The sequence below is a fragment of the Microtus oregoni genome, unplaced genomic scaffold (genome assembly GCF_018167655.1).
Source record: "Microtus oregoni isolate MIOR12 unplaced genomic scaffold, Mior012 000011F_ref0000422, whole genome shotgun sequence".
NCBI lineage: Eukaryota > Metazoa > Chordata > Mammalia > Rodentia > Cricetidae > Microtus > Microtus oregoni.
This window is the reverse complement of record NW_024543070.1, coordinates 21,432,613-21,504,701: the sequence shown is the minus strand read 5'-3', so window position 1 is coordinate 21,504,701 and position 72,089 is coordinate 21,432,613. Positions and strand designations below refer to the sequence as shown.

General features: G+C 46.9%; 1 protein-coding gene across 1 annotated transcript; it reads right to left on the bottom strand.

Moving 5' to 3' along the window:
- Positions 1-20,725: 20,725 nt before the first annotated feature.
- Positions 20,726-64,463, bottom strand: Gypc (glycophorin C (Gerbich blood group)). Its single transcript, XM_041660161.1, has 3 exons — positions 64,183-64,463; positions 25,625-25,675; positions 20,726-22,525 (listed from the first exon to the last, which is right to left on the bottom strand). Exons 1-3 carry the CDS (start codon positions 64,220-64,222, stop codon positions 22,329-22,331), a joined length of 288 nt encoding a protein of 95 aa, XP_041516095.1. The 5' UTR covers positions 64,223-64,463; the 3' UTR covers positions 20,726-22,328.
- Positions 64,464-72,089: the final 7,626 nt, after the last annotated feature.

The window sequence follows — 72,089 nt, the reverse complement described above, 5'->3', positions numbered from 1 at the left end:
CATGTTCTCTTCTCTGGTAATATTGAGGAGTCTCTTGGTGGTTTTAGTGTCATTTTGTGAATCATACATCAGACAGATGTGATCATTCCTGAAAATTCCATTTTTTTCTCAATATTTTCCCCTAAAATTCTTTGGGAGCTGAAGCCTCTCAGGCTCCTTGTCTGGGGATGCCGGCTGTCACTCCAGACCCGGGAGCTGTGCTGACTCAGTGCTGACAGGATCAGAGGCAGATCACCCCTCTTTCTGTAAATATGTTTTGAATGAGACTGTTGTTCTTGAAAATGTTTGCCTATGTCAATCACTTTTTAGTTTTGTAAAGACAGAGTGTACCTGGCTTGATTTGGACAAGCCAGCAAAATAACAAGTGTTGTTTTGATTTAAAGATGTTTTGATATAAAACTTGAGAAAAATGTATTTGACATACTTGTTTTTGCCAGAGGCTAACATTGGAGGATGGGAAAAACATGTTTATTAGTATGGGAAAACATTCGTGTATGTTTGGTGTATAAATAAAGATGGTTGGAGTTTTCCTGGGTCAGCCACTTGTGTGAGGCTCATCTGGTGGTTATACAATTCATTTCTTCTGCTGACACCCTTTTCCCATCTCAGGACCTGAACCCAGGTTGCAGAGGGACCACAGTAAGCAACAGGTGCTAGAACTTAGTGGTTTGCAACATTTATTTATTATCTTATTTATTATTATTATTTATTTATTTATTTATTATCTCCTAGCGTCTAAAAGTTTAGAACTGGCTGATCTGGGCTCTCGGCCCAAAGGTTCTCACTGGGCTAAATTTACCAAGCCCTCTGGAAGACCCGAGATTCTGTCAGATAATCATCTTTTGACTCCATTAGCAAGGCTTCACTCATGATTGATTAGACTCATTAGATTGAAATGACTTTGGGTCTTTGTGCATGGCAGCAGCATCATGGTGGCGTACATGTCATAGTGGAGAAGCAACCACCTCACTTCATGGTGACCAGAAAGAAAAAGAGAAAGCAAAAGGAGAAAGAGACTAGAGTCCATCATCCTCTTCAGTGGAAATTCATGGTAGCTCAACTTTCTCCTACTAGACCCCATTTCTCAAAGGTACCAAGTGCCTTCCCAAACTGCATCCTGATGAAGGACTAAGCCTTTAACAGTGGGCCCTGGTGGGACCCTGACCCAACTGTGGCAGTAGTTGAGGGGGCTGTGGCTGTTGGACTGGAGAGCGGGTGGGATGCTCTCAGCATCTAGAGATGATTTCAGTTCCCTGCCCATGGCTCCCTCCACAGCCTTTTAGAGGCCTTGAGCTCATTGCTTGGGTGAAGGCTTCACTCTAGCCCCTGGCATCCATATATCCAAAGAGTCTGGAATGTTCACTCCAAGCCCCTCCTTCCCCAGAGATGCTCAAGACCACTCCCACAGGGATTTAAACTGCCCCCTCCCTCCCGAGAACAAACACATGATCTCCTCCTCAACTTCCCCTGGGGCCACTCAGGAATGCTGTGCTCAGAATAAACCTGGATTTATTGATTTGGTTTGATTGGCTTAGTACATTGGCGGCAGCAGGTTTTCATTAGCCAGAATTTAAACTTAAAACTCATCCCTTCATGAAGAAAGATGTTTTTTAAAAAAGGCCTGCCTAAGACAATCTGCTTTGGTTAACTCAAGGTTATACTATTTTTAGATCTTAGCCGTATCTTTAGACTCCTTCATCTTCGTTATAGCATAGATCTTCATTCCATGTAAAACCCATCATGCAGTGCGACCTCACACCTGAGTGTTTGCTGCTGGTCCTATCTGGATCAGGAACTCTCAGATTCTTGTTGCCTTGTTCAAAGAATTCAAATTTTTTGAAAAAAATAATGCAAATTAGCAAGGGGTTTCCTGAGTAAAAGGAAGGTGTGGAGACTTTGTGCAGCAAGGTAGGGGCAGGCCCTCAGGGAGGCTTGTGCAAAAGCCCCGGTCCCTTAACGTGTTTCCCCTTACAAAATGTCATCAAGCTGAAATGAAAATTTTTTTTTAAAATAAACTTTAGTTCCTCTATGTTTCCTGGGGGAAGAGGAGTGGTTGCCAGGGGCAATAGGGTCTTTTACTCTGATCAACTCATTCACAGGCTTTGGTTATACATTCATTATGTATGACTTTCCCCATAATGCATTTGATTTTAATCATACGCATGCCCAATCATGCGTAGGCGTAGGAGGTTAAAGAGGGGATCGTATCTGAAAGTTCATTCTGGGGACACAAGTTGTTTTACTGCATGTGTATCTGAAAGTCAGTGCAGGCTGGCTCAGATCACTGCCTCTAGTTCCAGATTTTGTTTCAGGACGTGTTTGAGCACAGAGGGGGAGTTAGTTGCAAGAAAGATATTAGGACAGAGTGAACTGGTTGCTTTGTTTGGAAAGGATTGTGTGTATAACTGAAGTGTAAGTGGGAGCCCTGTGTTGCTAAGGTATCCCATAAAACTTGAAGAGGATTTTACAATGTTTGTATCACAGGCAGTGGACGGGGGTCAGGATACAAACCTTGAATGTTAGCAATGTCCGCAGCTTCTCCACCATTGTGTTAGGAAATTATGCCTCCCACTGCCTTTTGGCATGAAACTAAGCTTGTTGCAGGCATAGCTGCAATGTAGTTATGATTCTAGACACACAGTTTCCATAGACTCGGAGAAATCCTGAGCAAGAATCCCCCACTTTAGAGGCGGGGACAGGAGAGCCCAACAGAGGAGTGAACATGTTTAATACACATGCATGTCAATGCCTTAACAGAACCGACTGTACAAGGACTGGGTGCTAACAAAAACAAAAGACTCCCCCACTGAAGACACCAGCTCCAAGTGCGGCAGTGTCCCCAGCCGATTTCTCTTCCCACAAGTCACTAACGAATGTGTAGTTCTGATTCCACCCTCAGATCTGATTCACTGGAATAGCTCGCAGAACTCCAGAAAGCAACCTGTCACTCTGGTTCTGTGGTAAAGGGCAGGAATCAGGGCCAGCCGAGTGAAGAGACACTGAAAGGAACAAAGCGTCCAGGGTCCCAAACGTAATCCCATATTCTGAGGGTGCATTTCTCTGGTGTTAATAGAGACCACCATCCAGAAAGCTCACTGGAATCTTGGTGTTCAGGCTTCCCAGAGGCTTTGTTCTATTGGTACGACTGACTGAAGCTGGTATGACTGACTCGTAGAGGGTATGATTGATTGAAGCAGGTATGATTGGTTGCCATGATTTGAACTCAATCTCCAGACTCAATGCTGTTTTTTATTGAAAAAAAAATTTCAGATAACATTTCAATCATGTTTCCCACATCCTCCAGATCCTCCAAGATCCCCTCCTTGCACACCCAACTTCTCAGGAAAAAATAAATGCACAAAAACACAAAGGTAGAAATAAAAACAAAGACCAATAAGTTGAAAACAAAATTCCCAAACAAAGCAAAATGAAACAAAAGGTCTATAAAATTACCATTGAATTTGTGTTGGCCAGCTTCTCCTGGGCATGGGACCTGCCCTGAAGTGTGGTTAAAATACCCAGTGAGATTCCACTGGAGAACACCGATTTTACTTTCGTCAGTGGGTATCTATTACAGAGAGCTTCTTGGTTACATGTGGGAACCCACATCCACTTACCCTGCTCAGTGCTGGCGTCCTCTGGCTTTACCCTGTGCAGGCTGTCTGGGAACTCAGGGGCACATCCGTTCTGTGGTGTCTGTAGGATGCTCTCTACGAGGAGTCGCCGGCCACCTCTGGAACCCTTCTCTCTCGAATAGCTCCCTCAGCCTTGATGCTTCTGATGAAAGCATCTTATTTAGGACTGGGCATTTCCCTCTGTCACCCTTTGCACGTTGTCCAGTTGTGGATGGGACACCAATAGCACAGGCTAAGAACAACCATTAGTAAGTGGGATGCCATGAAACGGAAAAGCTTCTATATGGTCAAGGATGTTTTCATCTGGGCAAAGCAGCAGGCTACAAATGGGAAAAGATTACATACCCAACAGGGGATTAATATTTAAAATATATAAAGAACTAGCAAAACTGGACATCAGGAAAACATAACTCATTTTAAAAGTGGGATGCAGAACTAAGAGTTCACAGAAGTAGAAACAAAAATGGCTGAGACTTAAGGAATGCTAGGCCTTCATCTCTTCATCTAGAAATTACCCCTATTTCTTTTTTAAAATGTTGAATCTATCTATCTATCTATCTATCTATCTATCTATCTATCTATCTAAATGATTTACTTTTATTTCATGTGCAATGGTGTTTTGCCTGTGTGAATGTCTATATAAGGGTGTCAGATACTCTGGAACTGGATCGATAGACAGTTGTGAGCTGCTATGTGGGTGCTGGGAATTGAACGCAGGTCCTCTGGAAGAGCAGCTGGTGCTCTTAACCACTGAACCATCTCTCCAACTCCCAACATTGGAAACTTTTGTTGTTGTTGTTCTTTTCAAGACAGGGGTTTTCTGTGTAGCTTTAGAGCCTGTCTTGGAACTCACTCTGTAGACCAGGCTGGCCTTGAACTCACCTGCCTCTGCCTCCCGAGTGCTGGGATTAAAGGTATGTGCCACCTATCAGAAAACCAAATGAAGGTGCTGATGGACAAGGGATTTGTTCTGCATAAATCAAAAAGTGAAGAGGCTCATGCCGAAGATTCAGTTATGGATCATCATTTCCGGAAGCCAGCAAATGATATAACGTCTCAACTGGAGATCAATTTTGGAGACCTAGGCTGCCCAGGACGTGGTGGCAGGGGAAGATGCGGTGGATGTGGGCATGGTGGAGGTCCAAACCGCGGTAGCAGGACTGATAAGTCAAGTGCTTCAGCTCCTGGTGTAGATGACCCAGAGGCACTCCCAGCTCTGCCCTAACTAGATGCTGTAATACAACACTGGTTCCTTTGCCGATCTCCTGTTCAAAGCTTTTGCATGCCTAAGGATCCCAAACAACTAAGAATTTTTTAAAAAAAGAACTGTCATTCATACCATTCACACCTAAAGACTGAATTTTATCTGTTTTGAAAATGAACTTCTCTAGCTACACAGAAGTAACAAATATGTTAGTCAGTTTTGTATTTAGAAGTGTATTGGTAGCAGGGATGTTTTCATAATTTTCAGAGATTATGCATTCTTCATGAATACTTTTGTATTGCTGCTTGCAAATATGCATTTCCAAACTTGAAATATAGATACGAATAGTGTGTACCAGTTTTTAAAAAAAAGGTATGTGCCACTACTGCCTGGCTCAATGTTGAAATATTTTTGTTCCTTCTCTTTTAAATTTTTTTTTAAAAAAAATATTTTTTTTATTTTATATACCAATCTCAGTTCCCCCTCTCTCCCCTCCTCCCACTCCCCCCACCTTTCTCCCACCCTACTCCCCATCTACTCTTCACAGAGGGTGAGGGCTCCCATGGGGAGTCAACAAAGTCTGTCACATCAGTTGAGGTAGTACCAAGGCCTCCTCCCTATATCTAGGCTGAGCAAGGTATCCCTCCATAGGGAATGGGCTCCAAAAAGCCAGTTCATGCACCGGGGATAAATACTGGTTCCAAGGCCAGTGACCCTGCAAACTCCCCAAGCCACACAACTGTCACCACATCCAGAGGGCTTAGTTCAGCCCTATGCAGGTTCTCCAGCTGTCAGTCCAAAGTCAGTGAACTCCTACTAGCTTGGGTCAGCTGTTTCTGTGGGTGTCCCCATCATGGTCTAGACCCCTTTGCTCATATTATTGCTCCCATCTCTCTATGACTGGACTCCCAATGCTTAGCTGTGGATCTCTGCATCTGCTTCCATAAGTCACTGCATGAAGGTTCTAAAATGACAATTAAGATAGTTACCAATCTGTTACAGAGGAAGGGAATCTAACTTATTGCTTAGATTCTTAGCTGGGGTCATCCTTGTGGATTCCTGGGAATGTCCTTAATACCAGGTTTCAGAGAATGAGTAGAGAAACCCCCAAATACCAGAAAAATGGTCTCCAGCCAGTATCTGGAAGCAGAAGCCAGAAGGAAAAAGAAAAGAGAAAGTTACACCTTCTGGAGCCAGGACTCAAAAGCTGGTGGACCCCAAAAAACAGCAAGGCAGCTTCTAGGGCCTGTGCTAGGGAGCAGGGAGTCTGGGGAGCAAAACCACAGAGTTTCAATACAGGGTAGCGATTCCTCCTATCTCTTATGCTTGCTTTAACATGAATCTGTGAAGCACGATTAATAAAAACTCAGAGACAGAAATTGGGGTTTAACCTGAAGGCCAGAAAAACAAAACAACCAGCCACTGGCTCTTACCTCAACTTCAGTCTGAAAATGCTGATCCTGCCTCCAGGAAACCTCAGAATGAGACTGAGAGCTGCCTCCTCCCGTTTTATAATCCTCTCTAGTTCTGGGATCAAGGGTGTGCACCGCTACTGCCTGGTTTCTATGGTAAACTAGTGTGGTTACGAGGATTAAAGGTGTGTGTCATTGCTACCTGGTCTGTAGGGCTCACCAGTGAGGCTGTTTTACTTTTCTGATCTTCAGGCAAGCTTTATTTATTAAAATACCAATGAAATGCCACTACAAATCTGCCTTCCTGTTCCTTCACCAGATCAATGACAGTCCAACTAGGTCTCTACCAGGGCCAAAGACTTCATTTTCTTGGGCAGAAAGGCAATTTCCCTAATGGCCTCAATGATGTAATAATGTTTAATTGTGATGCAATCTAGACCCAGAAAGACAAATGCTGCCCATTCCCCCACATATGCTTGTCCTAGCTTGTAGTTATTACCAATGTGCATTTATTTTGGCTAGGGAACAAAAAAGGGGGGGAAGGCTTTAAATGAGGGATATGAGAGGGTAATAGGGTGCTTGTGGCATGGAAATAGAAGGGGAGAGTGGGGTGGGGATGGGGAGGCAGTGGAGACAGAAAGAAGATCAGCCACAGCTACATGCAGACTCGGAGGGAGCTTGTTACCTTTGTTATGGGGAGCCGACCAAAGACTCAGGAACAGTTCACAGCCAATTGAAAGTCTTTATTTCCTTTATTATTATTATTTATTTATTAAAGATTTCTGCCTCCTCCCTGCCACTGCCTCCCATTTCCCTCCCCCTTCCCCGATTAAATCCCCCTCCCTTGTCAGCCCAAAGAGCAATCAGGGTTCCCTGCCCTGTGGGAAGTCCAAGGGCCACCCACCTCCAACCAGGTCTAGTAAGGTGAGCATCCAAACTGCCTAGGCTCCCACAAAGCCAGTATGTGAAGTAGAATCAAAAACCCATTTTACTATTGTTCTTGAGTTCTCAGTAGTCCTCATTATCCGCTCTGTTCAGCGAGTCCGGTTTTATCCCATGATTTTTCAGACCCAGGCCAGCTGGCCTTGGTGAGTTCCCTATAGAACATCCCCATTGTCTCAGTGTGTGGGTGCACCCCTCGCGGTCCTGAGTTCCTTGCTCGTGCTCTCTCTCCATCTGCTCCTGATTTGGATCTTGAGATTTCAGTCCGGTGCTCCAATGTGGGTCTCTGTCTCTGTCTCCTTTCATCGCCTGATGAAGGTTAATATTCAGGAGGATGCCTATATGTTTTTCTTTGGGTTCACCTTCTTATTTAGCTTCTCAGGATCACGAATTATAGGCTCAATGTCCTTTATTTATGGTTAGGAATCAAATAGTCTTTATTTCAATTGGCTGGGACTACCCTCTGTAGTAAGAGACTGTGCGTTCATTTCCTAGTCACCCAGACTTGAAATAATCACACAGAAACTATATTAATTACAACACTGTTTGGCCAATAGCTTATGCATATTTCTAATTAACTCTTACATCTTAAATTAACGCATTTCTATTAATCTGTGAATCACCATGAGGTTGTGGCCTACCAGTAAGGTATGGCTAGCAGCTTGTGTCTTTCTCTTTCAGCAGCTACATGGTGTTTCTCTTACTCTGCCTACTTTCTCTATCTCTGTTCAGATTTCCTGCCTGGCTTTACTTAGCCAATGATTGAAATGGCTTCTTTAATAATCAATGGTAATAAAAAATATTCATGGCATGCAGAAGGGAATCCCACATCAATTTTTTGGTGGATGTTAAATGACCCTTCCACAGGGGTCAAATATCAGATATCCTACATATCAGATACTTACATCACGATTCGTAGAAAAATTAGTTATGAAGTAGCAACAAAAATAATGTTATGGTTGGGGTCACTATAACACGAGGAACTGTATTAAAGGGTTGCAGTGTTAGGAAGGTTGAGAACAACTGATTTAGATAAAGGGACTTTCAATGACAAAACCCACATCCTGGTATCTCACTCAGCAGTTGTGGAAGGATGTTTGTTCAAGCAAGCAGTTTAACAGAAGCTAAGGCTACGGTATCTTGCCCCAGGGTTCTACAGTAGAGTTGGGTCAATTTCCATGTGATTCTCCATCAAGTGTAACAGCCCCCAGCCCTTAGCACAATGACTCTAGGCCATTACACTGTCTTTCATTTGTAGACAGTACCATGTGTCAAAACAAAAACAAAGACCTCACCCATCAAAGTCCACGGTTCTGAAAAAGTCTCTAAATGAAATAGCCTTGCTTTTTGGCTTCTGTGGTTCTGCATTTGGCTAACTGTTTTTGCTAACTGAAGTATGTCAACCCAGGATTTCTCAGGGTCATTTTAAAGCTCACCCTGAGAAAGGCTGGTGCTGCCCTGGGATCCTGAACACAAACACTGTATTCTCAGCCCTGTCACACTTATTGTATGCTAATTGAAAAACAGGGCTGGGCAGATGGCTGGGCTGCCAAGGGCTTGCGGAGCAAATATAAGAATCTGAGCTCAGATCTCCAGCATGCAGGCAAAAAGCTGGGTGTGGTAGTGTGTATGTTATCACTGTGCTGGGGAAAATGGGCAGTAGGTAGACCCTTAGGTGGCTCTGGTCAACTGTCCTAGCCAAATTGGCGAGCTTCTGTTTCAGTGAGAAATCTTGTCTCAAAAAATAAGGTTGGATGAATCTAAAAATAAGATTAAGTGCATCAATAGCAACTTTTGACTGTCAGATGCCAGTGTACACACACACACACACACACACACACACACACACACACACGCATTTTCATGCATGTGTAAACACACACACAAGAACACATACAAATATAGCACAATACACAAACAAATGGGTAAACAAAACAAAATAAAAGTGCTTAGGCATTAGACACTGGAAGGCATTGGGGTGCTTGATTCCCAGAATCACACCATGGTGGTCTGCAAACTGACTGTTTTATTCCACGTGACTCAGGTGAAAAGAGCTGCCCTCAAGGCTGTCGACCCTCTCTGTCCATTCTCACTCTGCACTTGCGTTCATCTCGGTGCCGGTTCATACGTGTGGTAACGAACTCAGTGTCCTTCCATACCACCCCTCCACTCTTTTTCTTTTCCTATTGATTCTGATTATAAGCTCTCAAAAGTGAGTTTGCAGAGGGAGAGCTGTTTCCTCCCTCTTTTTCTTCTCTGGCCTGGTAAGAAGACAGTGCAAAGGCGGGGACCGGACATTAGAGGGCGCGCGTTGCTCGTTCATCTAAACCAGCATGTCCTGAATCTGTCCTGCAATGTTAAACAAGCTAACAGTTCTTCAGTTTCTAGCTGCCCAAGTTTGGAAACTGAGGCCAGGACCATGGAAGTGGCTGGCCCAGAGTCACGGGAGAGTAAGGGGCTGAACAACGGCTATGGGGGAGTTTGTACATTGGAGAATGCCTTTGGGATACCCAGAAAGGAGGGCGGTCAGACACAGCAGCCTAAATGGTGAGGTTCCTGTTCAGTGAGAGATTGTCGCAAGACAATAAAGGAGACAATGATAGGAGAAGACTCTTGTCTGTCTTGCTCTGGCTCTGTAGGCATGTACCCACATGGTATGTGCTATGTACTACACACATATAAACCACAAACACACACACAGATACACAGACACACTCAGATACACACAGACACACTCAGACATACACACACACAGACACAGACACACAGAGACACATACAGACACACACTCAGACACACACGGACACACTCAGGCACACACAGACACAGACACGCATATATACATAGACACAAATACATACTCAAACAGACACACACATACATAGACACACGCAGACACATACACATAGACACACACAGACACACATTCAGACACAGTGGGTACTCATGCAAACAACCCTAACAAAATTCAGTGATTCACAACAAGACAAAGAAATTTAAGGGAGACTCGAAAGTAAAGAAGGGGTCAACAGAAGGAGGGTATGAAGAGGCAAAGGGGGGCATGAAAATGACCAAGTTTCATGTATAAAATTGTTTTTAAAAAACCCCAAACCAAAAACTAACAGACTCCAGCAAAATAAAAAGAAAATCGTAGATTTAAAAAGTCGTGAGCACACAGATATTCCTGCCATTGCTCCTTAACTAACAAACACAACCGTGATTTACACAGTGTGTCACAAGGAAGCTTGCGAGTGATAACAGTACACAAGAGAATCTCCACAGCTTATCTGCACATACTGTACTTTTTTTAAACAAGAGATTTGCTTTACAGATTTTGGGGTCCTGGAACCCATTGTTAGAACCCAGACCCTCAAGGTGCTATTGTGATGAACTAGCAGGCTGTACCTCCCGTGGCTTGTCTCCTGTCACAGTTTTTCTCCAATGCCAGGTCCTCTTCCTTCCTCACTACCTGAGAGACAACCTTTGTTGCACAGATCACACAGGTCATATCTTGCTTCCCCAAGATGCAGGGACCCTCTCCTTCCTTGGAAACCTTTAGAAATGATCATCTCCCTTCAGTCAGTCGGACTGAAGCCTCTTCCTTTAGACCTCCCAGAGAACAGCTGACAGAGTTAATAAAGCCCTTGCCTGCAGGATGACCCATCCATCCCCAGTCCCTCCTGAACCTTCTCTCTCTCCTTCTCTAAAGTATTGACACCATCCCTTGTAGACATCACTGCACAACTTTATTGTTAGGTTGTGAGAGTTGAGGACTTGGTGTGTGCAGAGCTTTTACTAATTTCTGTGATGTTAGATGTGGTGGTTTGAAAGAAAATGGTCCCCAAAGGGAGTGGCACTATTAGGAGGTGCGGCTTGTTGGAGCAGGTGTGGCCTTGTTAGAGGTGAGGTAGACTTTGAAGTCTCCTTTGCATAAGCTACACTCAGTGTGATTGACAGTTTACTTCCTGTTGTCTGAGGATCACGATGTAAAACTCTCAGCTCCTTCTGCAGCACCATGTCTGCCTGCATGCTGCCATGTTTCCCACCATGATAGTAATGGACTAAACCTTGAAACTGTGAGCCACCCATTAAATGTTTTCATTTATAGGAGTTGCTATGGTCATGATATCTCTTCACAGCAACAAAACCCTAACTAAGACACCAGGCGTCAAGCAGAGAGGCGCTGAGATGCATTTGGTGGCAGCAGGTTGGACTGGACACTCTCACTGTCTTCTGATCAATCTTTTCTATTTGTCGCTGCCTCCCAAATAATCTTTAAAACACCACTAAAATATCATATCTATGGTGCAAGCCAGAAATGTGCCTCTGAAACTTGAGTCAGGGCTTGAAAGCGTAGCTCCTCCATTTCCCCACTTCTCTCACGAATGGAGCAGAAACGGCTGCCCTGAACTGAGTTGATTCCCAGGCACTCACACATTTGCAGGGGAAAATAAATTTCCTCAACTGTCTCATAGGCTCGAGGACAGGAAGGGTCAGGTTGGCTACTTATAATTGCATTTGGATAGTGTGTCTTGAAGTCCATACATTTTAGTGTCAGTAAATTAATATGTCATTCAGGCAGCCTCCCAGTCACAGCCTAAATCAGCTGCACAGGGCATGTGGAATAGGGCAGTCTCTCACAGCTAAGCATTTCAGCTTCACGGTACCAATCTGGCATTAGTGTGGCCCTCAAGCCTTGTGCCCACACGTGTGACTGTGAGTAGTGATAACTGGCTGAACATGAACTCAGCCTCTTGTTGCAGTGGGATAAAGCTCTTGAACATTGTAAAGATTTGTCACTCATACTGGTTTAATAAAATGCTGATTTGTCAGTAGCCAGGCAGGAAGTATAGGTGGGGTGACCAGACTAGGCGAATTCTGAGAAGAGGAAAGACTCAGTCTGCAATCACCAGCCAGATGTAGAGGAAGCAAGATGAGAATGCCTCACTACTAAAAGGTACCAAACAATGTGGCTAACATAGACAAGAATTATGGGCTAATTTAAGTTGTAAGAGCTAGTTAATAATAAGCCTGAGCTAACAGGCCAACCGGTTTATAATTAATATAAGCCTCTGTGTGTTTTGTTGGGACCAAACAGCTGCAGGACCAGGCAGGACAGAAACTTCTGCTTACATATTGTTCTCTTGGCATCTGCATAGCCATTCACCCAGAAGTCTCTATGGTAAGTGTCTTATCATTAGATTCCATGAGCCTGGCCTGACTTCAGGAAAGGAGTGGCTTCCTTTGTAGGCATGTTAGGGTCTGTAAGAAGTAAGGTGCCTCTGATCTTTGCTCTCTGGTACCAGGAAGACTTAAAACCTCACTGTTTACACCCAGGGTGGTGATTATTGTTTCTGAGTCTGGGATGAGGATGAGGCAAGAAGCATGAAGCCTCACTTACACTGCTTACTATTTTTTTTTTACCCAAATGGCATCATTTAGTTTTTTTTTTAAATATTTTTTGTTAAAAAATTTTACTTTTCATTTTACATACCAACCCCAGTTCCTCTTCCCTCCCCTTCTCCTAATCCTCCCCTCCCCTCCTTCACACCCCCCACTCACTACTCAGAGGGGATAAGACCTTCCTTGGGGAGTTAAGAAGGTCTGAGATACCAACTTGAGGCAGAACCAAGCCCTATGCTGCTTCCTATTGTTGCATGTGATATACACCAAAGTCAAGTCTGAAGGGCCAGTCGGCCCTTGGCTGGTGGCTGAGTTGGCATGGTAACTTGGTAATCCCAGAGTTAGGGGTTCAATTTCCTTTAAGACTGCAAGTCCATGCACAAAAGACAACAGGTTCTCCACTTAGGCCATCAGGTGTTTGCTTCAAAATCCTAAGACATCCAAATATAGCATTCTGCCAAAGGACCCAGAAAGCATCCCTATCTGCCACAGATGCCTTAGGCTGGGACATACAGCCAATGTAGCCACAGGAGCAGAACTTTACTTTGTGGCCTGGGGATGCATATTGATTGGTAGACCAATTGCATAGCAGGCATCAGTTCCTAGGTTTGGTTTCCAACACAACATAAACTGCCACCGATAGCCAAGCTCAGTCCATGAAACAAAACTCAGAGTCTGGAATGCAAATTCTTAGCAGGGGAGGCTAGGGACCTAAAGAGCATGCAAGAAGCTCAAAGGATCCAGACAGCCTCTTGCCATGAGCTTTTATTAGGAACTACATGCACAGATAGTATACAATCAGATGAAGGCACTGCAGAATGGATCACCACAGAGAACAAAGACAAGGAAGTACCATAGACAAATACATGGGGATGTAACAAGCCACTGCACCATATGAAACACCATATGCAAGCTTTCTTGGGGCAGAGACGTCTGTTTTACAGATCATCTCCCCCATCCTTATTGTGTCAAGGGTCAGAGTGCTCTTAGATACAGAATATTTTTGTTTTTGTTTTAACCAGCTGACCTCAACAATGAAGCAGGTATTATGGCACATGAATGGAACCCCAGTACTTGGGGGTGGGGGGGGGGTAGACACAAAGAATCAGGAATGCACTATGATCCTTGGATAGTTAGCAAATTCAAAACACACAAGACTCCAATTCAATAGAATACAATACAAATTTTTTTAAAAAAGGTTTTTCCTTTGTTCTGGGTTCAACTCAAAACTAGCAGCCTTTTTGAGTACCTATTAATGGCTGGGGTAACCAACCCACCCAACTGAAGACAATATTGCCATGACAACTCATGAGGTACTGACCTTCTTGTTTCCCCCAAAGAGGAACTAGATGTATTTCCTCGGCCTTCCCATTAGAAGCATTATCTCAGTGCACTCTAGACTCCACAATATTGAAATTTGTTTTCCACTCCGTAGCATATTAATGTTTTAACCATGTGTCTGGAGTCATTGTTGCTTCTTATGAACAAGGTCCAACGAGCATAATTGGAGCCAATGCAGTGACGCCCTTTGGAAGAAAGGGAGGCCAAAATTCCCGTAAATGAACTCATGAGATACGTACTCATTACAGAAGTGTAATGCTGGCCTTGACAGCTAGAACCAAACTGCTTCTGGTGTCCATTATTCATGGGTAAAGAGGGGAAGGGAAGGTATTTATTAGTTAATCATTATATAGCAGGTATCGGAGGATGTGTAAATTTCCCTAAGCCTTGGAAACATGTCTGACGTGGCAGCTATAATTTGAGACACTGCCTGGTTAAGATGACCACAATCCATTGTCATTCTTCAAGATCTATCATCTTACATGTATAAAATGAATACACTTAATGGGGGTGTGGTGGGACTCATCAGTCTTGCACCCCTACACTTTCCACCTCAGCAATGAGAAATTAATGTTGGTTTACTATTTTTTTAAGTTCAAAACAATCCCTAGCTTCCTCTTGGTCTTGTTACCATACTGGTCCTCACTGTAGAAGTAGGAAAGCTGAAGAGTGTTCTGTTATTTGTAAGTATGTGTCCAATCATGTCCTCCATATCTAGGTATTGAAATCAGTGTTCTATAAAGAAACAGAGCTGATAGAACGGATGAGGTCTAGGGTACACCGAGGTAGCCCTTCTAAAAAGAAGGTCAATGGGCTGATTTATCAGAGTGGCTTACAGGATGTGGTTCAAGCAATCCCACAAAGGCTGAGAGTCCAGCAGTTGTTGAGTCTGCAATGCCCTGTGGTTCAGTCTGATGCTGAAGTTGAGAAGGGTTCCTAGAGATGTGCTGGTCTCCACTGAAATCCTACAGAAGTTGGAATTAATACCGGCGGATGCAACAGGGGAGACGAAGTTGCTGTGAGAGGGAGGGGAAGAGGCAAAACCGCAAAGCTCCATTCTTGCAGGTCCTTTAATGTGGGCTGTTTCCAAACAGCATAACCCAGACGTGGGCTGTGTTTTCCTAATTCAAATAATTGAATTAAGAAAATCCCTCACAAAACCAGCTCCTTGGGTTTTAGCTAATTGCAGATTTAGCTGAGGTGACAATCAAGAGGCAGCCTGGTTCTGGGGACTGACAGAACTCCTCAAGGATTGAGCACGCCACGGACCACCTTTCTCCAAAAGCCCCACTCTGACTAGAGAGACTCAGTGAGACTTGGTCCCCCTGGGGTCAGTCAGCACCTGTGTCAAAAGTCTGTGAGTGTCCAGCTTCTTTTGCCTACTGCACGTTCGCTTTGGAGTGGGAGTGGGCGTGGCTTGTCTCTTAAAGTGACGACAATCATAACAATGTCCACACATTTGTCCTTCAATCCAACATAAAGAAATACCTTCAGCAAAAGCATGTGCATAGGCTGAAGTAATGATCAGTTAGTGAAACTCATACCACACAACCATGAGGATCTACAATCAACCCCCAAGATTCCATGGAAATCCAGGCATGGCTGCACACACACACAACTAAATGATGGAGAGGTGTGAGGCAGTCAGACACACGTTCCCACCCACTCGTACATCTATCCACACATGGATGTGCACACACAGAGAGTGTTCTTTCTGTTCACACTGCTGTATCGTGAGTGTGAGCCTCTGATAACTTCAGATTTCTAGAAAGTAAGAACCAGACATTTGCATATAATACATAGAATTTTACCAAATAGATTTTTTTTTCCATTAGACTCAAGGCCTTTGCCCGCTTCAGGTACGGTTGCATGTGCAGCTTTTTAGCTCCTGTGTATTGTTGATACGTACTTCTCTCTCAGATACATAGAGAGGGAACTTTCTTCCACTCTGCAGAGCTGGCTCTTCATGCAGTGAACGGTTTCCTTTGATGTACGAAAAGCTGATTGTTAATTTATGAACGACTGATACCCTATTCAGGAAGTGCCTGTATCTTGGGAATTTTCTGCCTCCTGTAGGAAATGGACGAAATCAGAAATAATCACGTGGACTGAATTAAGCCAATAACAGAAAGAAAAGTTTTATTTTTTTTTACTTGTGGCTCCTATATTTTAAATAAATACATAAAAGCATTTGTATATAATATTGACACAGAAGGGAACCCCATGGAGGAGGGTCATCTGTCTATGTGTTACTCTCATTGATTAATAAAGAAACTGCCTTGGTTTTTTGATAGGGCAGGATTTAGATAGGTGGAGTAGACAGAACAGAATGCTGGGAGAAGGAAAGCATAGTTGGTCAGATGCAATGGAGCCAGCTGCCAGGTCAGACATGCTGAATTTTTCCCAGTAAGCCACCACCTCCTGGTGCTATACAGATTATTAGAAATGGGTTAAGCAAGTTATGAGAATTAGCCAATAAGAGGCTGGAATTAATGGGCCAGGCAGTGTTTAAATGAATACAATTTGTGTGTTGTTATTTTGGGTGTAAAGCTAACCATGCGGAAGCTGGGTGGGATGAAAAGCAGGCCTGCTTGTCTCCTCACTACATCTCCACACTGACATCCAAAGGGGCTGTACCAACTTGCATTCCCACCAGCAATGCAGGAGTGCTCCCTTTACCCATATCCTCTCCAGCATAAGTTGTCATCAGTGTTTTTTTTTTTTATCTTAACTGCCTGCAGTCTTTGCTCTGTTGTATTCATCGGCCTCTACACTACAGTCCACCCCTTCTGTGGTGGAATGCTTTGGATTGTCAACTCGATGGAATGTAAAATTCCCATGGAAAGAAGCTCTGCATGTCTGTGAGAGATTATCTAGATTCAGTTCATCAAAGTTAGAAGAAACACCCTGAACAGAAAGTCATCATTCTATGGGCTGGGGTTACCACATCAAATAAGAAGGAGAAACCAACTCAGGCATGAATACTCCTCTCTCTCTGCTTCCTGACTGAGGGTGTCATATGACCAGCAGGCTTTGGCTACTGCTGCTGCTGCTATGACTTTGCCATCAGGATGAACCGTACTCTCCAGCTGTGAGCAGTCACTCTGCCTTCCGAGAGCTGCCTTTGTCTGGCATCCTGCTGTAGCAATGAAACAGGCAGCTAGTACTCCGGAGAAGGAAATCCATGTTGTAGCATTTAGGGTTTACGTGGGATTGGAAGTTCAGGTAGAATGGCCTTCTCTTGTGTCTTTATTAGAGTTTCAATTGTTGTGACAAAACACCATGACCAAAAGCAAGTTGGGGAGGAAAGGCTTATTTGGCTCCCACTTCCACATTGTAGACCATCATTGAAGGAAGTCAGGATAGGAACTTGAGCAGGATCAACATCTTTGTGCAAAGAATTGTGAAGCTGGGGAAATATCCTGTTCTGTTAAAATCCCTGCTGTGCAAGCGTGAGGACCTGACTTTGATTCCCATCATCCATATAATGAGCTGGGCATGGCGACGCTCTTTCCTTCCTTCCTTCCTTCCTTCCTTCCTTCCTTCCTTCCTTCCTCCCTCCCTCACTCCCTTTCTCCCTCCATCTCTTCCTTTCTTTCTTTCTTTCTTTCTTTCTTTCTTTCTTTCTTTCTTTCTATTTTTCGAGACAGGGTTTCTCTGTGCTTTGGAGCCTGTCCTGGAACTAGCTCTTGTAGACGAGGCTGGCCTCAAACTCACAGAGATCTGCCTTCTCTGCCTCCCGAGTACTGGGATTAAAGGCGTGCGCCACCACTGCCTGACTGGTGACATACATTTTTAATTTCAGTATCAATGAGGTGGAGGCAGGTGGATCCTTAGGACCCTAGCTAGGCAGCCTATTCTAATTGGTGAGCCTAAGCCGAAGACAAACTCTGTCTCAACAAAGCAAGGTGTATGGCCCATGAACAATGACGTCTGAGGTTGTCTGTCCTCTGACTGTCACACATACCTGCTCACTTGGGTGTGTACCTTCCCACACATATGTATACTTCACCCCCATTCCCCAGATGAAATATTCAAGACCCCCGAAGTTCCAACCTTTCGGTTTGTTCATGAGATTCTGGAGCGTGGGGGAGTCCACTCCTCCCTCCTAAGTTGTAGCTAGTCACCTGAGGTGAGATTTCTGTCTGAGTCTAGCCTATTTCAGAATAGCTCTCCTCTTTAACATAGCATCGATATGCTTAGCTGCAAACCTGCAAAAGTATGCAGTTCTATTCCTGGCGTGGAGCCCGCTAGAATCCTGTTGGCCCGAAGGCATTCCGATGCTCTGATGAGAAAATGTTCAGGAAAGGAATGGAAAACAATTGAGCAGCTTAAGTAAGATAAACGTGTCAGGAGTTCTTTCCAAGGAGATAAACTTCTCTGGGATTTACACAGTGCTGGGCTTTGAGCCCTGACTCACTGTCCCACCTCCTGGAAAGGCTGAAATCCACTCCTGGCTTGACAGGATGAATGAACACCACGGAATCCAGCCCCAGCAATGGGATCATGGGAGCCGAATGTGAGCCTTGTTTAGCCTGTGTGCATGCACGCATTGCATGCGTGTGTCTGTGTGTGAAGGTGCAAGTACATGGCATGTGTGTGGAGTCAGAGGTGAACCTGCAGTGTCTTATTTCCTAGGTTCTTTGTTTTAAACCCTTAAATAAGTCCCCTCTCTATAGGCAAGGAGGAGAAACTCTCTTTGGAGAGTTGACTGGTTCAGTCCTGTGTGGGCCCCACTTCCCCACCTCTGCAACATCTCTTTAAGAATGGCAGTGTGTTCCGGACCCTCTAACATCTAGGTTCAAGAGTAGCTCTCCTGTCCTTCAGGGATGAGGTAGGGGTGAGGGAAGGAAAGTATAAACACACTGTGTGGGCTGTCAGGAAGTTGGCTGAGTTCAGCTGTTGTATTGGAGCTGCGGGCCGCTTCCCGCCACCCGGCTAGCTTTACCCGAAATAATTACACGGAAACTGTATTCTTTTAAACACTCCCTGGCCCATTAGTTCCAGCCTCTTATTGGCTAGCTCTTAGATATTGTTCTAACCCATTTCTAATATTCTGTGTAGCACCATGAGCTGGCTTACCAGGACAGATCTTAACCTGTGTCTGTCTGGAGCGGGAGAATCATGGCGACTCACTGACTCAGCTTCTTTTTCCCAGCATTCTGTTCTGTTTTCTCCGCCTACCTAAGGGTTGGCCTATCAAATGGGCCTAGGCAGTTTCTTTATTAATAAGAAATCACTTCCACATCATTCAGCCTTCATGCATTTGCAGTTACTGTCTGGTTTGAGCGTCAACCTCATTCCCTGTCTGTGGGATTAGCTGGTCTTTCTAGGGTCCACAGGTTTTGTTCAGACAGGCACAGAGACGTGGATGCTCCGAAGACACTATTTGACAGCTGTCCTCTCTGAACACGCCTCTTACGCTCTTTCACCCCATCTTTCTGTGATTTTCCTTGAGCCCTGGGGTTTGGAGAGTATGGCACAGATGCTTCATGCCAGGCTGCAAAACAAAGCTTCATCCCACCTCTCTCTAACATGGGTTCTGGAGGTCAAACTTAGAGTCCTCATGCTTGCAAAACAAGTACTTTGCTGGCTGTGCTATTTCCCTACCCTCTTGTCCTCTGTACATTTCCATGGTCCATTCTGAGTCCTGTCTGATTTGGCTGCTGTCTTTACCTTATCATAGATGTCAACCTTTATTTCAGTGGCTCCTGATTCATGTGTAGCAAACTCTAACTGTGTTAGCTTGGGCTCGGCTCCTCTATGGTCCAGCTCTTACCTCCTGTTCTGCTGACCCAACCTTCTTCTTCTCTAGGGCTCTTCATAAGCCTACCTTACTCTTAAACTGTGTCTCCTTTTTTTTCAGTTTTCAAATTTATCTGCCATCTCTTTGCTTTCAGCATCTGCGATACTTGAGGGCTTTGAACATTTGCACATTATTTATATATCTTCTCGGCTAAGCCTCAAACTCTTGAAGGCAGAAATAGTGTTTCCAGCTCTGTAATCTGCAATTACACAAGTACCTAGTAAATGTGTGACTGTCTCTGCACGTGCGCGCACACACCTGCCTTTGAAGTTCCTTACTGAATACAGATGATTCCTGATCCTGGGTGGCTCTTAGGAGTTCTCTGCTGTATGGCCGGGTGAAAGTGAACACACACACAATTCTGTTTTCTTCTGTTCTTTGCTTTCACTACAATAGCCAAGAAATTGCACACGGCAGTCAACACTTCATTACATGAAGGCACTGGGTTAGATGATTTTACCTAGCTCTGCTGCCAAGAGATGGAAGTGTTCTGAGTGCCCGTACCATATGGGAGGGTCAGCCGAGTGTGAGAGCAGGGGGACAAAACACGAGCTACTTCAGAGAAACCCTCCTCAGAAGTAAGGGAATATATGACTTTTTTTTTAAGGTTTTAAGGAATAGTAGGGAGTTTTACACCATGGGATTTTATGTGACTCCTGCCCCAGGTGTTCCTGCTCTGTTCTTTGTAGAATCCCAGGTGATCGTCTTCATCCCCGTCAAAGAGGAACAACTGGGTCTTAATGTTCCTCTGTTGTTGGCCGCAGCCTGACCTCCAAGTTCCGTCTGCAGCCGACTGCACCTTTCTGTTTGATTTGTTCTACAGTTGTTTTCCTAGGCTGTTGTCGCGTAGCACAGTCTCAGGTGTGGGCAGATAACAGCAGCTGCCCCCATGCATAGGTCCGTTCTGAAGTTGTAATTACACACGGCCAACTGCCATCTGAGAACAGTAAATCAAAAACTCCAGAAACAAACAATTCACGGTTTCAAGAATCTTTTATTCCAGCTTATGGTTATAATTATACCATTTTTTACTGTGAGTTATTGCAGTTAATTTCTTATTGTGCCTAATTTATAAATTAAATCTTAACATAAGTGTGTGCAGAAAAGCCAAATACACAGGGTTTAATACTGCCTTTGGTTTCAAGCATTCACTAGGGGTTTAGACCAGGTCTCTAGATTAATGGGCAACATCTGTAGCCAGTCTTCTACTTCATAGATGAGGACACAGGCATCCACCAATCTGGGGACATCTGGCACTTGGCCAATCCCTGCTTCTCTTCCCCACAGCACTCCCGGGACTTCCAGCTCTTTTCACTGGTGGCCAAACTCGACTAAGCTTCTATCCTCATTAGATTCCCAGGGAACATGACATGAGATGGGTCTTTTTTGATGGAGTCCAAGTGGAGATAGCAAATAGCAGGGGACAGTCTTTAAACTCAGCCACACTGGTCTCAGAGTGACTGCAGAGCCACTGGTAATCTCACCTGGACGGGGTTGGTTGATTAGTTCATTTTCTCCCTGTTGTTCATTTTAAATTGGTGGCTTCTCAGGATGTTTAGAGGTGGGGCGAGGATGAATTCTCATTAGCCAACACAGGCAAGCCATGAATCTAGTGAGTTAATGACACAGGAACACAGTGATTGCCTGGTATCTGATCCTTCTGTTCCTGCCCACAAAGCTGGGAGTTAGGAAGTAGGGGTAATACAATTAGCAACAGTTCCACTTGAAAAATGCCAACAAAATGCCAACATTAAGGGCAGAGGGGCCAACTTCACAACTTAAGGTCCCAAGACCAGTGCAGAGGAGCTAGGACCCAGGGCTGATGGAGTTCACTCATAGTTGTTGAACACAACTCTCGTCTTGGAATACTATTCATCAAGAAATCAGTGCTTCAGCCAGTGGCTGGTTACTGAACTTCATCCTTCCATTTGTTTTATAAAGCTGGACCAGTGAGGGGAAAAGGTCATTCTTCCTCCTGTTTTCTTGCAAGAACTGGACAATTTTTGCCCCACGTACACAGACACAATGTTATACAAGAGAAAAACCACCAATAGGTGGCATTTACTGTTTCCTAGACACTTGATAAGAATGTTCAGTTACATTTCAAATTTATTTGTTAACGTTTTGTGTTGGGTTGATGGGAGATGAAGGTACCTTTTAACTCTGGCACCTGCCGTTCTCCCCAAATGTCAAGGACTGACATTTGATGTTGTTATCCCCAGTCCACTTAAAGATGCCATTCTTCTGTTCATCTGAGGTCCAACCATCTCATGCGCACCTAGGAGAACTTGCATGCTAGTGAGATGAGACATGCATTGTACAGGGAGACCTGTGTATCCAGATGTTCTCTATGCCTTGTAGAGCCAATGCCAGCCTCTGGGTGGCCATCGAGTCCCTGCAAGAGGTGTTCTGCACCTCGATTCTTCATATCTGTATCAGTTTCCTGGCAGGCACCCAGTGTTCTGCAGTAAGAGTTTTGAGGTGCCCTTGAGGGCTTCCCAGTGCTGACAGTGGTGGCACTTAGTGGGTGTGCTTTCTATCCGACAGCCACAAACACCTTGCAGGGAGGTGAAGACTGCTACTCCTCAGATGAAGTATTCCTTCTTGCTGTTGTCCCCAGCGTCCTGGAGGGTAGGGTCGCTTTGCAGGGCTGCATCGGCACTCTCGGCGAACTCTGTGCCTTTGGCCTCATTGGTGTGGTAGGTGCCTTTGTACCTGTACAAGTACCGAAGCATGAGGAAGAGGAGGCAAACCAGGACCAAAGCCACTGCAGTGATCACAGCTGCAAGAAAGACAGGATGCAAATCAATCAAGGCAGACAGGGGCAGTGTTGCATTATGACTTTGTCCTCTGGGCATAACGTCCTGCCATCTTGAAGTAGAGTTCACCTTGGCAAGGCCGGGTAGCCATGGCCAGTCAGGAAAATAAGGCAGCGGTATCTGGGTCTATGAAACTACTGACCTTCCCTGGTTGACAGGAGAAGAGAGGATCCCAGAGGATCACCTGGGGAAAAACAATCTCTATTTGCTATCTTAAGTCTTTGCATGATTGAGCATGCATGTGATGGAAATCAGATGCATCATAGGAAAGGACATGCATAGCATACAAAGGTTCACATAACCAGAGTCCATCAATCACCACAAAATTCACCCAATGACTGACCAAATGTGAGCCAAACAAGGATGACTCCCATGAACTTGCCAAACTGGACTGAAATAAAAAATCCCATGAGGTCTCAACCCTACACAAAGAACTATAGGCAACTGAGGAAAGCTGGGAGTGGGAGAGGTGGCCTTCCTCAAGGAAAAGCACACCAGCTGGTTGACTAGTACCAAATGGTCAGCCCTAAAAATCATACATAAAGCAAAATTATGTGCACTAAACAGGTTATATTAGGAATATATAAATACACATGTGCATGCAATAAAATTAGTAAAATCAGAGGCTATGGATTTAAAGTGGGGAGAGGTATATAGGAGAGTTTGGATGGAGGAAAGGGAAGGGAGAAATGTAATTAAACTTTAATCTCAAAAACCCAACATCCCCAGCATCCAATTCCCCTTTCTCCTATTCCACAAAAGGAAGATTCAGGCAGCAGTCAAGCACCCTTATGCAAATCTTGCTCAGGACCAACTGTTCTCTCATGGCAATCACACTCTGTAATTTTTGCTTTGCCTTGGAATGAAAACCCTTGCTGCTTTGCTATTTGTGAGTGCTTATCAGTTCTTCACACACTCTGTCTCTACAGAGACCACCAGTAACACATAGTACTTGTATTGACTTGAAGTTGAAGGGCCCATAGAATGTAGGGTTTCACTTCTCCAGACAATCCCATTTCCATATGGGAATTTCTGTGCCCAGGTTAGGAAGAACTGATTACCCTCCATAGAGTCCATAGGGGGGAAAGACAAGGGTGATTGGGTATGGCATGAAATGGGTGGGGGAGGTGTCCCTATCCAGTCTGAACCATTCATTTTGGGAGGTGAGGTTTTCCAGGTCTCCAGGAAGATATGAACTTGGCCATGATGCTGATCAATGCCAAAGGTGTGCTAGGTCCCAGCAATCAGAGAGGTAAAGCAGAAGGTGGGACAGGAGGGGTCAGATCACTTAGGGTCTGGAAAGGGAAATTTAGAAGGTCCAAGGGCAATAATCCCAAGGAAGGTGTTTCATCTTTTCTCACTAGGTTTGAAGTTGTAGAATTTAACTATTTTCACTTTAGAAGGAAGGGTTCCTCGAGTAATATTGTTGGGCAATATAGCTCCCATATCTCATTTGTATTAAATGATTTCCCAAGTTCCTTACGACTGTCACAGGAACGATTTCCTAAGCTCCCTGTGACTGTCGCAGGAACACCGCCTGTCAATAGTTCCTGAGAAAAGGAAGGGCTGAGGGCCCAAACGACGAGACAATGATCAGCTAGATGAAATCGACAGGTGTCTTTGATGGCTTCCTGTTTCTTCTTTATTTTTAACTGAAGATGATCTCTGAGCTGTGCACCAGCGAGTGAGAAGAGGGGATCACAAAGAGGGAGCAAAGAGAGACACAGCCCAAGCTTGTTTGCTCTTGGGCCACAAGTGGGGAGCCATCAGCCCAGAGTTTCACCTTTGGGTGGAAGTGTGAGTCAGGACAGTGTGGGCTGAGGGAGATGTGAAGTCCTCAAAGCCTGGGCTAGCTTGTCGACTTGTACCCAAAACTGCTTTACAGGGTTAGGACACACTTGTTAGCTGCTTTCTTTTCTCCCAAACCAAGCAACCCTCCTGTAGTCTCTCTCAAATGCAGCCATGGAAAGCAGCCGAGACCCTCATAAGCAGTTGAATCCAGCGCTCCTTTTGAATCTGGGAGCAAGCCTAGCTGATGCCCAGAACTCTGACAACCTTGAATTATAACCCTGCTTTTGTCTAATACCTTCCTGCTTTGAGACTCCTGGCACACAGACTAGGTCACATGGTGTGAACCTCTACCTCCTTCCACCACCCCCAAACTCTAAGAGTCAGAACTGCTTTTGTTTTTTGGAATTGGAGGCTTTCTCCCTCCAGAATCCATACCCTGTTACACATGGCACCTCTCCTTCTCCTAAGGCCTTCCCACTTCAGAACCTCTCATGGCTTTATAGCTATGGTGCTCCGACCATCCTACCCCAAATAAAGCTCTCCCATAGTGGATTTTGTCCCAGATTCCTTTTCTACTAATCTGGTTTTATCATGTTTTTATTTGTAACACATAGATGGCTCATTCTCCAGCCTGAGCCACTGTGGTGGATACAAGGTCCAGGGACAGGATGTCTTTTGATATGAGTAGCAAGCCCCCTTTTGTTCACACTCCACCAGGCACCATATGTAACACTTTCAATCAGAATGGGAGTGTTCCTTTCTATCCCCAAAGACCCCTCCAGGGGTGGAGACATAGTTTTTGTCAACCGGGCACAAGTCTATACACACTTAGGGAGGAGGAATCTCATTTCAAGAATTGCCTTAACCAGATTGGCCGATGGACAGGCCTATGGGGCATTTTCTTGATTGCTGCTTCCACAGTGAGTGGTTCCATCCCATGGTAGGTTTTCTCTAAGAAACTCAGCTGAGCAAGCCAGAGGAAACACACTGTTCAGCAGCTTTCATCCATGGTTCCTGCCTCTGCCCCTGCTTGGGTTCCTGCCCTGGCTTCCCTCAAGGATGGACTGTGACATTGACATGGAAGTTTACGTTAAATAAACCTTTTCCTCCCTGGGCTTATTTTGGCTGAGGTGTTTATCACAGCAACAAGAAGCAAACTAGAGCAGGAGGGAATCACCAGGCATTACCAGCCCTTTTCCACCTAGGTCCTCAAGCCAGTTCTGCTCAGGGTCTTTCTTGGCTTCTAGAAGAGAACTCCCGTGCCAGCTTACCTGCAATGATGGCGATCTCCATCACGCTGTAGGACATCCCTGGGTTAGGCTCTGTGGACAAAAGTGAAAACCTACGGTGAGAAAGGAAGACTCCCCACAATCAGAAACCAGTATGTACCCCCTGGTCACTTGTAAGCAGCTTGGCGATTGCCTGCAGAGAGAAGAATACAGTGCACCAGACCTCTGCTGGAAGGCATAGACCCAATTCTGCATGCCTACTGAACCAGGCTGAGCATACGCCGTGATTCCCAGGGCACTCCAGAACCATGCCACTCCCTGTTAAATCCCAGCACAGATGCCAATGCTCACACCTTGTAGATACCCATTGACTTTTCCCCCTGGGTATAATATATTCACCATCTTGGAGTGAAGACTACCTTGGCCAGGTATCTATGGCAACGCAATGAGCAGAAAAAAACGAAGGTAGCTATGTTTGTTTATGATAATGGCAATGGGACTTTTGATACCCTCTAACAGAAGGAAGGAGCAGGTCTCAAGACCCTCAGCTGAGATTGGGTCGTGACTCTCTTCCAGCTTTTCCCACATCCAAGTGATCTTTGGAGATACTAGGATACACAAAAAGGACACACAAGTGTTGTGATATTTTGTCTGTATTCTGACAACTAAAGCTTGCCTGGAGTTCAGAGGATGGAGTTAGAGTTCAGGAGATCTGTACAGAGAGGAGACAGGAAGTGACAACACGGGAAAGAGAGGAAGTGATAAGGCAGGGTGTAGACAGGATCTTGGCCCTGAGAATTTAGAGAGGTAAGAAGTGACTCTGACTGTTCCTTCATTTCTCTAATCTTTCAGCTTTCACCCTTGACATCTGACTCCAGGTTTGTATTGTTAAGACTAATTAGGATCACGCTTCATCTGCCGCCCAATGTAGGGAGCCATGTGTAACCAGACGTTTCTCTCCCACTCGCCTGTTCCCAAATACCCAGCAGCTACTTCCCAAATTACCACACAGAGGCTTAATATTACTTAAAAATGCTCAACCAATATCTTGGGATTAATATTAACTAGCTCTTAAATTTTAAGCTAAACCATATTCCTAATTTACACTCTGCCACATGGTGGTACCTTTTCTCAGTATGGCATGCCCATCTTACTTTCTCGGCATCTGGCTGGTGATTCCTGACTCCACCCCCTTCCCATCATCCTTAGTTTGTTCTCCTTTACTTCCTGCCTGACTACTGGCCAATCAGTATTTTATTAAACCAGTTCCAGCAACAAGTCATTATGGTGTCCAAGAGGATTATTCTATAACACAGAAGATTAACCAAAAGACTCCACGACACAGCTTCTATGAGTACACAATTCAAGATGTGAGACTTTGTGGTGATACAACTGATTGTGTATATGTTTGTCTGGTGTATGTATATGTCTGTATGGTTATGTGCATGTTTGTTAATAGGTACCTGTGTACTTGTGTGTATGGAGGTCAGAGATCTTTCTTGGCGACTTTGTACCTTATTTTTTGAGACAAAAATCTATCTACCTACCTACCTACCTACCTACCTACCTACCTACCTATCACAGACCCTAGACCTCACTAATTCTGCTAGGATGGCTGACAACTGGGTTGTATGACTCCTCTTCCTCTGGCCCTCTAGTTTTAGGATTACAGATGCATCCTACCACACCTGCCCATTTTATGGATTTTATGGATGCAAATTCAAGTTCTTATGTTGGCACAGCAGGCACTTTGTCAACTGAGCCATCTCCCCAGCCTCTGATGTGTCTATTTTTGGGTTATCCACATTCCTTTAAGTAAACTTTTACCCATGCTCTTGACAAGAAGCCCCTCAAAACTCACTGGTTGGTCAAATTGGACTTTGATGGAATCACTACTTCAGTCTGCCATTGGAGCCGTATCTGGGGCCAACAGACAACTGTTCAGATCTTCTTAGGAAAAGTTAATGCAATACCACTGTATCCGATCACAGAAGCCCACGTTGGCTAGACACTCAGTAGTGGTTATCTGTGGTGGGATGAAGATTGGCACCACTGTGTTTTTTTTTTTTTTTTTTTTTTTTTTTTTTTTTTTTTTTTGGTTTTTCGAGACAGGGTTTCTCTGTGGTTTTGGAGCCTCTCCTGGAACTAGCTCTTGTAGACCAGGTGATCCGCCTGCCTCTGCCTCCTGAGTGCTGGGATTAAAGGCGTGCGCCACCACCGCCCGGCTCACCACTGTGTTTTTAACACAGGCCAGTTGATGGTCTGCTCACACCAAGTGTGGCTTTGTTATTGCCTTACACCTACTCTCTCAAGGGTCCTCCTGAGAGATGCCGGTCATCATCGGCCATTCCACAGGTTGAACATTCAAGCCCAGGCATGTGACGTGCCTTTGGTCACACAGCTCATCCAGTGGCAGCCTGGGACTTCATTACTCACTTGGGGTATACTTTCAGTCTCTCCCCGAGTTTTCTTCCCAAACCCAGATCTTTGTATCAACTGTACAGTGGGAAAGGCCCATCCTATGGAGCTATCCAAGTTACTGAAGTTGCTGCTAGTACTTGCCTGTGGCTTCTGGATCTGGCACACTGCAACCTCCTATAGTGCTTCCTCTAGCTACTACAAATGATATCTCCTCTCCTTGGGGGCACAGGGGAGTAGGGGATTTATTAGACTCTGGAGATAGCAGCACTAAATTAGAAATCTCAGTACAAGCTGAAGCAGAGAGGAACACACCAGGCTCAGGGAATCGTTGCAATTGTAGTGCAAAGAGACCTTTCTCCACAGGGCAGTTACCATGTACTTGCCTGGATCTGATAAAACACTGGCTGCTAGAGTCTGGCGGGGCAGTGGGTTGGACATAGCCAGGAGGGGAGCCTCGGGTCAGCCAAAGGTCCTGGGCAGGTCCGCTTCCCTGGCTCTGCCACCCACCTACCCCCACATACAGCTTGTCTTCTAGGCTCAGACTATATCCATTCCACAGATTCTTTCCTTGGTGGTCATCTCCAAAATGCTGGAACTCCGCTTCAACTTGACTACACCTTCACCAACATCCTCTCCCAGGCTCTCTCCAGGGGCTGTGAGCTTAGCACATGGTGCCAAGACTCCTGTTCTCTTCAGGATCCCTTCAATCCTGGGGCTTTTACTGCAATGAATGCTGCACCTTCACCAATGGTCTCTTCTAGCTTCTCACAGTGCCAAGCCTCAGCTGCTGTCCATGAGCAAAACCAGTAACGGGCTAGAAAACTCTTCCACATTGCCAAGTTTGGCTGCCAGCAGGAGATGCAGCCTCGGCCTTTACTGGATCACAGCTCCTGTGTGCTGGCCCTGAAGGAATCCTTCCAGAAGATTTTTTACCACAGAGATTCTGGTTTCATCTAATAACCACTCATTTCTCAGCCCCAAATGACAAGCAGCAATTTTCCCAACAAGGCAAAGGTTTCACGTTAGTCGTTCTGGGTCTCTTGGAAGTCACAGCTGATTCTTCATTCCAAGCAGACCAGAACTGAGGGAGAAGGGTCATCTGTCTATTGGTTAAGTTTATTTGTCTATCCGTTGCTTTAATTGATTAGTTAATAAAGAAACTGCTTGGCCTTTGATAGGACAGAAAGTTAGGTAGGCGGAGTAAACAGAACAGAATGCTGGGAGAAATAAGCAGAGTCAGGTGTTCGCCATGATTCTCCCACTCCAGACAGACGCAGGTTAAGATCTTTCCTGGTAAGCCAGCTTGTGGTGCTACACAGAATACTAGAAATGGGTTAGATCAATATGTAAGAGCTAGCCAATAAGAGGCTGGAACTAATGGGCCAGGCAGTGTTTAAAATAATACAATTTCTGTGTAATTATTTCGGGTAAAGCTAGCCAGGTGGCTGGACACAGCCCGCCGCTCCACACAACACAGAACCTCAGATTCCTAATAGCATACGAATGGCCCCCATGAAGTCTTTGCTTCCTTCTGAACTTTACAAGGCAGACCTCCATCACCTGCACTGCTCTCAGTATTATTCTCTAAGTTCCCACGAAACAGCCCACTGGGTTCTCAACATTCAGTGGATTTTCTGATCTAAAGTTCAAATGCCTCCACAATACTCCCCAAAACACATGGTTAGGTCTGTAACAGCAATACACCATGAACTTAGCACTGATTTCTGTCTTAGGGTTTCTATTGCCTGGGATAGCCTGAGACTGTCCACTTGGGAAATACTGAATAAATATAAAACTAAAGCATGAATGGATGCATGCATATATGAACAAATGGATTTAGTGGCTGGAATTCTGTGTGACCCATAAAAGTATATATTTATTTAGCTCAAAGTTCTGGAGGCTTGGAAGTTCAAGAGCATGGTGCTAACATCTGCTAAGGGTCTTCTTATCACATCAGTAAATAGCAGTAGGAATCCTATGATAATCTGCAATGTTATCCTCCACACAGTGCAGCCAACATCTTCACTATAGAAGCTGTGACTACTTTCAAGGGACCCTCAAGATTAGGTTTGTTGACATTTTCTCATAGAAGTAGGGAGTGGGGAGGGTTGTGGATTCTTGCCTGGATCTCAGCCATTCCCTCCTGCACCCCTATACTGTCTATATGAATTTTGTAAGTTGTGGTACAACCCTGGGTCTTAGCAAAGCCAGAGCGCCAAGACAGGTGTCTCCATTATGGGAAGACATAGTCCTGTTATAGGGAGACATAGGACACCATGGAGGAGATAGACTTGGGCTCCAAAGGTCATGTTGGGATGAGCATCCTTCCCTGTGTTGTGGTTTGGATGAGAAAAATGTCCCCCGTAGGCTCACGGACTTAAATTCTTAGTCCCCTGCTGGTGGCACTGTTTGAGAAGGTTATGGAACTTTTAAGATGCAGAGCTGTGGGGGAGGAGTAAGTCACTGGGGCAGGCTTGGAGAGTTACAGCCCCACCCCACTTCCAGTACTTACTGTCTGCTTCCTGTGTGCTGTTCAGATATGGTCTCTCAGTTCCTTGCTCCACCATGCCGGTCTCCTGCCATGCCTCCCCAACCACTATGGACTAGCCCTCTAGAACTGTCAACCTAAATAAACTCTTTCCTTTGAAAGCTGCTTTTGGACATGGTATTTTAATCCCAACAGAGAAATAACTAGTAAGTGCCACTTGGACTCATGCTTGGGAGGTTCTATGCCCAGAATTTGCTCACACGAGGACCTGGGGGGAGGGGCGGGATGCTATAATTCACAACTCAAGATTTAGGTGCCTGGGCTATTGCTACACGTCCCTCTGCTATTATTCTTCTATCCTCTCCAGAAGTTCTTTTACACCACACACACAAATGGCACTCACATTTACCTCACAATTGATCAGCTCACTTGAGCGATAGTACATACAGAAAAGGAAGAAGGCTTTGTGACCATTCTTCTAACAGAGAATAAAACAGCTTCCCCTTATCCTGAGTCCAGGACAGCAGCCCTATACAACTGAAGGATGGGCAGCGTGGAGCCACTTCTATCTTATAGGCTCTCCTCCAGGGAGGACCTGTGTTAAGGGTGGACTTGAGGCATACAGGGTATTAAAGGCAGGAAGGGCTAAGGTGACAGTCCATCAGTGAAATCCTGGCCTCAGAAGCACAAGAACCCGAGTCCCATCCTTACTATCTGAATTAAACAAAAGGGCATCCAAACAAGCCCAGGTGTGGTGGCATCTGCTCAGAATCCCATTGGGGGGGAAATGGAGAAAGGTGGATTCCTAGGGCTCCTTCTTGGCTATCCAGCCCAATGGATTCGGCTACAGGCCAATGAGAGACCTTGTCTTGAAAACAAACAAGCAATGCATGGTAGCCAAGGAATGACAGAGTTGTCTTCTGATCTCCATATGCGCACATTCCCATATGTGCACCTGCACATGTGTGAACACACACATTCAAAGAAGGTGCCAAGTATTCTCATATATTCATGGAGTACCATAAACAAAGAAGAAGATACTGTGTCCCCTAGCTCCAACCCCCACAGACACGGCCTGAACAGAATTTCTAGGAAACTCAAAAAGACGGAAGGAGAGAGAAAGGATTCCAGTAAAGCTTTGCTGGATGTCAGGTTCCTGGGAGAACTGGGGGACCCGGAATCTGCTAGAGCTACAGCAACACCACACTGCTTATGCCTGTGGAAAGTTGGCCAGTACCATCAGATAACTGAACAGGGTAGATCTCTGGACAATACCAAGGCCACCAAGGTTCTTGGTGAACTTGTTCTCCTTTGGAGAAGGAGAAGCCCACTCCAGGAGCGGCGGGTGTGGCTTTAACGCACAGGAATAGGGACATGGCAATGAGTCTGCTGTCAAGCTGACAGATGACTACAGGGAAAGGAAACTAAGTTGTTGCTTGGGAGCTGAAGTCAGGGACAGCAGATGCCATGTGACAGGAGTGATCCACTGTCCATGCTTGGGAAAGGCCAACCTCCCTGGACACAATCAGAGAAGGCTGAGAGCCTGGCTGCAAGGCAGGACAGAAAGTGGGGAATGGCCAGTGAGAAGGCTCAGTGGGTAAAAGTGCTTGCCACTACAAAGGCTGCTGACCTGAATTTCATCCCTGGGCCCCACATGGTAGAAGAAGCAAACTGGCTCCTGCAAGCTGTCTTCTTGCCTCCACATGTGCAATATCTATAACTATATCTGTATGTATATACACAGATGCACACAGAGTAAATCACTAAATAAATAAAAAACTCAAAAAAGAGAAAAATGCAGGGCACATTATGAGGAAAGAGATGAACTGCTCACTATGGAATCCAGCAGAAGCTTTTCATCAACAAAACAAGAATTATAACATAGATCCTAATTTCTTACAGCCTTTCTCTTTTTCAGCTATAAACCTGCGATTCTTTAGAAATCTCACCAGAAAGGTTGTCTACAAGAAAAGGAAATGTATCAAACTATTTGTGCAACCTTAGTGGTCTCTGTTTTTTTAACCTCAGCAGTTTACAATTACATTCAAGACATCTCAAGAATCAGTTCACTTATCTATCTATCTATCTATCTATCTATCTATCTATCTCTTAGCAAAAGACCAAGAAAAAGAAAGAGTTTCTGAGCAATCTTTAGTGGCTTAGCTTGAGATCTAGTGAAATGATGTGTATGGTATGACAGTTAATCTTGGTTCCCAATTCTCAACTTGACTGCATCCGAAATCAGCTAAACCTCAGGCAGCTCGGCACATCTGCAAAGGATTTTCTTAATCAGATCAGGCAGGGAGACCAACCCCAAATCTGGTCTACACCTTGGGGAGGTAGCCAGGACAAAAGGACACGGAAGAAGGAGACTATTCCATTTATCCAGTTGCCATCACTCTTGTTGGGAAGTCCATCTGTGATGATATAGCATCCATCACAAATACTAGAACCTACTTCTTTGGGATCCCAATGTAGACTACAGGAATCCTCCAGCACTCCAGTGCCGGACTGAAATTGCTGAGATATTCAGTCCTGAGAGACTACAGGATTCTCAACCTCTCCCTTGTAGACAGTAATTACTGCGACTACCTGGACCGTATCCTATGAGTCAATGGAGAAAGAAAAACCCTTTAAATACATACATTCCTTCTGAGTTCAGGTCCTTTAAAGGACCCTGACTAATACAATTAGTTGTGACTCACCCTTTAGAGATTTGAGAGCCTTGGGAATCCTCTTACTTTCTGTGCATTTTGAGAAGCCACACATTCAGGCTCTCACGCGTGTCTTCTTGAGTACCCTTTTTCTTCTAATCTCCATGCTTAAGGCTATATTAAAATATCTTTAATAAAATCTCCTCTTCGTTATCCCAGCTACTCCTGAAATTATTTCCAGTGTCAACACCGTGAATCCTGGTTTGGCTTTAAACAATGACCAGAAAGATCTAGGGGATTTCCTATGGTAGACGAGGGAAGCAGTGTGGGACAATGTTGGTGCACCCCACTGTTTCACTATGAGAATTTGTTCGGTTATGAATAGTAAAGGAAGGGGGTACTGCTTTCATCATCTGTGGAACATGGTATGTAAGCACTATGGAGGGAAGGAGCTAATATTCTTGGATCATGGTGACCTTCTCCAGTGCCCCCTTATCTTTCTTGAGGTGGGATTACACCTTGAGGTAGTATAAAACTTTTCCTGCTAGTGTTCTTCCCTCTCAGAGACTCCTTTCCTTCTTGGCAAAGCAGAGGCAGGAAATCCTGAACGGGGGGAAACGATGCAGCCTAGATAACTACTTCTCACCCTCAAGCTCAAGTGTGCACGCACAAGAATCCCCCGAGGACCTAGAGAACCACAGATCAGCCTGCCTCTACCCCAAGACCCTAGGTAGTCAGTGATGGGGGGCAGAGAACTTACAGGTCCTTATGTGACTAAGAGGAGAATCTAAGCTGTCATTTTCCAGGATCCATCTACCTTGGTTTTTGAAACAGGGTCTCTCATCGACTTGGAACTAGCTGATTAGGCTGGGCTAGCTCGCTAGTGAGCTCTGGGGATTCTCTAGTCCTCCTGACTCTGCTACCCTAGTGCTGAGATTACAATATATGGCACCACACATGGCTGTTTTTAAACATGGATTCTGGGGGAATCAAACTCAGGTCGGTCCTCATTTCTCAAGCAAGCCCTTCACCAACTGTGCCACCTCCCCACCTGATCTCACAGTTCTCATATATTCTCAGGTGCTGCTGCTGCTGTTGCTGGAGCCTGGATCTAAGGACCACTGAGTTCATGGCTGAACCCATTGTGCTCATGGCTATAGACTATAGACTGCAGGAATGCTAAAGCATTACACCCCACCCTGGCAAAGGTGACAACAGGCTTTGGTAAATAGACCCAAAGTCCCCCATACTTCTCTCATCAAACAAAAATGAAATCACATCACACCTCCGTCCATCACGACTCCTGACTAGTGTCTCCTTTCTTTTCAGGAACCAGCCAATGTCACTAAAAACCTAGCACAATCAAGGACTGAGAATTTGTCACCTTCCTCTTCTCTGCTTGCCCCCATAACTGTTGCTGGGGACAGGGGAGATAACTCTTATACATAACTCTGATAAATGCTCGTATCCTTCCGATCAATGGCTTATGAGAACACAGTGTTTTCAGCCTTGTTCTCTGGAGGCTAAGCAAGACCTTAGCTGAATACACACAGTAAGGGACTACAGCGAGACAATGAAGGGAACCAGCACTGTTGATCACATCGAGACAGTGGAAGAACCAGCACTGCTGATCACACTGAGACAGTGGGGGAACCAGCACTGTAGATCACACTGAGACAATGGAGGAACCAGCACTGCTGATCACACTGAGACAGTGGAGGAACCAGCACTGTAGATCACACTGACAATGGGGAACCAGCACTGCTGATCACACTGAGACAACGGGGGAACCAGTACTGCTGATCACACTGAGACAATGGAGGAACCAGCACTGCTGATCACACTGAGACAGTGGAGGAACCAGCACTGCTGATCACACTGAGACAGTGGAGGAACCAGCACTGCTGATCACACTGAGACAGTGGAGGGAACCAGCACTGTAGATCACACTGAGACAGTGGGGGAACCAGCACTGCTGATCACACTGAGACAGTGGAGGGAACCAGCACTGTAGATCACACTGAGACAGTGGGGGAACCAGCACTGCTGATCACACTGAGACAGTGGAGGAACCAGCACTGCTCTTACTTTAAGGGCATCGGGGCTGTGAAGAGGAGTTGCAGAAATGCTTCTCCAAAGGAAGGGCTCTTCACTTCCCAAATGACAAAGGAGACAGATATCCCCAGCTGTCATGAGGACAGGAGGGGATTATTCATCCCCTTCAGCATTAGCCTCACAGCTCTGAGCTTCTTTAGAGATGATGTAGCTCAGGCAGACCTAGACACACCCGTTACAGCCCCACCCAGGCGCTTATGGAGAGAAGATACTGAGGATGCCATGAGATGCTCTTAGAGGCTCCACCTGCTCAGCGCACATCCATGCAAGGTCAGCACACTTACTACAGACAGACAGATTGGTGAGTGAGTGGCAGCCCAGCCCTGGCACTCAGGCCTGAACCGTCCTCGGGGAGTGAAATGGTGCTTATATTTTTGCACATTCAAGATGGTTGCCCAACCATGCAGGATTATTGTTGGCCCATGCTGAGGATCAAGTACAGTGTGGGGCGTAGGTCAGGCCATCCGGATATTAGTTATTATCATTGCCAATAGTGTTGCCATGACCTGGGTTAAGATGGTATGTTGGTTTAAAGGAGAATGGACTCATAGACTTATATATATTTGAATCCTTAGTCACCAGAGAGTGGAACTGTTTGGGAAGGATTATGAGGTATGGCCTTGGAGTGGGTGTGGCCTTGTTGGAGCTATGTCACTGGGGGTGGTCTTTGAGGTTTCAAAACCCTGCACCAGGCCCAGTCTGTCTGTCTATGTGTCTGCCGGCTCTTCTCACTTGCTGCTTGTGGGGTGGGATGTAAAGTTCTGAGCTATCGCTTCAGTGCCATACCTGCCTGCTTCCCACCATGAAGGTCACAGTCTAACCCTCGGAAACTGTAAGCAACCCTTCAATTAAACACCTTTTAAAAATAAGAGTCACCTTGTTCGTGGTGCCTCTTCAAAGCAATAGCACAACAATTAAGCCTGATAAAATTCTTAAAATATAGGCAAAATCGATGCTTTTATATAGCATATGGCAAATCTGTCACCCAAATGATGAAATAAGCCCTCTAGGTATGGAGTCTGGAGAAATCATCTGGAATGGGAAAAGATCCATGTTCAGGGATGTGTGTTGCAGGGTGGCTTGGAATCTGAAAATTAGGCACTGAGGAGATAAGTCAGTTGGTAAAGTGTTTGCCATGCAAACATGAGGATCTGGATTTGAGCCCCAAAATCCATGCTAAAAAAAAAAAAAAAACCCTGGCTATTGGTAGTATTAGTGAACACTTGTAATCTCAGTGCTGGGAAAGCAGAGATAGGCAAATCGGATACTTAGTAGCTGGAATACCAGGCCAGTAAGAGACCCTGCCTCTAAAAACAAGACAGAGGGCATATCTGGAAGTGTTGAAGAGAGGTGAGACAACAGCCATGCTAAGGGGGATAAAAGACTCCATCCTGCAGGGAGGCTCATTAATCCCAGGATGTCCACCACTCCAAACACTTAAGAAAGTCCTAGAAACTGACCAGACTCTCTAAGTTCCCTCTATCCTCTGCTGTGGCTGACCCTTCTGTATGCTGTGAATATGCATTCCTCTCACCGGTTAGTAATAAAGCTGTTTGGTCTATGGCAAGGCAGGATAAGGTTGGATGAAACAATGGGGTAGACGTGAGGAAACAGAGGCATGGCAGTGTCATGGGGACGGCTTGGCTGGGTCACTGGTCTGGAGATGCCCATGGGCCTGAGAAGCTATTGGAGTGGAGATGTTAAATAGAGGAGGATAAGCTAGTAGGAGCTGAGGTTGCAGCGAGCAGCGTGAGAGAGATGCCGACTCACTGCGTGGAGTCCTCACTGCTAATGTCATCTAGCACAAGAGCCAAGACTATGTGGCCAAAGTCAAATGGAATCTATGGTCATACTGGAGGAATACTACCTATGTGTGCTTGCAGGAGTCACCTGTGAGAGAGACAGCACATGGCGGCCCACAGGGGCCACTTTGTGCTTTGTGGAGGGAGGAGGAAGACATTCTACTTTAAAGAGCCCAGGAGGAGTAAGAAGGCAAAAGACTCCCATCAAGTACCTACGGTAAACATATGCTGGAAAAAGGAGGCACAAGGAAATTACAGCTACAGTTAGCTTAGACAGCAGATTGGGATTTTTATCTATTAAGAAGTATACAGGATCTGTACCTATGTGAAGAAAATTATATTGAGAAACAGCAAAGAATCAGGTGGATATACAAAACACACTCTTAGGAGGCTGAAGGTTTAAAACACAGCATTCTTCTAATCTTAATTTTTGAGATTTAACAGAATTCCCCACTCGAATTTCAAGAAAGATTCTGCTTCCATCTTACCAATGACCTCCGGCGGAGTCTCGTTGTTGCAGAATATTTTAAGGTGTTATGCTTCATTTGTTTAACTAAGTCGGTGAAGCTGTGGTTATTTGCCTGTCTAAAACATCTGATGGTCTAATAAAGAGCTGAATGGCCAACAGCAAGGCAGGAGAAAAGTTAGACAGGGTTGGCAGGCAGAGAGGACTCTGGAAGGAGAGAGGAGCAAGAGAACAAGGAAAGGAGGATGTCAGAGGCCAGCAATCCAGGACCCAGACAGCCACAGAGTAAGAGTGGAAGTAAGATACATGGAAGGAAGAAAAGGAAAAAGCTGAGAGACAAAAGGAAGATGGGATAATTTAAGAAAAGCTGGCAAGAAACGAGCCAAGCTAAGGTTGGGCATTCATAAGTAATAATAATGCCTCAGTGTAATCTGTTTGGGAGCTTGGTGGTGGCCTCTCCCAAAAGCCAAAAGAATAAAGAGTAAAAAACAAACATCAGGATCTTACCTGCATCTAATGAGATTTTAGATGAAGTCAAGGGTAATAATGATGAAATAGATACATTAGATTTTTAAGGAATGCTTTGGAAGAATAAACCACTGGGGGGTGATTCCCCATTTCTTAGAGTTTTATTCTGAGAACAGAACAAAATCATAGTAGAATTGCTACAGGAACCCTAGCGCAGCCAGTTCTAGCAAACAGAACCACCAGGAAGTAAGGGAAGTTTCAGGAAGGAGATATTCAAAGAGGGAGAATCTTAAGCTGTTTTAAAGTTCTGTCCAAGCCATTGACTGGTCACTACCCTATCCTTCGTGGGACAAACTGGCCATAGGACTTGCAGCGGTTTGAGTGGGAATGGCCCCACAGACTCCTGTATTTGAATACTTGGTCCCCAGTTGGTAGAACAGTTTGGGAAGGATCAGGAGGTGTGGCCTTGTTGCAGGAGTTGTGTCACTGGGGCCCAGCTGTGAGGTTTTAAAAGACTCATACCATTCCCAGTGTGACTCTCCCTCTGCATCCTATCTGCAGAGCAAGGAGTGAGCTCTCAGCTGTTCCTGCCATCATGGCTCTGCTCTGCCATCATGAAACATCCTCTGAAACTGTAACTCCTAAATTAAGCATTTGGTTTTATAAGTTGCTTTGGTCATGGTGTTTTATAACAATAATAGAAATGTAACTAAGATAGAGATGATAGTGATGAAAGAGATGAAGCAAAATATGAGGTTAAAGGCTCTAGTGGGGTGGAGAAGAGGAGGAGGATTTATCACAACTAAGGATGTACGAAAGGTCTTACTGAAACTCACTACTTTGTAAGCTAATTAAAACCTATATATTTTTTAAAAGGAATATGAGTAAGAGAGAGAGAGAGAGAGAGAGGCAGCCAGACAATGATGGTCAGTGATGGACAGGACCCCGCCGTGACCGGGACTGCTTAGCTCTGCATGCCTCTTGCCATGAACTTAAGTCTGCACCTCGTATCAGTATCACCAGAGGAAGACGGCTATGTAGGGTAGGAATCACTGGATCCCTTTCTCCTTCGTCACAGAAATTGCTTTTTTTCTGCCCTTACTGTCAATTTGCCTCTTTAATTGGCTTAAGGAGAATAGGCAGAGCCTGGTGTATAGAAGCAGCTGAGACCCGGTCTCTGACCCTAGTAACTCCTGCACTGAGCTTTGGAAGGTTATGTCCAGTCCTGGTTCCTGGTCATATGACCAAATGTCCACTTCACATATCAGCCTCTACCGTGCCTCCACGGGCCGCTCCCCCTGAAACTACAAGAGTAAAGAAACCTTGAACCCCTTAAATTGTGTCTCTCAAGTATTTTGTTACAGATCTGTAAGGGTAACAAACACACAAACATTTAGGAAGGGAAAGCCTGCTCTTGGTTGGTTAACTGTACAAGCCCAGGCCACAGACTGCAGCTTACTGAGTGATTCGTTTATATAAAACCCTCTGTAGGGATGGAGGAGGTGACTTAGTAAAACTTGCCTTGTAAATGTAAGGACCAGAATCTATGTTTAAAAGAGAAAGAAGCCAGATGCATATCTGTAACTCCAGCACAGGAATTCCTGGGCTTCACTGGCAGGCCAGCCCAGTCTACCTGCAGACTTCCAGGCTAGTAAGCCGCTGGCTCAAACAAAACTGCTTCCTGAAGAATGACACCCTGCGCTGTCCTCTGGCCTCTCCAAGTACACGCCATATGGGGCATGTGCTTCACGGTAGGCTCTGTGCTTTCTGAGCTCCCGTAAGCACAATGGCAGCATTTCAAGGCTTAGCAGGACACTGGCCCGGTGACCAAATGAATGGCACTGCACACCATGCCTCTAGCAGATCCCAGAGATCCTCCCATCATCACTGCTGCCGATGCAACTACTTAGCATACACTGGGATTCTCTAAACAGAGCCCACAGGAATATGAAGCTTCCAGAGACACTAATGACGGCCATTTTTTTAAGTCTCTGGCATGGGCACCGGCAGAGGTATGTATTTTTCATGCACGTGTGCCTATGTGGGCTTTAAACACACACACATGTGACTCAAGTACAAATCAGCAGCCCCTGTGCAGCCCGGAGTCACATCATGCTGCTTCCCAACCGGCTCTTGTGCGCTCATGCTTTTTGCTTCTCTAAAGGACTTAAATCACTTAAGAATAGAATTGCATTTTCAGCCTAATTAGGAACCTAATTGCATAATTACGTGGATTAATGGCCTTGATCAGTTTGCAGCTGTAAATAATGATGATTTAGTTAGCCATGATAACTAACTCTAGGGGGGGCCATTTTCTGCATGCAGCCGGGGAGCTGTTCTTTCCTTCCGGGGCAGCAGCGAATCCTGTGTCTACAACAAGCTGGGCAGGAGGAGGTGGAGAGGAGTTTCACAATCTTCACTTGGACAGTGTTATGTGTATGAGAGAGAGCTTGTAGGTCAGAGGTCACTTTTCGGTTTTATTCCCAGTACACTGTCCATCTTGACTTTTGAGGCAGGGCCTCTCACCAAGACCTAGGGCTCTGCAATTAGCTAGGTTACTAACTGGTAAGTGGGCCTCAAGGGTCCTCCTAACTCCACCTCCAATGCTGGAATTCTAAGTGTACACCAAGCCTGCCAGTTTTTCTACGTGGGTTCTGAGGAACAGACTCAGGCCTTTAAGCTCCTGTAGTAAGCACTTCACTAGCAGTGACCTTCCAGCCTTTGGATGGCATCAGGACAAGAGGCTGAGCTTTCACAGTCCAAAGCAGAGAGCAGAGCTCCCACAGGCTTGGGAAGCAAAGGAGGGCCGAGTGCCCCAAGGCAGCAGGGCAGAATGTGGCCCAACAGAGAAAAGTGCACTGGGAAAGCACCCTGGAGGGAAGGAAAGGCTGGGGAGCAGGAAGTGGGTGTCCTCCCTGTCTTTTCTGAACTGTTTCTCTTCTTCCTGTGACCCGGAGGCTCAGAGAGAGCTTCAGGGCTACAAGACCCGGGCTGAGTGCGCAGAGGAGAAACTCCCTCTCAGCCCTGTAGCCCGGCTCTCAGGGAAACCAGACGGATAAGGACCAGGTGGGAGCGATGCTCACTGTTCTCAACACTGCACACTGCTCAGACCTCCACCCACTGGAAGCAAATGCCTCTGAAGATTTCTCAGTTGAACTCAGCTTTCCTGGAAGACCTCAGGAAAAACATCCAGAATCTTAGGGTATTTTAGAACTGAATATTCAAGATGAAAATTCATTTTGAAAAACCAGTGCTTTCTGTCATAGAGGCGTCTCTGGGCAACCCCACAGTTTGGCTTACAGGCTACACTTGCATTTGAAACGGGTATGGCAGGAGACAGAGTGCATTTGGGTTTAAATATTGGGAGCACATTGGCTGGGTGCGGGTAAAGACAGCAATGTGCAAATAAAATCGCCCTTTCCAGTGGGGGACACAGGGAGCCTGGAATTTGGGGACAGGGGCCTTGACTCCCTGTCCACCCCAGCCACATGAGCTCTGGTTTGCAGAGATGAACATGAGAATATCTCAAACGGCTCCCTTTGGGTGGCACTTACTACATGAGATCTCTTCTTATTATCCTCATGTGTGCCCATGTGTTCCTAAGTAGACACACATGCGCGCACGCGCGCACACACACACACACACACACACACACACACACACACACACACACGTACACACATGGCTTCAGAAACCAGAAGCCTGGACTTTTGCTGTGGAGAACCCGATGACAGGATGTTCAGGGCCGGCGCTTCCTTATCATGGGGGCCAGTCGGCTTTCCTGAATGTTTCCCATGGCGCTATTTACCCTTCTCTGCACCTCCAAATCCTGTCTGCTAAGTATCAGGGCAGGAAAAACACCCATGTGAGTCACCAGTTCACTTCCTCTTTGTATCTGGGATGGAATCAGGAAGCGACCAGCTCATGGCCCCACCCCTGACCTGTCTTTTGTCTGCTTCAGGAGAGATAGGTTATTTCTCTCCCCCATTCCTGTCCTGCTAACCTTTTACTGCCTCTTCCCGTTCTTTCCCTAGCTGATGGAACACGCTATGAACTCCTGTCTCCGTCTGTCACTCTGGCAAGCTCCTGCTCCATCTTCCCCACTCCCTATCCAGGTCTTGTGATTTATATTTGACCATATTAGTTTTTTAAAACCAAAGAAGCCACAAATGCACATATAATTCTTCCTCCTGTCAGCTGAAGTTTCACAGCACAAACAAGAAGCCATATCAATTGTTTCGGTCGTAGAAATGGATGGACCCCATCCCCACCCCTGTGTGCCGCCCCACAGCTAGTCAGAGGAAAGTCAACAAACTTAGATCCACTTTCACTTTAGGAATTTAAAGGCGGTGTGTTTGAGATCTGAACCCCCGGAAATGGGCAGACTCATACAGTTTCTGCTGCGATGATGTATCTATCCCTCACCACTTAACCAGGGATCTCACTCCTCAAAGGCATCTTTGAGTCCTGACACATTCGCTCTGGGGAAGGAGAGTCATGGAGACAGCATCTCCCGACTGCCATGATTATTTCTTTATTTAACATGAGATTTTGTTTCATCAAACTGAATAACAGAATAAAATAAGTTACCAAGAAAGTCACTAGGCAGCTGCAGGATTGGGTTCATTATTCAATCAAGATTAAAGACTCCTGATGGGGAACAATCTAAAACAGAATAGATTTTACATTCTTGTATTCTTTTAAAGTATGGACATTTTCACACAGGAACAAATTAATTTTCTATCTTATACCTTCCAAATTATTGCTCTTGAATTTTGTTTTGGTAATTAAAAACTGAGACTTTAGGAGAAAGGAACAAGAAGATATGAATGGTAGAACCCATAACTACCATGAGCTCATCTTCCTCCCTTCCTTTTTCTTGTCCTAATACTTATTCCACTATCACTATTATGCTCGGTTTTGTTAATACATTTTTACCATTTGTCTGCCTGGGTGAGTGATAGACAACGAAAGATCCTGAAAGATACAAAAGCGGAGTCTTTTCATGTGAGCAGTGAGCAGACGTTGTGGGAGAGAGGTTCTAGAAAGAGGGTGCAGTAGTTTGAATAGGTGGTGGCACACGCCTTTAATCCCAGGACATGGGAGGCAGAGGCAGGTGGATCTCTTTGAGTATGAGGCCAGCCTGGTCTCCAAGAGCTAGTTCCAGGACAGCTAGAGCTGTTACACAGAGAAACTCTGTCTCGGGAAATAAATAAATAAATAAAAAACTCAGGAAAAAAAAAGAACGAACGGCCTCCATAAACTCATATTTGAATGGAATGACACTATTAGGAGGTGTGGCCATGTTAGAGTAGGTATAGTCTTGTTGGAGGAAGTGTATCACTAGGGGTGGGCTTCGAGATTTCAAATGCTCAATTCAGACCCAGTATCTCCTTCTTCTTGCTGCCTATAGATCCAGATGTAGAATTCTCAGCTACCTATCCAGGACCAAGCCTGCCTGGGTGCCACCATGCTTCCCATCATGACAATAAATGGACTAAACCTCTGAACTTGTAAGCCAGTCCCAATTAAATGTTTTCCTTTATAAATTTTGCTATGGTCATGGTGTCTCTTCAAGGCAATAGAAACCCTAAAACAAAGGGATTCTTTATAAATGCTGGAGAAGAGGTAACTACAATTAGGAAGAATATTTCCAGGGTCAAGGAGGATGGCTCAGTAGGTAAAGGCATTGCTACCAAGCTTGATAAACCTGATTGCAACCCTCAGGACTCCATGTTGAGGTCAAGGCCACAGGAAGGAAAACTTTAACACTGTTGAAAGGTCAGGAGTCCAGGCCAGAAGTTGTAAGCAGGATTGTGATTGGAAGTTAGTAAAAGGAATGTCCATAAGGAGGGAGAGGCAAGAGGGTCATGAATAACTTATTCTATATTTCTGTAAATGGAATTATTAAATCACAATAATCATTTCAAGTATTAAAAATGAAGGTGGTATTTCAGATTTTCAAATTCACATGAAATACGTTACTATGGATGGGTGGTGTCACTAAGTGAGAATTTTGGTTGAGCACATGTGAGGCCCTGGGCTCCAGTCCCTGAAGTGAACCCAACAAATAAGACATACTCCCCAGAGACTTGCTTTAGAGTACCGGGGAGGCTTCCCTGACCTGGGGGCTCTGCGCCTGGTGACCTGGACTGGGATCCATGAACAACACACTCAGAGGGGCAACTCCTTACTACCTGTTCTCCACTCTGGCTCCACACATGTTACCTAGAACCCTTTCACAAACAACTGTGCTGGGCTGTGTATGAGCTTAGTGGTAGAGTTTGGGATGTGCGAGGTTCTGAGTCCAGTCCCTGGCACCACTCAACAAACAAAACAAACACTCTGTCTAGGTTCTATCCTATTAGGACTACTGGCTGAAGTTGCAAGATCCCTGATAAGCTTAATATTAAATAAACAAGACAGTTTCAGTGTCAGTACTGTCTGCTGGACCCACAGACGTTCACCTGAAATCCCTAGATGGGCTAAGTCGGAGAAGGTTGAAAGCTAATGTGAAATCTAAAGATAGTCTATGATGTTGTCAAGCAGGGTGTGTGTGTGTGTGTGTGTGTGTGTGTGTGTGTGTGTATGAAGGGCCAATGAAAACTCTAGTTGGCCCTCTATGACAGGGGAAGTCAAAATGGGGGCCAACCAACATGGCATCTAATCTGATCATGAATGAATGAAATGAAATTTATGCCCTGGCAATGCTGAAGCATGCATGGACAGCCCATACATGGTGGCTCTGTTGAACTTGTCCATATTGGGTTTCATGGTCTAAGTTGATGAGAACAACTGACCAGGTAGGTGAAATACCTTGACACCTCTACAGGAATCTAACGTCTCAGCACTAAAATGGGGATGGCAGTGCCAGCTTCACAAGGAATTATGAACAGTTCACACTTCACAACAAACCCCATGATCCCATTGGGTCCCCATCTATGTCATGCTGGCACCCAAGAGCCCCTCAGTACCTCTGCTCCACCAAGGATCCTGGCCAAATCTTTATATGTTCCTAAGCACACTCTGCATCCAAGGCCATCAGCAGCTCATCCTGCTCTGGTGTGCAGGAAATGAATGAGATTTCCTAGGTCGGAGTCTCCTGTTTCTGAGAACTGAGACTCTAGGGACAGGTCTAAGACAGCAGCTGCTGAGTGTCTGACCCAGGCCTACTTTATCAGCGCCCAGTGTGCAGTGCAGAGTCCCTGTATCCCCCCTGCAACTGCCTGATAAGAGGCTCGGCTACGGTTCCAGGCTTATCGGGGCAGACCTAGGTGGAGGGGCCGCTTCCATCAGCGGAAGGAGGGAGGGAAAAGGGCCCTCTGAGGAAACCTAAAACTGTCTCACTCACACACTGGCATGGTGGCTGTCTGTCCCTGTGGCTACCTTCTGCACCTGGCAAGTGCACCTGATCCATCTCACTTTTCACTCGGCTATAGATCACTCCAGACCCTTTCTGATAAAGTGACAAGATGCCACCTGCATCCCTACTCAAGAAGTAGCTGGGCTTCAGAGCCGCTTGGGATCTGAAGCCCAGCGGTGGCCAAGCCCCGCAAGTGGAGCCAGCTGAGCCTCCTTAGCAGCGTGAGTATGCGTGCATGCATGAGTGTGCACAAATATGTGTAGCGAGGATACAGGTATGGTATGAAGTCATTTGCCCTTTTATACAAGATCATCCAAAGCACACCGTGACCCAAGGGAAAGAGAACACACACTGTGGGCAACCTGTGGGTGACCTACTTTGTGGAAAGCATGAACTCCTATTAGGTCTGCCACTCGGGGCCCTGCCACAGTTGCTCTCTGCTTCTCCCATGTGGTACCAAATTTATAAGGAGCTGCAAGCATTAGCCTTTATCCCTACCACAAATTCCTGAAGAGGAGAAGGTTTAGCTGACTCACGGGTCTGGGAAGATTTAGTTTTCCTTCAGTTGTCTCATTGTCCTGGACCAATGCTGTAGCAGTGTGTTGAGCTATACAACTGTCTCCTCTCTGTGAGGTCATGCTGTATCTCTGAGACCCAGGGCTTGGCTCTTTTTCTTCCTTCAGATCTTTTTCAAACATCACCTCCCCTGGTGACAGAGCCTCTGGTCTTACTCTGTACAGTGGCACTCCTTTGGGAGGAAAAACGGCTCAGTTGGTAGAGTGCTTGCCTTCCAAGCGTGGGGACCTGAGTTGGATCCCTAGAACTCACATTTAAAGAAAAGTATGGTGGTGTTCCTGTAATCTCGGGGCTCAGGGAGCAAATAAGCATATCCTTGGGGCTCTAGGCAGACAGTCTAGTCTACTTGGTGAGAACCAGTCTGGTGAGAGACCCTGTCCTACTCAACCAAACCAAATCCTAAGGTGGATGGTGCCTGAGAGAAGACAACTGAGGTTACCCTATGACCTCTACATGCACATGCATACACATGCATGCACACCACCATATCTGCATATGAATACACATGACAATTCACTCACATGTACACACACACACATCCCTTTTCTTCTCCATCTTCCTCATCCTTTTGGATTGCATGTCATCTCTAACCCTTAGCACGACCCAATGGACTGAACCTTCCACCGTGTGTCTGTCCATGCTCACTAGAATGTTAGCTCTTCTTGAGGATCACTGCTGGTTTGCTCATTGTCACATCTTGGGGGCCTAGCCTCAGTATGTGACTTCTGGGCCACAGGCTTACTGGTGCTGGTTGAAGAGACAAGAAAGGAAACTGATGACAAACTTAAATAGACTACCTGCTCTTATTCCTAAGCCATCCCTCCGCACCCACCCCACTTACACCAGTGACTGCTCTTGGGTGGCTCTAAATTTTTTGGTAATTCTATCTATCTATCTATCTATCTATCTATCTATCTATCTATCATCTATCTATCTATCTATCTATCTATCATCTATCTATCTATCTATCATCTATCTATCATCTATCTATCTATCTATCTATCTATCTATCATCTATCTAGCATCTACCTATATATCATGTATGTGTATGTGTAGGTATGCACATGCTATAGAACATGTGGGGGTCAGAGGGAAATCTGTAGGCGTTTGTCTTCTATGTGGGTACCAGAGATTGAGTTCAGTTTATAAGGCTTCACTTTATGGTAAGCGCCTTTACCAATTGAGTGATCTCATCAGCCCTTGTGTGACTTTAAAAGTCATCCATCCTGGCAGCCAGGGAGATGGACCCGTGGGAACAGGGCTTCCAGTGCAAGCATGAAGACCAGAGATTGGATCCTAGGATCCGTGTGAAGAGCCAAGTGTGGCTGCTTCTGTACCTGTCCCCTCAGTTACACTGCAGTCCACCACTGTAACTCCAGGCTTAGTGAGAGACGCTACCTCGAAGGAGTTAAGACAGAGAGTAACCGTGCAGGTAGCTGTCGCATTCCTAGCCTGCAGGCATGCACAGGTGCACACACCTGCACACAGGTGTATATACAGCCACATATTTCAGATGGACACCTCTATCGTGTGGTTCAGGGTGGTACCTGTAGATGAAATTCCACAACACATGCCCAGACCATCAGTGACTTCCTGACCTCCACTGGCCTGCCCTCACTCTTTCCTCAACCCCAAAGTATCACTCTACTCTGCCGTCGGTAGTCTCACGTCAGACTGCCCTCCCGTCTCCACGCATGGATCTCATGAATAAACCTGTGACACTTGTCACATCAGGGATGACACACGGCGTCACAGGCACAACTGGCAAGACAAGTCCAGTTCAGGGTCAGGAGGAACCTGCTTGTGCTTGGGAGGCATCATCTGATAACTGGCAGACACAGGCACACTTAACCTCAGAGTCCTCAATTCCAAGTCTGAGGACTGCTTCCTGAGTGGGCGTCCCTTTCAGTAGGAGACATGAACGAACCCCGTTCTGGCGCCTTCCTTGTGGAAAGTTTGCCCACCCTGGGGTGACCAGTACTGTTTTGTGAACATGGGAGAGGGACGGCAGAGCCCCAGCTTTAGGGTTGGGGGAGCCTGGCTGACAGGCAGTACCCCTGCTCTGCAGTTCCTCCTGAGCCTGCTCTGGTGAGGTGAGGGTTCTCTGAAGGACAAGGCAGAGCGTGTTTCTGCAGAGGAGGTGGTGGGATGGTCCAGGAGTAACCATAAGAAGGTGGACCTTGGCTGGCAGCCTGGGCAGTGCAGATCAGGGAAGGCATCGATGTATTTTTGGGGACCAATTAGCCAGATGTAGCCTGGGCAGCGTTAGGCTGCTGTTTGTAGCCTGATCTCAGCTCCCTTCCACAGCTACCAGTCCCTGAAGCTGGGCTTCTTGGAGAGCTGCAATGGGTCAGGTTGCATCTGGACTTGGAAGTTATAACCCTCTGTTAGTTTAGGTGAGGAGCTGGAAGGTTTTTTGTTTGTTTTTTGTTTTTATTTTTTTTTTCTACAGAGCCAGAGAATGAACAGTTTGAGGCTAGGTCAGTGTGGGCAAGGGTTGAACTCAGCCATCACAGTGAAGCAGTGTGACTGTGCTCTAATAATACTTTACAAAGACAGGCAGCGGGGCTTGGAGGATGTCTCTTGGTTTACCTTGCATGCACTGGGACTTGAGTTTAATCCTAGAACCTTGTAATCCTAGAGTTTGTAATCCCAGAGCTGGGGGAGAGGGAGTGTCAGATTATTGGAGCTCTCTGGCCAGCTGATTTCTTAACTGGTGAATGGCAGATCAAGAAGCTACCTTGTTTCGAAGGAAATGCATGGTATTGCCAAGAATGAAACCCAAGACCGTCCTCTGGTCTATATATGAGTATACACACACATGCACCTTCACAGAGGAGCATACACACAAACTTGCCGCCACACATACATTAACAACACAAACAAAAGAAACAAGGCAGTAGCTGGATTTGGGCCCTGGTCCACAGTTTTAGAGATCTCTGGTTTTGGGTCCCACATCCCTTTGTCTTTTGCCTGTCATAGTAACATCCATTGAGCATGTGCCATGTGGTAGGCCTGGCCTCTCACCTATGCCTTAAGAACAGAGTGCTCACACTGCATCTTTAACCCAGGCCTGCCTGACTCCAAGCCTGAGGTGTTACAGCTCGGGATCCTAAGTGGGAGGTGTGCTGCCTCAGAAGGGGCTACCCCTCTGTCCTGGGGAGGGCTCCACACGGAGGGAGTTCTTAGAAGAGCCATCTTCGGGTATCCTCAGGGCTTCCCAGTACAAAAGGCAGGGTGGAAGAACCAAACTGGCTTCAGCCCACAGAGCTGCTCCTCTGTTCTCACAGTCCTGGGGACCAGGCAGGTGACATGTGGCCAGGGAGGGCTCCCTCAGAGAGAGTTATTTATCAAGAGGAACCCCCGGGGCTGGCGGCTGACGGCTGGCGCATGCTCAGTGGATAAAGCGCTTGCTATGCAAACCAGGTGACCTGAGTTAGGATCCCTAGAGTCCATATAAAGCCGGACGGAGCAAAGCACATTTGTGACCTCAGTGTTGTTAAGGTGGGATTCAGAGTAAACACAAGAGAATCCCGGGAAACTTGAACACTAGGTAGTCTGCTGTATGCAGAAGGGAAATAGCACAGGGGGGAAAAAAAGACACAGAAACGGGGGCGGGGGGGGGGAGGAAGAGGAGGAGGGAGAGATAGAGGAAGTAGAGGAGGAAGAGAAGGAGGAGAAGGAAGAGGTAGAAGAGGAAGGAGAGTAAGGAAGCACCAGCCTGAATACAGAGGGAGGGAAGAACGTTAGCTGTCTCCAAGGAAGGAATACACTCTTGTCAATGAAGGCTCCACGGCGCTCAAGAGGGCTCCCAGGGCATCTGTGTTTAAGACACCATCAGCCTCACCCGCCTTTGACTGTGAAGCCCCCAAAGATGCATTTCCCTTCCTTCACCACTGTTTTCTCTGTGGTCAACAAACATCATTTCACTCAAATACTTAAAAATAGACTGTTTTGGGCCGGCTCTAAAGGATATGAGATTCTTGAGTAGGAAATGACCCAAGGGTTATTACCAAAGCCGGACACAAACAAACGTACTTAGCTTGTGTGAGGGAACTTTCTTTCAGTCTTGTTAATGAAAACTCCTTTTTCTAAACCTGATTTCCAGCACACGTGAGGGCTGGTGTTGTGGATGGGTTCAAAGACACTCAGGGAGTTTGCGCTGAATTCAGAGGGGTTCTGTGCTCCATCACGGGGTGCCACATAAAGCACCCACCAACTACATAGAAAGGCAGGCAGGCACCGTGTCGCTGTTTCTGGAGGCCAGGCAGCTTCTGCACAGTGCAAGGACTTGGCATACCAGTCCCAACCCCTTTCCTGTTTGGTATCTTTCCAACTCATCCTGACTTCAGTCATTCTCCAAGTTACAACATCAACCAGCATAGAAGAACCGAAAGCTTGTTTCTTCAAACACAAAGGGATTTGTGCGTGTGTACGTGTGGGGGGTGGGGGTGTGCATGTACACCTCGGCCTGTGTCTTCAGGCCAGAGGTGACCTGAGATGTTGTTCCTTATTTGAGACTGGGTCTCTCACTGGCCTGGGGCTCTTTTCTCAAGCGTGTGAAGAAGAGATTCAGGATAACCCAGTGTTAGCTAAAGTTGGGACCCGGGTGAGTACACTGCATGGAGTCACTTTTCAAATACCCGGGTTCCTGTCTAGCGATGAACTCAGCCACAGGGAGATGGTAAACAATATGATCCCAAAGCTGAGTCTGTGATAGAATGCCCTTCAACAGAACTGGATGCTTAGTAGTCCAATCACAACGTGTACCTGCTGCTCTGTAGGCAGGAATAGCAATTATCTTCACTTCTCAGCCTGGAGGACCATGACATGGTGGCCCACATAACTCTGCATAGTTTGAGGTAGGGATGCATGAGCTAGTTCACCAACATTTGTGGACAAATGGTTTCCACCCTAGAATTCTCTATCCAGTTCCTCTTTCAACTTTCCAGATTCTCTTTAACTTTTAAAATGGATGTATTTTGTGTCGTTTATGTGTGGTGTGTGCACATGTGTGTGCAGGTACCTGCAGAGGTCAGAAGAGGGCGTCGGATATCCTGAAACTGGAGTTATAGGCTAAGGGCTACCTGGTGTGGGTTCTGGGATCTGAAAGGTTCACCTTTGACCTGAATGCATACCCTAACACGTTCATGCACGTCCTCAAGAGTGAACAACAAGCACACTTAACTGCTGAGCAATCTCACCAGTCCCATGCTTTCCAAAGTTTCTTCATGGTCTCAACCTGCGACTGCTGAGGTGAGGTTAAGAACTGTCTTCATGAATTAGGCAATGGTGATGGCACACACCTTTAATCCCAGCAGTTGTGAGGCAGAGGCAATCAGATCTCTGAGTTTAAGGTTGGCCTAGTCTACAGAGTGAGTTCCACGATAGCCAGGGCTATACAAAGAAACCCTGTCTTGAAAAAACAAAACAAACAAACCAAAAAAAAATAATTTTCTTCATGGGATTAATTGGCAGAATGCCACACAGGGGTCTGGTCAAAAGGTGAACAGTGAGCCACACTGAGAATGCTTTACAGTAATTCTCATTTCTAGGAACCAGTCCTCTAGAAGGCTCTGCGGAGATCCAAGCACACGGTGTCTTCACAGGGAGCAAAGCTAACAACGAGCGATGGCTCTGGCTCTGAGAAGCACTGGGTGACAAGTTTCACATCCATCTCAGGGCTGAGCCATCAGACACGTCCCCAGGAGGTGTGGTTCCCAGTCCTCTCACCCCCTACTCAGCTGTCTCACACAGTCGTAATCTGTGTATTTCTCTACACCAACCAAGATTAGAATCACCACTCTTGGTGCTGGAAAGATAACGAAACATAGAAACAACTGCAGTGGAGATTTGAAGCAATACCATCATTATTGGGACTGTGACATTGGGTGGGGACCTCAGGAATAAAGCCATTCTTTTGAAACTGCAGGGACATGTGACCAGGAGAGCCACTCTGTTAGATGTGCCTGGAGTGGGGGAGCCTGTGCCAGCTGTTCATGTGTAATACAGACCTCCTTGGTTCTCTCATGGTTTTGGAGCTTGACCTCCTGACCGGGCTCTGGCCAACAGTAGCCACGTGCCCCCGTGTCTCCTACAGTCATCACACAGAAAGGACCCGCTGGGTCAGAGACATTGTTCTCAACCTTGGGAGATGGTTCAGTAAGTGAAGTGCTTGCTGCAGAAGTGTGAGGACCTGTGCTTGAATCCCCAGCACACACATAAAGTGGGTGTTGCAGCATGTCTGCAAGCCCAGCTCTCCTACAATGGGAGGGAAGGTCGAGACGGAGGAGGCCCTGGATGCTTGGAAGCCAGCTAGCCTGGCATGCATTGTGAAGACAAGCAAGGGACCTTAACAAGGTAAAAGGTGAGGACTGGCACCCGAGACTGCCTCTGATTTATACATCTGTGCCACTGCATGCTGTCACACACACTTACACATGGTCACAGAGCATTGCACGTAGTGGCCCTGGGGTGGAGGTATTCCAGGAATAAGCAGAGGACATTCATCTCTCTAGACAGTAACCCTAGCGGGCAGCTGCCCACTGCTACTCCCTTAGGGCACAGGGGGTGGACTCATTGACGTAACTACAAATAGTCACTGTGTATTCTCTGCAGACAGCACTGACATGCTGGTCACAGATGGACAAGCCATGGTGAGTGCGGGAACAGAGGCACCTGAGTGATGTAAGTAGAAGGAAGGGTTTTGTTTTGTTTTGTACTGTGACTGGTAGCACAGGCTTCTTGTCTCAGCTACCTGGCAGGTTGAAATGATTTTATGGTTGGAGGTCACCACAACATGAGGAACTACTGTATTAAAGGGTCCCAGCATTAGGAAGACTGGGAGTCACTGCCCTAGACTGCCCATCAGGATTCCCGGCTAGTCCTTTCTGTTCATCTCCTCATGCCACTGTCTTCCCTGAAGAGAATCCTCTTACACTATCTTCCATCCACTAAGCTACAATTCTTCAGTGAACACCATTGCTTCTGGAATAATGAACCACAAATCTCAAACTTTTGAATGAAGATAACCCAATAAAAAGTCACTTAAGGGAGGAAGGTCCCTCACGGTTGGGAAGGCATGGAGGCAGGAGGAGACTATTCATGCTGTTACTATAGTCAGGAAGCAGAGCACAAACAGGAAGTGGGGCGGGCTGTAAACCTCAAGGCAGTCCCTGAGTGGGATTTAGCCTATAAACCTTAGGCAGTCTTTTCCAAACTTAAAAGAGTGCCACCAATGAGGGGCCAATAAGAGGCAGGTTTAAGTCCTGCCTGGGTGACTTGTTGATACCTTGTCTTAAAATTTAAAAAAAGGTTGTCGGTCCAGCAGGTGCCTAACACGCACAGGATCCCAGTGTCACAAGAAAGGAAAGGGCTCAGGAGACAGCCGGGTGGGTAAAGTGCCTGCCATCCACACAGTCATGAGGTCCTGATGTTGATCCCAAGAACCCACACAGAAAAGCCAGTTGTGCACATATATAATCCCGGCACCAGGAGGCAGTGGATAGAGCTCTCCAGGGACTGCGGCAAGCTAGTCTAGCTACATCGAGTCCAAGATCAATGGGAGCCACTATCTTGAAAAATAAAGAGGAAAGGATTGAGGAGAACCGAAATCATTGACAAGCGGCTTCCACAGGCACATGAGTACACACACATGCCTTCATACACGAATCCATAAACACACATACACCACAGCTCACCCAAAGAAAAGAAGAGAAGACGAAGAAATAAAGGCCTTTACTTCTGGAAATGTGGGAACAACCTTGGGTCTTACGGAAGCCAAGCAGAAGGTCCCAGCATGGCGGCTAACCAAAGAAGCTCTGAGGAAGCGGAGACACATCTGACATCAAGGCTGGAGTGTTGACGATACACGGGGGACATGGGAGATACGGTGTTTTGGGTCCTCAGCTGCCGCCATGATAACCTGGACTTAAGTTCTACGTAGATGACTTTGTGGTTGAATGGAGGACTGCATGTGGACCCTTGAGCTGGAAGGCTGGGCCCTTGCCACGTGCCACTCTCTGCCTTCCCTTGTGTGCACGGGCAAAGGTCCTGGCCTTGGGCTTTGCCTGTCTCTCACTGTGGTGATTAAAATGTGAATGTCCCCCACAGGCTTGTGTGTTTGAAAACTCTTGGTCCCTCATTGGTGGCACTCTTTTAAGTTTGGAAAAGACTGCCTAAGGTTTATAGGCTAAATCCCACTCAGGGACTGCCTTGAGGTTTACAGCCCGCCCCACTTCCTGTTTGTGCTCTGCTTCCTGACTATAGTAACAGCGTGAATAGTCTCCTCCTGCCTCCATGCCTTCCCAACCGTGAGGGACCTTCCTCCCTTAAGTGACTTCTTGTCAGGAATAATCACAGTTCCAGGAAAAGTAACTAACACCCTAGATGACACACCAAAGGCAAGTGATCGGTGCAACCCCAGACCAGTGGGTCTCTGCTCGGGGGTCACAAACCCTTTGGGGGTCACACATTAGATATCCTGCATAGCAGATATTTACATTATGATTCAAATAGTTATAAGGTAGCAATGAAATGATTGCTACCTTATAACAATGAAATGTGGTTGGAGGTCACCACAACATGAGGAACTACTGTATTAAAGGGTCCCAGCATTAGGAAGACTGGGAGTCACTGCCCTAGACTGCCCATCAGGATTCCCGGCTCGTCCTTTCTGTTCATTTCCTCATGCCACTGTCTTCCCTGAAGAGAATCCTCTTACACTATCTTCCATCCACCAAGCTACAATTCTTCAGCGAACACCATTGCTTCTGGAATAATGAACCACAAATCTCAAACTTTTGAATGAAGATAACCCAATAAAAATAACGACATCTTGAATTTTGCAGGAAAATGGATGGAGCTAGAAAACATTATTTTGAGTGAGGTAACCCAGACACAGAAGGACAATTATCACATGTACTCACTCATAGGTAGTTTTTAAACATAAAGCAAAGAAAACCAGCCTAAAAATCATAATCCCAGAAAACTTAGACAACAATGAGGACACTAAGAGAGACTTACATAGATCTAATCTACATGGGAAGTAGAAAGTAGAAAAAGACAAGATCTCATGAGTAAATTGGAAGCATGGGGACCTTGGGGGAGGGTTGAAGAGGAGAGGGGAGAGGCAGGGAGGGGAGCAGAGAAAAATGTAGAGCTCAATAAAAATCAATAAAAAATACAAAAAAAGAAAAACAAAAACAAAAAAAGAAAGAAAGAAAGAAAAAGAAGCCAGTGGAGGGGCTGGCGAGAGGGCTCCGTAGGTAAAAGTACTTGTAGCCTTAGCCTGGTGAGGAAAGTTTAGATCACTGGAATCAACAAAAAGACAGATGTGATGGCTCACATCTGTAATCTCAGCACTCTCACAGTGAAACAGGAGGCAGAGGGGCAGCTCCCCTGGAGGCTTCTGGACCTGCCACTGGAAGACAAGGAGCAGCAGAAATAAGAGAGCCCGTGCCTCAGTGTGTGACTGGACAGAACTGACTCTTCAGAGTTGTCCCCTGACCACCACACGGTGTCCTGTCACCTCCACACAGTGTCCCCCGACCTCCACACGGTGTTCCCTGACCTCCACATGTGTGCTGTAACATGTTCCCTCTCCAGTCAACACTAACAAGTAAAATCTTTACAAAAGAAGCCAAAGGAGAACGCGATAGAGACAGAGGAACAGAGGTAGGAATACAGACAGGCAGGCAAACAGACAGACAGTTAAGTGGGGTATGGCAGCCCAGCTTTTGGGCCACAGGGTGCCTACTACTGGGCCCCAACTCTTTGATCTTGGGGATCTTTTCTTTCCGACAAATATTAAAGATTATATTTTCTAGCTGTAAAGATAACTGCACTCTTTGTCTTTAATGGCTCATTCTCTTCCTTCTGATTTTAGTGACCCTCAGGCAGTACTGTGAATTTGAATTCCGGGTTCTAGGGGCGGGTGGAGCTGGCTGAAGCCCTCCCACACACTCTCAATGTAGTGGGTGAGGAGACAGGAAAAGAGAAGGAGGGGACAGGCAGGCTGCCTGCGAAGTCCCCTGTCACCTCGCTGGTTTCAGTGCCATTGCACGTACGCAAAGGGAGATAAAAATACCTCCCCTGAGGCTGCTTGGGGTGACAGGAGATAACTCAGGCTGCACACACGCTGCTTGGGGTGACATGAGATATAACTCAGGCTGCACACGGGCGCTGTCTCCTCTCTGCTTTGAGTCATGGAACCAGTTACGGTTAGAGGAGGAGGAGGGGTCAAGAGAGGAACAGAGTGGATGAAAAGCAAAAACTAAAAGAGATTACGAAACTGACGGGGAAAACAAGGACTCGCATAGCTGACATTAATTTTCCTAAAATGACAGGTTCTGCAGAAATGGAAGGAGAGTCGTTCAGAGGACATACCAGCCCCAGGGCAGGAACCAATAAAGCAAGGGCCTGGCTTTCCTCACAGGAGCCCTCAGGGACCTGGTGTGTGGGCAAGAGGAGGGGAGGGAGAGGAGCAGGAGGAAAGGGGAGGAGGGAAGAGGGGAGAGGAGGGGAAAAAGAGGAGGGAAAGGAGGAAAGGGAGGAGGGGTAGGGTGTCATTTCTCAGGAAGAAGATGAGGAGGAGGAAGGGAAAGAGGAAGATGTATTCTTCACGAAGAGGCAGAGTGGCCATTCCCAAAGGGAGGAGAAGGAAGAAAGGGAGGAGAAGGAAGAAGAGGGGAAAAGGGGAGGAGGGAGGGAGGGAGAGGAAGAGGCCTGCCTCTGGAGAGAGGGAAGCCAAAGTCTGAGCCACAGTTGTGGACTGCTCAGAGGGTAACACAGAGGAACAGAGAAATGGTGCTTGAGAAGACACTCAAGGGCAGAGGTTCTCGAGGTCTGGAGCAGGGAGGAACCTTTGCTGTCCACAGGCTAGGAGACACCCTAAAAATTAGATGGCAGGTTAAGAGGCAGAGCCAACAGTTGCTCACAGTCTATTCGGGGGGCCACTGAGAGGCAGGGTAATGCATAGGATTCATGACAGCCTCCAGAGGAATGACGGTTCCTCCTCACAGAGCTGACTGACAAAAACACGAAGGGGCATGCTGGGAGGCTTCTCTCTGTGCCTTGCCACGGGAGGAGGGAGACACTGGGGGAAGGCTGCTCTCCTGGTTCAGAGGGAGCACTGTGCCATGCCGAGGGAGGAGCGGGGCTCTAGGGGGAAGCTCTGCAGAACCTGACAGCCTTTGCTCTTTCCTTGAAGGCACGATGTCAGTAAACTGCCATACAGAAGACAACAGGGAAGCAAGGGTGGCGTGGGGTGTGGGGAGCGAGGAGGCTCTCATTCAGAGCGATCATGAACCTGCCCTGGCATCATTCTGTGGGAAACTGTTTGGGTGTGACTGTGTACAGGAACACACTTGCACACATCCATGTGGCGGTCACAAATTAGCTTTAAGCATTGTCCACGGGAGTCTTTTGAGACAGGGTTTCCCACTGATCAACTATCAGGGAGGCTAGGCTAGGCGGCCAGTGACTCCCAGGAGAGGTATGCCGGGTTCTAGCTCCTCAATTTCAGCCACCATGTGTTACTTTTCTATTCTTTCTTCCTTCCTTCCTCCCTTCTTTCTTTCTTTTTTTTTTTTTTTTTGGCATGAATTCTGGGGAATCAAACTTATGTCTCATGTTTTCAGGACAAGCATTTTAACTGATGGTTTAGGGGCCATTTTATCTGTCAGGAGATACTTGGTACTCAGAATATACCCTGTATATGGAGATAATAATTATCCCCTTACAAAGATCAAGATTAGCTATGAAATGTCAGGACTCAGTGCAATATGACAACGTGGACCCCTTGTTATACACGAAGAAAACAGAGAGAGTAGAGCAGGAAGTACATTGCCCTCGACATTCAGGTCCTTGCAGCACTGCCAGGGTTACATAAAGAGGCCAGCAACTTGCCTAAGTTCATTGCTGGTTCACACCAGGTCCAGATTCCAATCCCACTGCCAACTTCTTCATCCCTAGCACACTGATGAAATCTATTCGGGCTACACAGTATTTTTTAAAATGACTGAAGAGAATTTGAAAGATGGCCCAGCAAGCAAGGAGCTGGATCTCAGTTTGACAGTCTCAACCCATGTAGAGAAGAGAAAAACAGGACGTGATGGCAGGTGCTTGTGGTTCTAGCTCTAGAGAGGCAGAGTTAGGAGGATTCCCAGGGCTCCCTAGTCAGAGAGCCTGAACTCATTGGCTCTAGGTCAATGAGAAGTCTTGTGGCAAAAAACAAGGTGGAGGCCAACAGACAACCTATTGGGTAAAAGCATTTGAACCTGGACCCTCACAGGATTCACATAATGGAAGGAGAGAACTGGTTCCAACAAATGGTCTTCTAACCTACACACACACACACACACACACACACACACACACACACACAAGGTAGGGGTGGACAAGAATGATGGCACCCAAGGAACGACACTTGAGGTTGCTCTTTGGCCTCCACACACATACACAACACACTTATACCTACATGAACTTTCAACCCCTCACACTCATGCAGCCTCAGCTGCTGAAGAGGAATCGGAATCTGAAGCCTCTAGCCCTGAGAAGCATCGCAAGCCTTTCTACCGAGGGAGGATCCCTGGCAAGTGAACTCGCTGCTCAGTGGACACTGAAGCCGCAGACGCGGGGCCCAGATGAAGGGCAGATAGGCACGGCTGCTCTACCGGGTCTGCTGTGGGTAGCCATCCTATCTTCCCACGTGACAGACTCTAGTGCTCGTTTGCTACTGCTGACATGTGATGGTTCTCCAGGCTAGAGTTCCAGGTGGAGCCGGGCTTGCAGGTCAGCTGGATGAGTGCGCCCTCGGGAACATGCACCACACATGAAGGAGAAACGTGGGAATTTAGGTGATGGCTCTCTGTGAAAGGTGCCTATCAGCAAAGTATAGAGGTGGCCAGCTAATGAGCGTGTGTCAGGGTGGAAGGGGATACCTGGGCAGTGCTGCCGGCCGAGGGCACCACAGGAGACCTGAAATAGAAGTTCCTTCTTTGAGCCCTGAAAAGGAGTCAGAGAAGGCGTGTGTGATTTAATACAGAGGGAGATGAGCAGAGACTGGACTGCACAAAAGTATCGGCAAACAGTGTCAGTGAGGGGCTAGGAAATGGCTCCAGCGTGCCAAGCATCCCCAGAATGTATGCAAAAGCCCTAAACATCAGGAGCAGTTGTGTAGGCGTCTGCAAATCTACTGAGGCTAGTGAAGTGAAGACCAACATCCCACACCGTTCTCTGACTTCAGCATATGCACCACGGTATGCATGCATATTACTGCACGTACACACACTCTGACCTCTACATACACACCACGGTATGCATGCATATGAACTGCATGTACACACTGTGACTCCACATACACACCACGGTATGCATGCATATGAACTGCATGTACACACTCTGACCTCTAAATACACACCATGGTATGCATGCATATTACTGCACGTATACACACTCTGACCTCTACATACACACCACGGTATGCATGCATATGTACTGCATTACACACACACAGGGACGGAGGGGAGAGGGAGGGGAAGAGAGAAAGAGAGGGACGGAGAGCGAGGTGAATGAGAGGTAATAGAGGTGAGGGTATGGAGCATCAAGGCGAGAGAAAGAGCAAGGACCTCAGGGTTAAAGGTCAAAGGGACAGCAAGTCCTTTCCCAAGCTGGGGGCTTCCTGTGGCAGGGAAGCAGCTGTGCACAGGGCTCTCTAGCAGCTGGCACGAGGCCTTGTCCAATCTCCACCTACCTCCAGATGGAATCCAGAGCCTTGGGTTGGGCTCTAGCCAGCAGGCGGGAAAGAGGCCATTGTCTGTTACTACATGGGCCAGAGGGTTGTACAAAAAACATTGTTTTAGAAGAATGTATAAAAATTAAAATTTATAAACCTGAGGGCAGTGGCCAGCACTCCCCCAGAAGGTCAGATTATATAAGGATCTAAAGGAAGCACCAGGCCAAGCTGAGAGGTGGCAGGGGAGGAGGAGATCAGAATGCCATTCAGTTGCGCTCTTAGCATGCCGTGTGTTTGGGGCCCTCTACTTTCTTCAATGTCTCATTTACTGGCCTTTTAGCATACATCAAGTTTTGGCCTGGGAGCTATAGGGGTGACTTCTCAAGGACATTTCTATGTTTCTGAATGGCTCACTTAACAATTCATCGTGCCAGGCCCTAAGCAGAAGACAGGGGTTTGGGGAAGGGTGTGTGGGCCCAGAGTCACTGAGGAGGTCAGATTCTTTTTTTTTAAAGATTTATTTATTTATTATGTATACAACATTTTGCTTCCATGTATACCCACACACCAGAAAAGGGTACCAGATCTCATTACAGATCATATGGTTGCTGGGAATTGAACTCACGACCTCTGGAAGAGCAGTCAGTGCTCTTAACCACTGAGCCATCTCTCCAGCCCAGATTCTTGAGAGGGAGCAGATGCAGGACCCACCGGGACTGCCAAGTAGCCTCGTTGTAGGTTTGTTTAGTGGATGACTTCCAAGGCTGTTTTATTTTCTTTTTAATGACTTGGGCTACATAAACAAGCCCTTGATAGACACGCAGATGTGTTCAGGGGAGGATAGCTGGACATCTAGGAGCTGGATACAGGTCAGAAGGGTGAAGGTGGGCCGGGCGGTGGTGGCACACGCCTTTAATCCCAGCACTCGGGAGGCAGAGGCAGGCGGATCTCTGTGAGTTCGAGGCCAGCCTGGACTACAAGAGCTAGTTCCAGGACAGGAACCAAAAGCTACGGAGAAACCCTGTCTCGAAAAATCAAAAAAAAAAAAAAAAAAAAAAAAAGAAGGGTGAAGGTGGAAAGGCAGGCAGCATTGGCAGATGCATGAGGGCCATCAGGGAAGGCTGCAGCTATAGTGGGGCAGGTCTGACCACAGGAACGGAGAGACAGTGTTAGTAGGTGGTCACGGATCATGGCAGGAACCCAGGCCTGGATGAGGAGCTGTGGCATGCCTGGTGGCTGTCACACAGGGCTCTGGGTTGGTTAACCAGGTACAGCCCTTGCAGTGAGCAGAACCCCTTGCCTTGCATACGCTCCCTGCCAATAGGCTACTGACACCTACTCAGGTGGACCTTGGCTGCCTGTGTCTGACAGCCTCCATCACCAGCCTGGCTTAGTACTTAGCAAGTTGGAACCTTGAAGCAGGCAGGCCTCCCTGATCCTCCATTGTTCCCTTTGTCAAATACCAAGCATGCTGGGGTGATCCAGGCAAGATCCACACCAGAGCTTGGCCTAAAAGCACTAATAATACTGCTACACTGTCAAAAGCAAGAAATAACAGCCTTGCCACCTGCTGCTGGAGACTGAATGAGGGTGGGTACCCACATCTGCAAGTCAGTTTTGCTTTCTCCTAAACCACCACTGCTAGGCACGGGTCCAGGTGACTTCTGTCCCCCAAGCCGTTACTGTGAGGCTGATTGTTAAACCCACCAAAGGGAGAGAGAGCTGAGGCCCTGAGATATTGGCATTCCCCCGAAAGCCGGTGAACGCCCAGGTCTGACACCACACAAGGACAGATAGACGAATGGATGGACTAGGCTCTGGCAGGCACTCCCCGCCAAAGTAATAGCGTATCTTATCAGTCATAAGACATGCTTAGAGTCTCTTGTAATTAGAGAGGCATACTCCAACGTGACCACATTTCCTACCCATCAATTCAGCTGAGATGGTGAGAGTGAGCAAGTCTGGGGGTGATTTTCTGTCCTCATAATGGTCACGAGCATAAGAAACTGGAGAGGTAGTTCAGTCCATAAACTACACAAGGGAGAACCCACGTTTGATCACCAGGACCCATGGAAAAACGCTGGGTGTAGTGGTACGTATTTGTAACCCTAGTGCTGGGGAAGCAGAGATAGGTAGGTAAAACTCACAGGCAATCGGCCTAGCCTATTCAGTGAGCTCTAGGACAGCAAGAGGCCCTGTCAAAACATAAGGTGGTAAGGACCTGAGAAATGACATTGGAGGTTGCACACGGGTCTGTATGCACGACAGCACAGATAGGTGCACACTCCACACTCATGAACACGGACAAACATGCACACATGCACACGCATATGCACCCCCTGTACACACAACTGGCACGATCTTCTGGAGGACAGTGTCTGAGAATTTAAGAATATTCTAAACACACAAAAATATTTGTCTCATGGATTAAATCCCGGAATAGGACACTTTATCCTGAGCTCTTACAGTCACATATAGGTAAAACTCCACATACAAAGATGGCTCTGTCACCCACAGATAAATCCATTCGGTTTTCTTAACCTCTCCCCACTCACTGTGCAAACAGTTACCTACTTCCACTACACACACACACACACACACACACACACACACACACAAAATACCTCTTACTCCACAGCCCTCTGCTTCCCAGAGTGTTTTGCAAGTCTCTAAAATACTTGCCCAACTGAGGGTACCCTGGGAAAGGTCCAGCTGCTTACTGTGCCAGCCCCACGAGACTCCCAATGTCCCCAGCATCTAGAGGGACTGCACAAGGGTTGAGAGATATAATTTCATTTGGCACCTCTGGCTACCCTCTCTGCCTCTGCCAGCGACAGCAAATTCTATATAAAGCTGCCAAACCTGGCATCTCTATGCTAAGCAGTGACCCCTTTCATCCAAGGGCAAGGCACCAGACCGCCCTGCATAACTTGCTGGTAATGGTGACAACCAGGCTGGATCTAGGCAGACCCAACACAGGGAAGTCAATTCTCTCTGCTCTGACCTCAGGCACTGAGTAGCTACAGCTTCATCATGGAGATAGAATGCAGACACATCCTGTCTGAGTTAGCAGCAAGAAATAGGGCTCCCATAGCAGGGACCCTGCCACAGATCCAATGGGGACAGTAACCTGGAGAACTATCTGAGCAAAGGCAACCCCATCAGCCCAGGAAGAGAGGTGTTTGCAGCTGTTGACCAAGCAAGATCTGAAACTGAACACACGTGCTCGTGCAACCACAAACGAGAACCTGCGTCAGTCACAGACTGAAACAAACGCGTGGGAACCTGGGTGCTAGGCAGCCTCAACTCCCAAGCATTTACATGCATCTCATTCTTACAATCCAATGAGAAATGCTCTATGAGGCTTTCTCACTTTGTGGATGCCGGAACCCCGGAACCGGAGCTGAGACATCACAGTTCCATTGCAGGCAACATGCAGGATAGCATGTGCCGGTGACGGAGACGGGCACACAGTCACAGACCACACACCACCAATAGAAGGTACCTATCCAAACACACAAGACAGGGGCCCCGAGGGGCCTCCATCGCCAACATTTATAGGACTTAACGAAGAGTGGAGGCAGACCAGGGGTGTAGTTCAGTTGGTAGCACGCTTGCTTAGCATGCACGGTGAACAAAGTTCCCTCTTTAGTACGGCATAAACTATGTGTGTTGCCACATGCCTGTGATCACAATACTTGAGAGGTGAAGGCAGGAGGATCAAAAGTTTAAAGACATCTTTGACTACATGGCCTGGTCCAATTTACAAACTAGCCTGGATTACATAAAACCCTGCCTCAAAAATATAAATAAATAAATAAATAAATAAATAAAATTAAAGAGGCCTCTGCTACCGCTTATTGTCTTATTATTGTTCTAGAGAACGCCATGTAATTCCTCTGAGGTAAAGGGTAAAACAGATAAACAGTTGTGTTCTTTTAAAAACAACATTTTAGGTTGCAAGAGCCCCAAAGCAGAGGAGGGCAGGCACGGAGAGGCCCATCAGTGTTTCCGACATCCGGAGACTCTCACTGACTGCTCTTGTCACCAAGAAGTTAAAGCCTTTAAAAAGACGGCCGTTTTTGTTTGTTTGTTGTTTCGTAATCCCAAAGAGTCTAGGAGAGCGGATCTCGCAAAGTTTTGTGCCTGTCCCTGGGCCAGGAAGAACTGTTGGAGGTTTTTGGAGTTTTCCCGGAGTTGGCCCGGGTTCTCTAGTGCGAACTTGACCGGACCATGGCGACTTGCCTTGGGGTGGGGGTGAGGAGTTCGCTTGTGGGTGGAGTGTGTGGTGGGTGCCTGGTTGCTAAAGGCTCGGCTTCTCTCTCCCTCGGGTCCCGGACCCTTCCCAAACCCCACACAAAGAAACAGCGTGCCACCGCGGGACTGGTGGCCTCTTTGGGCTGGGGGCCAGCCACCATGCCAGCGGGCCCAGCCTGCGGCTCCTGGACTCGGACCCCGCGCGCTCGGTGCTTCCCGGGTCTGGCGGGGATCCGGGGCAGTCCCGCTACTCACCGTGGTGCGGGGGAGGCGGCGTGCTCTCGGGGCTGCTCATCGCTACGCGGCGGGAGAGACACGCGGTGGGCGCACTGCGGCGGCGGGGGTCCCCAGCTCCTGGACCCTGCCTCTCGGTTGTAGCTTGGACTCCCACTCCGCGCGCGCGGCGAGCAGAAGGGAGGGGCTCCGCCCCAAGATAGGCACACTTCAACTTTTTTTTCTACAACTTGGCCATGAGGTTCCCACCCATTTTTTTTTTTAAACACACATCCGCCCACTTCCGAACGTTTTCTTCTGCGCTCTAACTTTCTGCTCAAAGCTCACAGTTCGCGGTGTTTCTGTTTCCATCTGCCACTATCAGAAAGCTTGGGGTTAGACAGCCCTCCCCCACTCCCCCCCCCCCGCTCCCACCCGCGTGTGAGCACTGGAAAAGTCCCACGTGAGACCCAGTGGCCTGGCTGGGCACTATCCAAATAGGGGCAGACAAGCGTTTCAAGCGTGGCTTGGATGCTTGGTTCTGTGCAACCGGAACCAACCTAAAAATTTCTTCCTTTTTAAAATGATTCCTCTTAATTAACATTAATCGTTGTATATGTATTTTCAGGGCTTGGCACGATATTTCAGGGCATACATTGGCTGTGTACTGATGCGGTCAATTAGCATTTCTAACTCTTTGCCAATCTTTTACTTTTGGAGGTATCCAGCTCAGTGTGTGTGTGTGTGTGTGTGTGTGTGTGTGTGTACCACTTACCCAGTCTTGTTCTAGTTTCCCGCCTGTCACTGGTCACTAATAATTGCTACTTTGAGATGACACTGTAGATTCCACAAGACAGGTAAAACTTGTGCTTGACGCTCTGTGTCTGGCTTAGTTTACGTCACCCTTTCTGTGATGGGTGGAAGGTCTTCTGTGTCACCTGACAGTGTCACCAGTATGTAGCCTTATCTAAGTAGTGCTGTCACCTTGCAAGCATGAGGAGGACAAGAGTTCAATTCCAGTGTCTTAGTTACTTTTCTTGTTGCCATGATGAAATAAGGTTTATTCTGGTTTGCAGTTTGAAGGTACAGTTTATCATTTCAGAAAAGGCATGGCAGAGGGAGCTTGAGGCATCTACATGGGAAGCAGAATGGCGGCGGGGGATGCTAATACTCAGCTCACAGGTGGTAGCCTAATCAATTAAACAACAACAACAACAAAGCCAAATGTAGTGGCGCACGCTTGTAAACCCAGCACTGGAGGAGTGGAGGCAGGTAATTCCTTGAGTTGGCTGGCCAGCTAGCCTAGGTTGCTTGGTGAGGTCCAGGTTATTGAGACACCCTGTCCTAAAAACCGAGGTAGATGGTATCTAAGGAACAGCAGCTGAGGCTGACCTCTGACCCCCACATGCTGCCCCATGTGACCTGAAGTCCCTTTATTTCACATCTTTCTGTAATTCATCACCCCACATGTGGCACGGCTGCATCAAGGTTAGAAGGATGTTTCAGACTTTTGATGTGCTCAGAGCTGTTGCTGGAGCCATTCAAGTTCCAGCCAAGATGACCAGCGGTGGCCTTGGTGCCTCTTCCCAATATTAAGCCCTAAATTTCAGTCTCGTGTTAATTCCGCGATAAGAAACAATTGTAGCTGCATCTGTCTCTGTCCTTGTAGCTATGATACAACATCCCGGCAAGTGCATCTTAAGGAGGGAAGGGTTCAGTTGGACTCACAGTTCAAAGGCACAGTCATTCCTGGGAAAGCCTCGGTAGCTGGAGGAAGCACCAGGCCCCTGGGGAACTGGATCAGCAACCCGGAAGCCGTGAGTCATGATGCTGGTGCTAAGGTCACTTTCTCCTTTTCCTACCACTCGGGACCTCTGCCCACAGGATGGTGCTGCCTAGGGTGGATCTTCCACACCTCTGATTAACCTAACCTAGGTACTCTATCGCAGGCATGCTCAGAAGCCCATCTCCTGGTGACTGTATCAAGCTGGTGATTGACACTAACCACCCTACAGGAGAACTTATTAATAATAATGCTATGCTAGATCCCAACAAAATAATACTCTCAAAGTGACAGCCAGGAGGGTGGCGGCGGCAGGTAGAGATGATGTTGGTCCTTAAACCTTACAACCGACTAAGGGATAACTTGGCTAGGACAGGTCTTCTCCTGCCTCATTTCTGGAGATTTAAGATAGACATGCCGGCTTCTCACACAGAGCAAGCTGTTGCAGGCCAAGATGCAGTAAAGTTGAAGAGTGTCAAGGGGGTAGAACCCCATGGTACAGGCCACTGTGGCCGGGCCTGAAGACAGTGCAGGGCTTTAAATTCAGTACCAGATGGATGATTAGAAGACTGGTCAACCCCTAGGAGGAAGTCTAAAGAACACTGCAGAGACGAGCTGGGTGACTATGAGGTAGGACATGCCTGAGAACCGTAATGATGTCTACATTGCTTTTCTACAATAAGAAAAAGTGAAGAAAGAAAAGAAGCAAATAACCAGAAAGGTGTGAAAGGAGCTGGAGATACTGCTTGGTGGTTGAAACCTGAAATCGTGAGTGTGGATCCCAGGGCCCACAGAAGCCTGGCACAATTCTGAATGCACCCGTGACTTCAGCTGTAACCCAGGCACAGGGTGTTAGGAGTGTAGACCTAAACGACTTCCCTTCCTCCCTCCCTCCCTCCCTCCCTCCCTCCCTCCCTCTCTTCCTCCCTGCCTCCCTGCCTCCCTCCCTCCCTCCCTCCCTCCCTCCCTGCCTCCCTCCCTCCCTCCCTTCCTCCCTCCCTCCCTCTCTTCCTCCCTGCCTCCCTGCCTCCCTCCCTCCCTGCCTCCCTCCCTCCCTGCCTCCCTCCCTCCCTCCCTGCCTCCCTCCCTCCCTGCCTCCCTCCCTCCCTGCCTCCCTCCCTCCCTCCCTCCCTCCCTCTCTTCCTCCCTGCCTCCCTCCCTCCCTCCCTCCCTCTCTCCCTCCCTGCCTCCCTCCCTCCCTGCCTCCCTCCCTCCCTCCCTCCCTCCCTCCCTCCCTGCCTCCCTCCCTCCCTGCCTCCCTCCCTCCCTGCCTCCCTCCCTCCCTGCCTCCCTGCCTCTCTTCCTCCCTCCCTCCCTCCCTCTCTTCCTCCCTCCCTCCCTCTCTTCCTCCCTGCCTCCCTCCCTCCCTGCCTCCCTCCCTCCCTGCCTTCCTCCCTCCCTGCCTCCCTCCCTCCCTCCCTTCCTCCCTCCCTCCCTCCCTCCCTGCCTCCCTCCCTCCCTCCCTGCCTCCCTCCCTCCCTCCCTGCCTCCCTCCCTCCCTCCCTCCCTCCCTCTCTTCCTCCCTGCCTCCCTGCCTCCCTCCCTCCCTTCCTCCCTCCCTCTCTTCCTCCCTGCCTCCCTGCCTCCCTCCCTCCCTCCCTGCCTCCCTGCCTCCCTCCCTCCCTCCCTGCCTCCCTCCCTCCCTCCCTCCCTGCCTCTCTTCCTCCCTGCCTCCCTCCCTCCCTGCCTCCCTCCCTCTCTTCCTCCCTCCCTCCCTGCCTCCCTCCCTCCCTCCCTCCCTCCCTGCCTCTCTTCCTCCCTGCCTCCCTCCCTCCCTGCCTCCCTCCCTCTCTTCCTCCCTGCCTCCCTGCCTCCCTGCCTCCCTCCCTCCCTCCCTCCCTGCCTCCCTCTCTTCCTCCCTGTGTGTGGATGGAGAGCAAAGGGCAAGCCTGAGTGTCTTCTCCAGTCACTTGTGAAACAGGGTTTCTCAGCGAATCTCACTGAACCTGGAGATTGCTGATTTGATTAGACTAATTGACTGTAAGCCCCAGTGATCCTCTCGTCTCTGGTTCCCCAGAGTCGGATCACAGCTTGTGGCCCTGCACCCAGCTCTCACGTGGGTGCTGGGTGCTAAACTCAGGCCCTCATGCTTGCATGGCAAGGCAAACACTTTACTGACCAAACCATCCCCCCAGTCCCAGGAGAGGCTTTCTGAAGGGGATTTCCGCTATTGTTATTTTTGGAAGCAGGGGATTGGCTGGGCAGAAATCCTAAGTTTCAACCTTGTTTTGGTTAATGAGTTCATCAGGGTAACTACAGCCGAGGCAAATGGAATTTATTAGATAATACCAGACTGTCTTCCAATACGTATCAGTTTCTGTTGTCGTGAGACAGGCATGGGGTCCTCAGTGTTTTATCTTCCAAATATTTGGTACTGTGGTTCTTTTTTTTTCCCTTTGGTTCTTTTACATTTTCTGACTATGTTGAGTATTGGTCTTAACTTGGCACAAACTGATACCTGTCAGGTAACATGGCCGATGAGGTGAATGAAGTACTTGAGATCAAAATGGGATCCTGGGCTATTAGACGGACTGAGGAATTTGGGCTTTGGTATTTTGGTGGCTAGTTTAGTGGCCAGTTTGATAGAAACAAGAATCAACTGGGAAGCAGGTGTCAATGAGGAATTCTCTTGATCATGTTGCCTTGTACACATGTCTGTAGGGAATTATCTTGTTTACGTAACTGGCACAGGGAGCATCATTCCCTGCCTTGGAGACCTGAACTGAGTAAGAGCAGAGAAGTCTAGCTTAGTACCAGGCATGCGTACATTCACCCTCTCTCTGCTCCTGGAGGCGAGATGACTAGTTTCTCTGCATCCCTGCCTTGGCTTCCCTACAGCGATGAACTCTAACTGTAATCTAAGTGTGAGTTGATCTTTCTCAGGTTGTTTTAATCACGGGACAGAAATGAAATCAGGACAGGAATGGACTCATGTGCTAATACTTGGTTTGTTTTTCTCTCTTCTGTATACAGTTTTTTTTTTCTTTTTTGGAATGTGTCACATAGAATGTGGCTTGGAAGCTGAAGGTACTCGGTAAGTGAGGGCTTATTATTATCTTTATTTTTGCTTGGTGGTTTTACTCATTGATGGAAAAAAAAAAAACAAACCCACCAAGTCAGAGTAATCTGGCAGAGTTCTGGGGAGCAGTGAGTGTCAGGCCTAATGGAGAGTTCCCTGCTGGATGAACCCCCGTGGTGGTTTGTTATATCATCTAGCAAATATGTACTCTTTCTGTCCTCAGCATGAGTCTGCAGCCAGCCAGCCGGCCAGTCCTGCCAGAGATCTTCTGTGTTTGAAGGAATATTAGAGGCTCTCCCTGCTGCTGCATCTAGCTGAAGCCTGGAATGTTTTCATGGGGTGAAGGGGATCTTGGCCCTCTGCTTCAGCCCTTCGCAGTGTGCAGAGGTCCCTGCACACTGTGGTGGTCAGTTTCTTACTACACCGTTCTGACTTGTGTATCGCTCATCAGAACCTGCTGGAAATGACACTCTGGGTCATATCGTAATTTTATTGTCTACAGCAATAGTAGAAACTGATGACCATGAAGTGGAGTTTCTTCTCTGGTAAGAGTGGATCTGACTGTGGACAAACGCTTAGACGCTCATCCCTGTGATGAGTTTTTCTCTGAAGAAGACAGTGTTTGTTTTCTCTAAAGCATGGGACAATCAATACAAAAGCTGCTTCTGCTCTGAAGGAAGACAATGACACTGAAAAAAAAAAGGACTGGATAAAAGCCATAGTTTTCTGGCTCCTGGTACACCTGAAGTGTGAAGATGAGACTAGAGTCTTGAAGGATGGAGGCAAGCTGGGTGTGAATACAGAAATATTTACGAAACAGTAAACTATAGACGGCATTCTTTGTACATATAAGGAAAAGGTTTATACGAGCTGTGAAGAATTCCATTCTCTTTCCTCCCGCCCGCCTATTCACTCATCCGTCCATACAATTATCCAGCAGCTATACATGGGCAGCCCAGGGTACTCATGGGGACAAAGGAGGAATAATATAGAGTTGCCTTGAACAAGAACAGAGTCAGCAATGGAGATAGTGACTTTTCAGAAAAGAGAGATTGTCTTGCTGATGCTAATTGAAGAGGGATTGTCCACCCTTGCGTGGGCTATATAATTCCATGCTTGGGATCATAGAATACACAAAAGGAAAAAGGTAGCTAAGCACCAGCCTTCATCTTTTCTGCTTCTGGCTGTGGACGCCATGTGGCCAGGCACCGTGCCCTCCTGCGGCCGTGCCTTCCTTGCCATGATGGGCTATATCCCCTGAAGCCGAAATAAGCCTTCCCCTTAAGTTGTTTTTGTTGGGTATTTTGTTGCAGCAACAACAGGATTTACTAAGACACCAATCCTCTGAACTATGTCTGGTCTGTATTAAATTGTTTTTACATTAAAAAAAAAAAACAGAAAGCAGTCTCTACTGATGAGCATCTGAGGCAACAGCACATTGTCCCATAGCCTAGTCCTCTTCTGGCTTTTGCTGCATGTCTTACCTGAAGTCCACAGTGGACTATGTCTACTATCTCTATGTCACTGGAAGAATTGATGAGGTAACTCATACAAAATATGAAGAATTATGTCTGGCAAATAGTGGAATCTCAACCATGTTTTCAGTAGCAGCATATCTTCATGTACTTCTGTGGGGGCTTCAGAAAGCTAATCGAACATGGGATTGCTAGGTGAAGGGCAGATAAACTTGAAATAGTTGAGAGCTCTCTGACAACTGGTAGTTTTAATTTTGGACTTTTCTAGCATATTGAGTTCCCAATTTGAGGGACTAGGAAGACAGTTCAGTGGGTTAAACACTTATTCATACAGTGTGAGGACTTGTGTTCACATTCTCAGAGCCCACATAAAGCCAGATGCAAAAGCGAGTGCGTACACAATCCATGGGCTTCTACGGTGAGAAGGAAGGCCTCGTGAGACGCCTCAGGAGCTTGTGGGCCAGTTAACCTGGTGTGCTGGACTTGTCTTAGAGGGGGTAGAAAGTGAAGATCAATGCCTGAGCTTGTCCTCTGACCTCTCTGTATGTGCTATGGTATGCATGTGCCTGCACACACACAAGCGTGCACAGCATACATACATCACATGTGCATACATAAAGTGTAAAAAATTATGACAGGCACAACATTAAGAAAATTGGCTTGACATTATAGAGCATTATTAAAGCAGGCTATTTTGAGGGGCTCAGTTCTGCAGAAAGAACTGATGACATGGAGAGCTGACATGGGCATCGGTTTTTCTGCTGAGGCTTTTGCTTGTGGACAGTCACAGCTGGGGAGTCTGAAAAAAGTTAACGGCATTCTTTTTACGGCTGGAGAGAAAAAGGAATTCAGGACCCATGGGGGAGGGAGCTCTGGTAAGATTCCAGCTTGTGTGTGGGTGTTCAGAGCTGTTAGTGTGTTAGTGTGCTGTGTGGGCTCTCTGACTTAGTGTGTGGTGTGTGTGCTCTGACATGTTAGTGTGCATTAGTGCTCTGTGTGCTCTCTGACATGTTAGTGTGCGTTAGTGCACTGTGTGCTCTCTGACATGTTAGTGTGCATTAGTGCTCTGTGTGTGCTCTGACATGTTAGTGTGCATTAGTGCTCTGTGTGTGCTCTGACATGTTAGTGTGCATTAGTGCACTGTGTGGTCTGACATGTTAGTGTGCATTAGTGCACTGTGTGCTCTGACATGTTAGTGTGCATTAGTGCACTGTGTGCTCTGACATGTTAGTGTGCATTAGTGCTCTGTGTGTGCTCTGACATGTTAGTGTGCATTAGTGCTCTGTGTGTGCTCTGACATGTTAGTGTGCATTAGTGCTCTGTGTGTGCTCTGATATGTTAGTGTGCATTAGTGCACTGTGTGCTCTCTGACATGTTAGTGTGCATTAGTGTGAGGTGTGTACTCTCTGACATTATAGTGTGTCCACTTCTGTTTTGAGATAAGGCCTTTTACTGACCTGAAACGCATCAAGTAGGGTAGATTGACCACTGAGCAAGCACTAGGGCTCTGTCTGTCCCACCTCCCCGGAGCTGGCATTCCATAAGTGTATCACCACACACCTGGCCTTTTAAGATGTATGTTCTGGCCATCAACCTGAGGTCCTTCTGCTTGAAAGCAAACACTTTACTGACTAAACCATGCCCCAGCCTAAATGCATTGTTCTTAGCCAAG

What these genes read in the sequence shown, in the direction of transcription:
- Gypc (XM_041660161.1), bottom strand. Translation starts at nt 64,222, where the DNA reads ATGAGCAGCCCCGAGAGCACGCCGCCTCCCCCGCACCACG. An exon ending in GCCGCCTCCCCCGCACCACG is followed by an intron (nt 25,676 to 64,182) that starts GTGAGTAGCGGG and finishes TTTTGTCCACAG; the next exon opens with AGCCTAACCCAGGGATGTCC. An exon ending in GGAGATCGCCATCATTGCAG is followed by an intron (nt 22,526 to 25,624) that starts GTAAGCTGGCAC and finishes TCTTTCTTGCAG; the next exon opens with CTGTGATCACTGCAGTGGCT.